A 71,481-nucleotide genomic window follows, 5' to 3' on the forward strand; every position below is an offset into this window, starting at 1 on the left:
CGGTCTCAGGGATTGAACTGTGGTCGTGAGGGTGACAAGTGACCCTACCCACTGAATGAATCATCTTGTCACCCTGTGTACCGCTCCTTATGTGGGTGCAGTGCTCAACTCACGTCTTAGCCATTTTCCCAGTCCTTTCTTTCTTTATTTTTCTTTATTTTTATTTTATGTGCATTGTTGTCTTGCCTGCATGTATATCTGTGTGAGGGTGTCAGATTCCCTGGAACTGGAGTTAAAGACAGTTTCTAGCTGCCACGTGGATACTGGGAATTGAACCTAGGTCCTCTGGAAGAGCTGAGCCATCTCTCTAGCCACCGCCCATTTTTATATTTTTTTATATTTCATTTTACTCTCAGTTACAGTAAGGGAAATGATCTCACTGCCTTTGCGGTTTGTAAATGTCTATACCTATATTTTTCTTTTTTGTAATATTACATGTACTTTTTTTGTCTTGTTCCCAATTTTTTTATATATTTATTATTTTATTTATTTATTTATTTTTTTTGGTTTTTCGAGACAGGGTTTCTCTGTGTAGCTTTTTGTGCCTTTCCTGGAACTTGCTTTGTAGACCAGGCTGACCTCGAACTCACAGAGCTCCGCCTACCTCTGCCTCCCAAGTGCTGGGATTAAAGGCGTGTGCCACCACTGCCTGGCTTCTTCTTCTTCTTCTTTTTTTTTTTCCATTTTTCTTTATTAAGAAATTTTCTATTCACTCTACATACCACCCACAGATCCTATCTCCTCCCACCCCCTACATGTACATTTTTAAAGGATAATTCTTACACTTGATTTTAGCCGGAAAGCTGAGAAAAGAATGTTTTTGTTTTTTAAACAGAAAAAGGTGTTTGTGCAGGGGAGAACATAGCTGTGGAATGGTTCCTCTTTGTGCTGGCCTGCCTTTGACTGCTGTGTGCTGCATAGTAAGCGCATGTGCTGTGAGATCCTAACTGATCCATGTCCCGTTTACCACCGGGAAGAAAAGTATTTGAGATCTGTTGAGGAGGTGAAGAGAGGCTCAGGAAAGGGCTTCTCCTTCCTCTGTTGGTTTTAAACAGGGCGAGTGGGGCCAGGTGAGGGACCTGTGACTCTGGAGGACTGATTTTGGTCAGAGTGATAGAGGCCGTGGCTTAGCCTACAGGGGCCCGGTGATCTAGGATATGCTTTGCAACTCGGATGTGCCCTCTCCTTTTCTCTTGGCAATGAGAACATCACAATAGAATCTCTACCAGTAAAATAATGTCCCACAGGTACAAAGTAAGCCCCAGTGGGACTGCTTGACCTGAGGCCAATGACGTGTTCCAGGAACATTAGCTGGGCTCTGTAGCGTATTGTGCTAATAAATGCTTCTTCAGAATGATCTTGGCTCTTGTGCAATTATTGTTGAGGTGGCTGGTATTTGGATTCCAGGAAGGCTTACTAGTGTTTAGGTGACAAACCACACATTTTTCCCCATTGGCCTATAGCCCTTCCAGTCTTAAACCATGTGCAATAAAATTGGGCAAGTTAGGCTTTGTCAATAGTTATTATCTCAGTAGTATTTTGTTGGGGGAGGGGCATGTTATCAACAAATAACTTCATAATGGACAATGAAACAAGTGGGTGTTTCTTAGCACCACTTGTAAACCAAGTCGGAGTTAGCACATGCAAAGGACCAGCTTTCCTGAGAGCGGGTGGTTGGATTGCATGATAGTTCTGTGTAAACAACACTGTAGAAGTAAATACCCAGACAGACCTCAGAGTACAGGCCAAGATTAGCAGGACACCACTCCGGAATCTTAAGTTAGGGTTTATGCATCCCCGTGTTTTCTGGGACCGTGAAAGGGAGGTGAGTGGCTGTGGTTCTTGGTTTCTACGCAAAGCTTTACTCTCTTGTTCTGCTTTTGTTTTTTAAACAAGGTCTGCTTGTGTAGACATGGTTCACCTTAAACTCGCAATTCTCTGCCTCAGCTGTTACATGTATATGCTCCAACATCTAGTTTTTCTTTCCTAGAATTTTCTTATCGCATGTTCAGTTAGAGCACTGTGATTTAACGCCTGTGGAAATTCTAGGTCTGCTGACCCTAAAGCCAGTGCTATGAATAATGCCAGGTTTTGTTAGGTAACTTGACACTCCCATTTCTTCATACCAGCACACTTTTGTGTCATCCCTTCTGACCAAGAAGGGGAAGTTAGTCCTCAGAGATGAAGTACCTCTCCCCAACCACACAGACCCTACCTCTCCTCCCAGCCCCATGTGAAGCACTAAGCGGGGTAGCTAGGATCAGAAGAGAGAGGATTCACAGCCCTGAGGCCATTGGCTCAAGCAAACTAGGTCTGTTCTCTCTCTCAGGCTTTTGGAGACTCCCCTCTTTGTGTCCTAGGAGCCCCCATACTGCGTCTTACCAAATTACCACATTTAATTACTTTTGTATTCTTGCCTTTCTCATTAGTATGTTATTGAGGCATAAACATCTTTATGTTCCCACCACCTAACAATGTCTGATTTGGTAAATAAGTGAGTTGAAGTAAATACAAATGTATGGAAGTGACTGAGGGTGTCCTTAGCAAGCTTATGCCAAGAATAGGGTCTTGTGAAACTGTTGGGTTAGTGTCTTACTTAGTGTTGCATTGCTGTGAAGAGACATCATGACCAAACAGCTTACGGAAGAACATATTTAATTAGGTGTTTCAGAGACTTAGTTCATAATCATCATGGCAGGGACCATGGTGGCAGGCAGGCAGGCCTGGCACTGGAACAGCAACTTAGAGTGTGCATCTGGTCCATAAACATGTGCCAGAGAGCCAAAAACTGAGAGAAACTGAGCCTGATGTGGGATTTTGAAATCTCAAAGCCCACCCCTAGTGATAAAACTCCAGGAAGGCCACACCTCCTAATCCTTCCTAAACAGTCCACCAACTGGGAAAAAAACATTCAAATATAACAGCCTGTGGGGGCTCTTCTCATTCATACCACCATAGTTAGTTAGAATCTTGGGTTTTATTGTTACGTTTTAGAGAGAAGGTTTCACTGGGCAGCTCTGGCTGGACTTGAACTTAGATCTGTTGCCTCTGCTTCCCAAGTGCCGGGATTAAAGGGTGTGTTCACCGCACCCGGCTCTGGGTTTTCCATTTGGCAGTGTGTGACTTGGCAAAGTTGCTAAGCATTCTCTTTTAAAATTGGCTTGCTTTCATTTAGTTTGTTGTCTAGGATAGTAGGTAATGGTGGGTCAAGTTAACTGCTAGGTATCCATCATGATTGCATGAGGATCCTTTAAAGAACAGGAGCTAACAGAACTTTAAGTCTCTGCTTTTTCTTAGAAACTTCTGAATGTATATATTTGAGGTAGACAGCTTGGTATCTTGGTAGATGTACACATTGTAAAATGGTTACTATGATCAAGGTAATCCATTACCTCTGCATAGTTACTGTATCTATCAGGATTCTCTAGAGGAGAAGCCGCTATAGAATGAATACATAACACAAAGGGGATTTACTAGTTAGATTGGCTAGTGCAGTACAGCCCGAGTAGCCCAACAGTGGGTGTCTGCACACTGGAGAAACTGAGAACCCTGTGCTAGCTGCTCAGTCCATGAGGCCAAATGCCTCAGCAGTCCTATTCCATTTCTGAGGGCCTGGAGAATTTCTGGAGAGAGGTTGGTCTTCAGTGCACTTTGGAAGCCAAAGAATCTGGGTTCCAACGTCAATGGAGGGTCATTGCAGCGCCATTGGTGGCAATAGGGTACATGCCAGCAATCTACTTCCCAGCAAGGGTGAGGAGGACAGGCAAAAGGCAACCGTTTTCCCTCTGACCTCTCTACCCGGTCCACTGCTGGAGGCTGGAGCCCACTCTGGAAAGATTCTCCCCGTGAATGAATCTTTCTAGGATGTACAATTAAGAACTGCCTAGAAACACATCACTTAGTTGATTCTAGATCCAATTAAGTTGACAACCAAGACATCATCATCACCACAGTTATTGTTTTGTGTGTGTGTGTAAATGTGGTCAGAGGACTTAACATTTCATGTCTTAGCAGACTACAGCTCAGTACATCATTGAATTGTGATCCCTGCTTTGGATTTCTAGCAGTTGCCCTCACATAATTGCAAGAGCAGTATGCATTCACACTGAGCCATCATCTCGAGCCCCCTAGAGTTACCTTTTTTTAATGACTGAAGAATATACACAAATCTTTTTTCTTTATTGACTTATCTATTAAAGGACATTTAGATTGTTTTTCCTTTTAACCATTGTGAATGCTGCTACAGTGAACATAGGAATCCTGTGTTCTAACTCCCAGTTCCTGTTGATAGATGCCAGCTCTACACTGGAGTTTTGAAGAGCCTCTGTGTTGTTTTCAGTAATGAGCATGGTAGGCGGTAGCTGTAGTTTGGTGGGAGAGCATTGGCTATCATACATGAGGTCCTGGGCTCCAGTACTAGCAGCAATACCACCACCACCACCACAACAACAATGATAATATAATAAAAATCAGTTCACATTGCCATCAGTAGTACACAAAGTTCCCTTTTCCATCAAATGCTTGCGTTTTCCTCTTTGATAATCACTCAACAGGTGTGAGACAGCACCTCCTTGTCTTAATTTCCTTTTCTCTGATTCCAACTGTGAGCATCATTCTGTGCACCTGGGAGTCATTTCAGTGTCTTCCCTTAAAAAGCATCTACTTAGGATTCTGCTCGTTTTCATAATCAGGTTACTTGCATTTTTATTACTCATTTGTCTTATATATCCTGACTATTCCATTATCAGATGATTGTATATGAATCTTCCCTCCCAAAACAATCCCAAAGTACCATGGAGTCAGAGGACCTGGTGGGTCTTAAATCCCAGCCCATTGAAACACCTCCTCTAAGGTGCAGTCCCTGTTCTGTAACAGTGGGTAATGGGAGAATGGTAGCCATTGAGTGGGTGCTATGGGGCCTGGTGTATGGATTTTCTTATAAGGGGTAATATTATTGGCTAGTAACATTTTAAAAAAGAAATGATAGGCTGCTAAATGAGCGTCCCCACAGAAGATGTGGAAAGTATCTTCATAGATAGAAAGTTGGCCTTGAACTGGGAGAATAATGATTCACAGTTCCCATCATGACTCTACCCTGAATTCACAGGTCACCTCCCCCATCACTATGGCAATGTTCAGTTAGTGTGCCTTCAGAAGCTAGCTGCAGTTGATACAAGTTTTTTTGATATGAAAAACAAAGTGATTGCTGAGTTTGGTAAATCATGCCGAGCTGTAATTAGAATACTGGATTTTATTGCCATTTGCCCTCTGGTGGGATTCTTACGTATCTCACTGAACCTCTGTGACTCTGCAGGCTTGCCTACATGCTGGTAATGGGATGTATGCCTAACCACCTCTGAGAATTATTTTGAAGATTGGGAGATGAGGTGTGAGAAGATGCTCTGTAGACTGGTGCATGGTATGCACACAGGAGCTGCTTTCCATCATCAGGTTCATCCGTTCAAGAGAGGATCCTGGCCTACACATGGACTGCAGAGAGACCGTAAGCCACAGGAGGACTGTAGCTCAGGAGGTGACCTCATTTGGAGATGTCTGCACGTAAATAAAATAAGGTCGTGTTAGTGGGCCTTAACCCAAATGGCTTGTGTTCTCATAAACAGATGTGCACACAGGAAACGGCATCTGCGCATGAGGCAGCACTTGGAGCAGCACAGCACTGCTCAGCCACAGCTGCAGAGGATGGCTTGAGAACCACCACAAGCTGCTCCCACAGCCCTCAGAAGGAACCAGCCCTGCCAGCACCATGACTCCAGGGCCATCAGAGCTGAGAGACAATAAGTCTTCTCTTGAGAACCTTTCAGTTTGTGTACCTTTTGTACAGCAGTCCAGGCAAACTAACACAGTAATTTACAAATGTGTTTTTCAAAGATGGGTGCTGAGGGGCCACAGTAGCACCATGGCTAGGCTTCTCCTGGACCTCGCCTCCACTAGGCCTGGGTTTTAATGTAGCTTCAGTATCCGTTTCTGCACCCTGTTAAAGCAGGAAGAGGAGCCTCAACCAGTCATGTTCAGCATGACCTCATCCCCTCCTGGCTGCCTGTAAAAGGAGTCTGCAAGCTCCATTTGGGGTCACTGCCATTTTGTTGTCTGGCTGACAGACCCCTGCATGCTGGAATAAACAATGCTCTTGTTGATTGCATATGTGAGTGGTGGTCTTTGTTTTGTAGGGTGTTCTGTGGACCCTAACACTAACGTGATTTCAGCTCTTAGTCTGGTTCTATCAGATAGGTCCAGACAGTTCTCCAGCTCCGTCTGTTTCTAATGGTTCAGCGGTGACATAATTGCCAAGTTTACCTAACACTCTGTTCTTTTCTGCCAGTGCTCTATATCAGACCCCCTTCAGCCTAAGATGTTCAGATGCCGGAGGTCACCTTTCCTGTGAGTCCTCCATGGTACTGTCCTCCCTCTCTATTAATACAATCTGCCTTCCATTATTGGACATTGTTTTATGCTTTCCCCCATCTTAGTTAGGGTTTCTGTTGCTGTGAAGAGACACCATGACCACAGCAACTCTTATAAAGGAAATCATTTAATTGTGACTAGTTTATAGTTCAGAGGTTTAGTCCATTATCATGCAGGCAGGCAGACTTGGTGCTGCTACATGTTGATAGGCAGGCAACAGGAAGTAGACTGAACACTTGGAGTAGCTTGAGTAAAGGAGACCTCAAAGCCCACCCCCACAGTGACACTCTTCCTCCAACAAGGCCACACCTACTTCAAGGCCACACCTCCTAATAGTGCCACTTCCTTTGGGCGCCATTTTCTTTCAAACCATCACACTCCTTCCTCCATCCTCCTATATAGTCCATTTTAGCCCCGAACTGCTGATCCTCCTGCCTCAGCTTCCCAGGTATCTACCACCACACCCAACTTCTCAGAGCACCTTGGAAACATCTGGCTTATTTATCAGTGTTCCTTTTCCTGCATGGCACCTTATATACAGTAATACTTACTTAGTTGACACCGAGGATCTGTTGAAAAATGACATTGCATTGTGTAATTGTATCTGAAATGTGACATTAATCAGGAGTGTGTGTCAGGGTGCCCAGTGGACTGCTGATCTTGCCTTACTAATCTCTGCAAGGACATCTGCCTCACACAGGAAAATCTCCATGTGTTTTTTGTGGCCCAAAAGACCAAGACATAAATGCTAATAAAAGACGAAGAAATTGGCCGGGCGTTGGTGGCGCACGCCTTTAATCCCAGCACTCGGGAGGCAGAGCCAGGCGGATCTCTGTGAGTTCGAGGCCAGCCTGGGCTACCAAGTGAGTTCCAGGAAAGGCGCAAAGCTACACAGAGAAACCCTGTCTCGAAAAACCAAAAAAAAAAAAAAAAAAAAAAAAAAGACGAAGAAATTGTCTTCAGTATGGGAGATGCACATCCCCTCACCTAGGCGCAGGTGCTTAGGAGGCCGTGGTGGCTGTGAGTTCACTTGCTGATGTGGGGCCAAGGGTTACTGCTCCCATCAAGGCTTCCGTAGCAACAACAAGCACTGACCTTTGAGTAAACAGCCCTGTGGAAAGTGCACAGTCACAGTGAATCACACTCCAGCCTGAGCCTTCAGAAGCAGAGGCCGTGCATTTGGCTCAGGGATGGTGTGTTTGCCTAGCGTGTGTGAGAGCCTGGGTTCCAGCCTCAGCTCTGCCAGCAAGCCGGCAGGAGAAAGCAAGATGTAGTGTTGACAGTCACCGTGACCACCCGCTTCTGACTTCCCCTTGGCTTTATGGGTTTTGTTTGTATTTTAAATATTGTGGGGCTTTTAAAATCCAGAGACTTAGCTACCCCTAGGCTCATGGTCTTAATGTCCTCCTGGTAATGGCTCTCCTGTGGTCGGCCAGTGGGAAAGCTGCTTGGGCTGCCCTCTTTAGAAGCACAGCAGGGCCTGGGAGGGCATGGAAAGATTTCTGATAGTTCCATTGGAATCACAGATAGGCTGGAATGAGGCTCAGCCAGGTACTAAACATCTGCACGAACTCATGCCCTCTGGGTTTGGGGCCGTGTGAGTTTGGGGTTCCAAATTCAGCCATTAAAGAACTAAATGGTGGGTATAGTGGCACATGCCTTTAATCCTGGCACTCGGGAGGCATCACTGTAAATTTGAGGCCAGTGTGGTCTACATAGGGAGTTCCAGGCCAGCTGGGGCCATATAGAAAGACCCACGTCTAAAAAGAAGGGGGGGAAAAAGGCCTATTGGGTGACAGAGACACATATGAAGCAAAACAGTCTTAAATATTGATTAAATGTACATGGAGAAGAATGCTTCTAAAGCAGCTGTAGGGCTGGTGTGGTGGCTTAGCAGGTAAAGGTGCCTGCTGCCAAGCCCAACAACCTGAGTTCGATCCCTGGGTCCCATATAATAGGAGGAGAGAATGTACTCCTGAAAGTTCCACACGTACCATGGCTTGCGCGCCCCCGCCCCCCCATGGATGTAATAAAATCAGAGCAGCCATAGATCTGGCAAAAATAAGTAAGTCAGGTGGTGTGTGCTTCCTGGTCTTTGTGATTGCCTGGGACACCGTGATCTGCTTGTGAAAAGTTTGTATGTTGAACCCCGTCACTCTGTGAGTATTAAGAGCCAGGCTTTGGGCTGAAGAGTTAGCCAGCTTTTCCATTACCATGGAAGTGTCCAGGATAATCGGAGGACAGGCTTGTTTGAGCCCACCGTTTTGGGAGTTTCAGCCCGTGGTCCCACATCCACTGCACTTGGGTCTGTGATGCAGCCCCTCACAACCGTGGGGAATGGGGTAGAGTAAAGCTGCTCACCTCCTGCAGCTGGAAAACAGCACAGGACAAGGCGGGGTCTCAGGTACTGCCCAGGACACCCCCTCTGCACCTGATTTCTTTCTGTGAGGCCATGTCTCTGGAGGTTCCAGCACATCCCAATGGTTCTACAAGCTGGTGGGGAGGGACGACAAGTTTTCAATGTATGCATTTTAGAAACTATAGCAGCTAAGGGGTACAGGTCCGTGGTAGGGTGTGCTCAGCATATGTGAGACCCTGAGTTCAATTTTCATGTACCCACCCCCTTGACCTGCTAGGAGGCGATTGGGGTGCTGGAAGGGGGCTTCAGAGGGTGGGTTTGTCCTGTCTCTTACTGTGAGGCTATAAAGATTCCTCACTGGACACTGGACTTTCTGGCTCCTTGATTTTGAGTCCTCCAGTCTCTTAAACAGAAAAACTTATACTGTTTATAACCCAATCAGTCTATGGTATTTTTATGTACTTTTGAGATTGGGTCTCATATAGCCCAGGCTGGCCTCAAACTTGATTTGTAGCCAAGAATGACCTCGTACCTTCGATCTTCCTGTCTCTACCACCTAAGTATTAACTTGACAGTTGCACACAGCACAGTCTGGCTTGTGAGGTACTGGGAATCAAACCCAGGACCTTATGCATGCTAGGCAAGCGCTCTACCAACCAAGCCACCTGCCAGTCTGTGCTATTTGCTGCAGCAGAGTGAAGTGACTGAGTCACCCTCCCTTGACTGCAAGATGGATGACATTTCCCTCCAAGCTGTCTAAGCACACACCAGACGTCCCTCCCTGACGTGTTCCCAGACCCACACCGGCCGTCCTCTGTGCCCTTCCGCACTGCAGGAGCCTGGACGCTTGCCTTGCAGAGAGTCTGCCTGCCGTTGGGACTCTGTGATGTGCTGCTCAGCCTGCAGAGAAACCGTAAACCAGGTGGGAGTTTCCTGGCCCGCTCCCGACATGGTGGGAATTCTGTGCCGTTTGAGGAAATCACGGCACCTCGGTCACCAGCACCATCACACCTTTTGACTAAGCACCCGTGAGCCTCAGCCACTTGGTGCTAGGATTGAGACTTGCTCCAGCTTTTCTTCCAGGCAGAACTGCCAGGTGAGGGCACCTCTCACTGACATCACTGGGTATGTTGAACCACCGGTCCAGAGAAAGGACTCCACCTCAGTGAACTTGGGGCAGGATGTGAGGGAGAGAAAGAAGGAAGAGAAATTGGGAGCGGGGGAGGGAACTTGGGCAGACTGGGCAGGCCAACCCAGGAAGGCGGCAGTGGAGAATCCCCGAGGCCCAAATGCTGGGAAAACATACCAGCCCACAGGCTGTTCCTGGTCGTCCGGGCCCATGGCTGTCTCCTGGCATTTTCTACCTGGGCCTCTCATTCTTGGGCTGGGTGGTCCTGCTGCAGGGACACCCCCAGTGCTTGGATTATGGACCACCCTTCCGTCCTTCTCTCCACCTGGAGTTTTGCTCTGACTATGACTCCTTCGGCTGCTGCGATCAGCGCAAGGACCACCGCATCGCTGCCCGGTACTGGGACATCATGAACTACTTTGACCTGAAGGGCCACGAGTTGTGTGGAGGTTACATTAAAGACATCCTTTGCCAGGTGGGTCTGAGTCTAATCCTATGAGGAGGAGAGAAGAGCAAGTTTGGAAAAGGGCTTTCTGGCTTTAGGGTGCAGGGCTGAATGGCAGGCAGATCCTGGGCTAGGACGTTCTTGCCAGGTACCTCCCTGGAGAGCTGGAGGAGAGAGTGTACGCTGGCTCTCCGTGCTCCGTGCTCTTCCCTCTGGGGTTTTTCCCCAGACAGCAGAAGACTGAGAAGTATTCATGGAGTTCTCAGTGCAGCTGCTCTGACCTGCCTATAGGGACCAGAGAGCTGGGCACAGCGTTCCTGTGGCATTTGAGGATCATACAAGGGAGGGAGTGGTGGCACCTGCGGGGGGGGGGGGGGGGTGCCTTGCAAAGGGGGCTTCTTCTGTGACAGTGGTGGGGTCAGGGTTGGGGTCCTGTCTGCAGAGCTCCTGAGCTGGATGGAGAGAGCCGCAAGTTGCTGGGAGGTGATGACTCAGAGTTTCTCTTCTCCAGGCTCACCAGCAGCCAACATCCACACTTGGGAGGCATCACCGTAGGTGAGCTGAGATTGAAAACACGATGGGGCGGGGGTGGGGGTGGGGTGGAGAGGAGCTGCTGTTAAGAAAGCAGCACTCTAGTGATGGGACAGAAGTCCAGGCTGACCTTTGACCTGATGCCTTCCAGGGTATGTTAGAGCTATGATGTGGCTGTTCCAGGCCTTCTTTTCAACGATGACCACTGTTCCCAAGAATGCTGGCCTCCCAGCTCTATGCATGGGCACAGACATCCCAGGCAGGACATAGTGCAGTCTTACTCAGAGGACAGCCGGCTTGGTGGCATTGCCCTGGGGCTGTGCTCTCATGCCAGGGCACCATCCCTTAGCTGTTTCCTGGAGACTTGTCTCTGAGATGAGCATGTGAGGTGTGTGTGTGTGTGTGTGTGTGTGTGAGAGAGAGAGAGAGAGAGAGAGAGAGAGAGAGAGAGAGAGAGAGAGAGAGAGAGAGAGAGAGAGAGACAGGGTCACAGGGTCTTGTAAGATTGGAACTCCCTGATTCAGGTAGGTGGCTGGCTAGTGAGCTGTAGATAGCCTCTGTCTCTGCTCCAGTGCTGGGGTTACAGACCCAGTGCCAGGCTGGGGTCCAAATGCAGGTCCTCATGCCAGCAAGCCTCTTCAGTGACCGAGCGGTCTCCTCAGCCCCAGACTTTGGGTTTTACAAATAGCAGGGACACTTTATTTCTGAGATGCCCTCTACTGAATACCCTCCTCCCTTCCATGTCCTCTCCAATTCAGAAAGCCACATTCAGCTGCTCCCTTGTTGTATTGAACTTGAAGAAGAATATAACCTGACTTTTGTCTATTCGTTTAAGTAGACAAGGCCATTTCCCCCCACCACGTGTGGTCTATACCTGAAGTGATTCCGCAGGAGTCAGGTTGGCTTCAGGTTTCAGGACCTCTTGATTACACCACACCAGAGTTTGGTACCAGCATCATGTCTGCCCCATTTCTGCAGTGGTTTTCTGAACTCCAGGGAGTATGAGCTCCGTAAGAAGTTGACTGCACTTTGCTCACCGCTGCTCGTGGGCCTTGCACACGGGAGAGGTGCAATGGTGCACCCACACAGCAGAGCTCTTCCGGGCCTGAGTCTCTCCCCCTTGGAGAAACACGGGCTTGGTTCCTGAGATGAGTCAAAACAACTCTGGGCTCTAGATGGCTGCCTTCGTGTGCCAGGGTGATGGCTACATTCCCGCTGCCAACTTCTGTTCCCGAGTCTGTCACCGTTTCTCTCCTTCTCCCTTTGCTTCGCTCTCCAAACGGACGGGGCTGGGCTGATACTAGAGAGTGGGCCATTTTGCTTTTGTGTATCAAAAATGTGGGTCCTAGAGAAACGATTAACAGCAGTTTGTAAGCAAACCTCCAGAATGCCGATACCCTACTAGACCGTTTCTCCTTTTCTTTGCCTGTTCGAACTCTGGTGGAGCTTCCTGTTCTTCTTCCAGGAGTGCTCTCCTTACGCAGCCCACCTCTACGATGCTGAGAACCCTCAGACCCCCCTCCGGAACCTCCCGGGCCTCTGTTCTGACTACTGCTCTGCTTTCCACCACAACTGCCACGCTGCCATCTCCCTGCTGACCAATGACCGCAGCCTCCAGGAGTCCCATGCAAAAGATGGCGCTCGCTTCTGCCACCTCCTCAACCTGCCCGACCAGGACTACTGCTTCCCCAATGTCCTGAGGAACAGTCAGCTCAACCGCAACCTGGGAGCGGTGGCTGAGGACCACCAGGGCTGCCTGCAGCTCTGCCTGGCCGAGGTGGCCAACGGGCTGAGGAACCCCGTGGCCATGGTCCATGCTGGGGACGGCACCCGCCGCTTCTTCGTGGCCGAGCAGGTGGGAGTGGTGTGGGTCTACCTCCCCGATGGGAGTCGCCTGGAACAGCCCTTCCTGGACCTCAAGAGCATGGTGCTGACCACACCGTGGATTGGGGATGAGCGAGGATTCTTGGGGCTGGCTTTCCACCCCAGATTCCGCCGCAACCGCAAGTTCTACATTTATTATTCGTGTCTGGGCAAGAGGAAGGTGGAGAAAATCCGGATAAGTGAGATGAAGGTTTCTCTGTCTGACCCTAACAAAGCGGACCCCAAATCAGAGAGGTGAGACAATCCCGTGAGAACCTGGAACCGTGTGTGCTCCCAGATGATGCCCATCCGTTCTTGGGGTGATAGAAAAGGAATAGACCTGGTGTCTGAGTGCTGGCCTAAAATCTTAGGAAAACAGGCTGGGCAGTTGGCTCAGGGGCTAAGAGCAGCTGTTGTTCTTGCAAGGACCAGAGTTCAGTACCCAACACCCACGCAACAGCTCACAACCATCTGTAATTCCAGTTCTGAGGGATACGACCTCCCCCTTCTGGCCTCTGCTGGAACTGCATGCAGGGGGAAAAAACCCCGATACTTGCAGGAAAAAAAGTAATACACATAAAAACATGTTGAGAAAAGACAACCTGGGTAACTCAGTAAAGCATCCTTATGGGGTATAGCCCTTGCTTAAATATCCTAGTTAGAGTCATGCTTAACTTGTGTTTACAAAGGAGAAGCCAGGACTGGCAGCCAAAAGGAATTCTAAAGTGATGATAGATCATATATCAAACACAGTAGCCTCTAATTGATTGTGTGGCCACGAGAAATCAAACCCTTTACCTTTAGTGTGGGGTTTCTCACTCCCATGGGAGCCATGGCACAAGGCCATACGGCTATTGATGCACGGTTAGATGGTGCTGTGGTTTCATTCTGCTGCTGTGACAGGTCCCATGACTAACAACTTAGGGGAGGGAAGGATTTATTTGACTTATACTTCCAGGCCACAGGCCACCTCTGAGGGAAGGTAGGCCTGCTTGCTACTCCATACGGCATTACCTCCAACTGAGGAAATCCTTACACTGTCAATAAAGACAGCGGGAACCATGGAGGATGCTGCCTGGTAGCCGGTGTATACTCAGCAAGCTTCTTTATACCGCCCAGGACCACCTGTCTGAGGATGGTGTGTCCACAGTGGGCTGTGCTCTCCCACGTCCGTTAACTGTCTAGATAGTCCCTATAGACACGCCCACAAGGCAATGCAAGGAGGCAGTCCCTCCCGAGACCCTCCACTCAGATGACTCTGGACCGTGTCACGTTGCTCACCAGGACAGATGAGACACTAGTTCTAGCCGGCTCCACCATCACCTTTGTCTCTCCATCACGCCGCCTTCTCCCGTTCTTTCCCCTTCCTGCCCTGGCCCTTTTCCCATTATTATAACATGAATCTTAAAACTTCTTATTAATAAAAATCAAACCTGAGGCCAGTTATTGGGGTGAACGCTGGGAGATCAGAGAGACAGAACAAGCCACAGCTAACCTCACCTCGCCAATTCCTCAGCTGATCCTGTTTCCTCAGACTGGAAGCCTCTGAGTCCTCATCCCAAATGAACCTCAGCTGACTGCTGCTAAAATCCTAAAAGCTTAACCAGCCAAATGCTTAACCAGGCCAAATGCTTCCAGTTTCTGGTCTTCACGCCTTATATATCTTTCTGGTTTTGCCATCACTCCCTGGGATTAAAAGCTCACTTCTTGGGATTGAAGGTGTGTGTCACCATGCCTGGCTGTTTCCAATGTGACCTTGAATTCACAGAGACCCAGAGGGATTTCTACCTCTGAGATGCTAGGATTAAAGGTGTGAGTGCCACCATTTTCTAGCCTTAGTATCTAGTGGCTGTTCTGTCTCTGACCCCAGATAAGTTTATTAGGGTACACAATATTTTGGGGAACACAATACCACCACACATCATAGACAGGCTAAAGGGTTGGAAAGAACAGAATGACCTGCTCCATCTGCCTTTCTAAGGAAGGAATGGGGAGTTCTGCTGGGGTAGAAGGCAAACCCCAGCGAGGGGTGGCTGTTACCCTGGCTGTGTCTCAGCTTGCGAGGTCATGGTATGAAAGAGGAAAGCTCTCTGGGGAGGCAGCTCAGTGGCAGACGCTTGCCTGGCTTGTGCAAAGGCACTGGGTTCAATCTTTAGTACTGAAAAAAAATTAAAAGATTCACATAGGAATTACACCAGGAAACATGGGGACAGTGCCCCAATCCACCTATGCTGTGGTCCTTGGAGACTGAAGCCAGGCTTGGCTAACTTTGCAGACCTCCGAGGCTTGGGCCGGCCAGCTTCTGGGTGTCTCGAGAGCATGTAGCTTCAGCCTTGCCAAAGCCTAACCTATAGTTTCTTTTTCTCTTCCAGGGTCATCTTGGAAATAGACGAACCAGCCTCAAACCACAATGGGGGACAGCTTCTCTTTGGCCTGGATGGCTATCTGTACATATTCACTGGGGATGGAGGGCAGGCTGGGGATCCCTTTGGCAAGTTTGGAAATGCTCAGAACAAGTAAGCTGGATGGGGGCTGCGCCCCTGTTCCTTTTGAGTGTACCTCTGGTTCAATGTTCTTTCTGCCAGAGTCAAATTTAGATCTAATCCCTTTCTCTGGGAGGAGCCGGTGGGAGGAGCCAGTGGGAGGAGCCGGTGGGAGGAGCCGGTGGGAGGAGTCCGTGAGAGGACCCTTTGGCTTTCTGCCCTATAAACAGTACAGAATATTTTTCTAGCTAATATTATAAATGCTTAATGTAGCCAGGTATGGTGACGTACACATTTAATCCCAGCACTTGGTAGGCAGAGGCAGGTGGATCTCTGTGAGTTTGAGGCCAGCTTGGTTTACACAGTGAGTTCTAGGACAGTCAGAGCTACAGAGTGAGACCCTGTCTCAGTAGATAGATAAAGAAAGCAAATATTAATATAACTACTACAGTGCTGTGTAGAAAAGAATTTAAAAATTAAATGTATGTTATCAGGATGCTCTATGACAACCACCATCTAGTTTGGCTTAAGAGTAGTATTGAGCAGTGTGTCCCAGTCTCTGTAGTAGGTCCCGAGACACATGAGAAGCCAGTTAATAAGAAGAGCTGATATATAGTGAGTGCCCAGTATGTTGACAGTGACTGCTTCAGTCAGAACTTGTATATTATACTTGAGGACATGACGTGCTTCAAGGGCAAGAAAAATGCAATCTGTTATGACATCAGTACCAGGCCTCCTGGAAACACGTATGAAAAATTCGCATCAAGTGTGGGATTATGGTTTTCCCTTTACAGCCACGAAAAAGAATCACAGTAGGTAAATGAGGGACCCTGGGGCTGGGACACGCGTGTCAGAGCCCATCCGTGCCATTCTGCCCTTTGCGCCCAGGAAGCACTTCCTCCCACTATTTGTAGGAGTAAAATATTAACGTTAATCACACTAAGCTAGTGTCTGCTGAAATTCAGGGATTTCACCAAGAACCATGTGCCTAATAGCTCATTGAAAAGTATTACAACAGCAATACCACACAGTGTTCCTTACCTCCGCGATAGGAGAGTGCGGCCCAGCAGTCAAACTCCTCATTGGAAGAGCCTCTCCCCCCCCCCAAAAAAAGTCTATTCTTTTTCTATCTGGGGAAAATGAAAACCATTATTTATTTTCAAATTTATAATATTAGACCAAATTGGAAAGCACCCGTCATTAAGGTAGAAAACAAAAGCTGCCGTTTACTTAGGGTCACGTGGTGCAGGATGGCGTCATGTTCTCTAGATCTCCTTGAGCCAGAGGTGAGGAACTCTTGAACATCTTGTATAGATTTAAAAGAACAAAGCAGGTCACTTTCCCCTGGATTTCCAGCTCTCCTGGCGCCAGCTCTCAGCCTGTCCTGCACCCACCCCACCCCCACCCCCTTCTCTCCTCAGGACCTTTGCAGGTCTTGCTTGTGTCCTTGCTCACCCAGGGCCTCTTTCTCTGCTTTTGTCTTTTAGAAGCTCCCTGCTGGGGAAAGTGTTGCGGGTTGACGTGAACGGAGCAGGCACAGATGGCCGGCGGTACCGAGTGCCCTTGGACAATCCCTTTGTGTCTGAGCCGGGTGCCCACCCTGCCGTCTACGCCTACGGGGTCAGAAACATGTGGCGTTGTGCGGTGGACCGAGGGGACTCTGTCACCCGCCAGGGCCGAGGGCGCATGTTCTGTGGGGATGTGGGCCAGAACAAGTTTGAAGAAGTTGACCTCATCGTTAAAGGCGGGAACTATGGCTGGAGGGCGAAGGAAGGATTTGAATGTTATGATAAGAAACTTTGTCGAAATGCTTCCTTGGGTAAGCAAGAGGGCATCTGGGCTTTTGAATGAGTTGACTAGGTTGGCAGCGGAGGTGGGGGGAGCACAGCCCGAGTACCCTGAAGGTTGTCTCCATGGTAACTTGTTGGGGGGTGGGGGGTGGGGGTGGGGGGTTGGTGAGGGTGGGGTTGGGGTGGGGGGTGAGGGGGTGGAGGTGGGGTGGGGGGTGAGGAGGTGGGGGTGGGGAGTGGGGGGGTGGGGTTGTGGGGTGGGGGTGGGGGTGTGGGGTGGTACCTCTGCTGCCCCAGACAGTGGCACCAGACACACCGTGGCCGTCCTTGTTAGAAAGTCCATCTCTGCTGGGTGTGGTAGTACTTGCCTAGAATCCCAGTCCTAGAGGCAGAGGCTGGAGGATTGTGACCTCAGGGCCAACTTGGGCTTCATAGGGAGTTCAAGGCCAGCTGGGCACCCTGCAGGGGGTGGGGAGTTGCTCCCTAACGTTAGCGGATCAGGTGTTTTCCTATATCGTTCTGTCTCTATGTGGCCGCTGTACAAACACAGAGTTTTAAATGGCTACTGTGTGACTTGTTTTTGTTTCTGCTTCTTGAGACAGGGTCTGAATAAGCCTGAACCGACCCTGACCTTGAATCGGTGATCCTCCAGCCTCAGCTTCCTTAGTCCTAGGAACGCCTAGCCTTTTCTTTTTCACAAAGCCCTTCTCTCTGTAGCAACTCCCTTTGCTCACATCCCTGGAACACTAGCTCTGTTTTGTGGAATGGAATGTTGACCAACTCTGGAACAGAAAATAAAGCCAACTGATATTGATTTGGGGCCAGTGAGAAGGCTCAGGAGGTAAAGGTGCTTGATGCCAAACTTGGTGACCCGAGTTGATCCTGGGACCCATGTGACGAAAGACTTGAAGCAGCTCCTGAGAGCTGTTCTCACGACAAGTGCTCACACCCATAAATGTAAAACGTTTTTTAAAAAGATGGATTCACATGGTGTGTGCCAGGCATAATGCATGTACATTTTTGGGTGAGCTGGGGTACAGGAACTAACTGTACTTTAAAGGAGTTCCTTGAGTGGCTTTTCGGCATACTATTTTAAGAACCACTGGTAGGGCTCATTTGATGGCTGCATGCACTAAAAACAGTCTCCCCGTTGGGACATCCACTAAAACGGTATTCCACATACACAAGGAAGAGAGCAGCCCCTCAAAATCAACAATCAAGGGGTATTCTGGGGCTCCACCCCTTCCAAGTTGAAGGCTGACTAGCACCTCTCCCTCTCCCTCTCCCTCTCCTCCTCCTTTTGAGTTAGGGTCTCACATAACCCAGGCTGGCTTTGTGCTTATTGATCCTTCCACCTCCACCCATGTCTTAAGACTTCCCATATGCTAACACCCGAGGACGTGGCCTGAAAGTCTAAGAGGGGAACCAGGTGTCAGGGAGGCTTGCATGCCGTGCTGAGAGAAAACCAAAGAAAAACAACCCAAAAACACTTGATTCAGTTGTCTGTCTTACTAATGGCCCAAAGCTCAGTCAGTCAGTTTCATTATGAAGCCCACTTTTGATTCCTTAGAACTCTCCACTCAGGCAGGATCTCTATTCTTTTGTCTTGGTCCTGACAGATGACATTCTGCCCATCTATGCTTATGGCCATGATGTGGGAAAGTCGGTCACTGGAGGGTATGTCTACCGTGGGTGTGAATCCCCCAATCTCAATGGCCTCTACATCTTTGGGGACTTCATGAGTGGGTAAGGAAGATTTTATTTATTTGCTCATCTATCTATCTATCTATCTATCTATCTATCTATCTATCTATCTATCTATCTATCTATCAATCATCTATCTATCATCTATCTATCTATCTATCAATCATCTATCTATCATCTATCTATCAATCATCTATCTATCATCTATCTATCTATCTATCTATCTATCTATCTATCTATCTATCTATCTATCATCTATTATCTATCTATCTATCTATCTATCTATCTATCTATCTATCTACCTATCTATCTATTATCTATCTATCTATCTATCTATCTATCTATCTATTTATTGTGACAGGGTATTTATTGCTATTCCTGTCTGACCTGCAGCTCTCTATGTAGAACAAAATGGTCTCAAACTCATGGTGATCCTCCTGCCTCTTAGAGGTGTACTTCACCAGGCTCAGTTAAGACCCTATGCTTGTATTTAAGGATCCCTGATTCTTGGTGGGGAAATCACCTCTGGAGTGGAAATACGGATCCCTACACCATAAGGTTTTATTTTTCATCCAGTCGACTTATGGCTTTGCAGGAAGATAGGAAAACCCAGAAATGGAGGAAGCGAGACATCTGCCTGGGCAACGCAACCTGCGCCTTCCCGGGGTTGATCAACACCTACAGCAAGTTCATCATCTCCTTCGCGGAAGACGAAGCGGGTAACCTGTTTGCGTCCTGCTGGGTTGTTCTTCCCTAACCACGGGCACCGGCTGCACGCTGGTTGTCATTGGAACAGTGGCTGTCACTTCTCTCACGGGATCCTTGAGCTGAGTTAGATAGCATGCTGGGTAATTAGTAACCTCAGCGGCAGGTGACACAGCGCCATTTTCAGTGTCACCAGGGAGGAGACGGGTTGACTGTTGATTGTCCCACACACCACCGTGTTGTGGTGAGAGAGCACACCTCCTTGTGAGGGACACCCCGGGATCTGTGCCCTCATCTCGGACTTTGGAGAGGTTCATGTAGTGCCCTTCTGCTGACTTTATTCTAAAACAAGGATGAGAACGTGGGCAAGGCCCAGCGGGTCAGAGTACATGTACGGCCTGTTCTTCTCCTCTTGGATGGTCTAGGGGGAGATTTGTGCATACTGATTGGCTTAGGGTCTTCCTGACTCTGTCAGAGTTTGTAAGGAAAGAGATCTGAATGTAAAAGGTGTACAGGGGGCGTGGGGAGGCAGCAAGGTATAGAATCAGTTAACAGAGTGGCGAGGCGCATGCTAAGGACATCATTATGATTGAAGCTAAGATATGTACTCATGTCTGAGGAACATGTACGCTCCTAAAAACATATGGCCAAAGAACTCATTTTTAGTTTCAGTATTCCATTAGTTAATGTTTCATTTTGAAAGGTTAAAGTTGAACATTTTAAAGAAATTCCACTTTGTTTACCTAAGTATGCACAGGATATTTTATCTAACCAAGCTTAAACGGCAAACACACAGTAAGATGACATCTTAGGCCGGGATGTAGCTCAGCGGCTAGAGAGCCTGAGGTCCTGGGTGCATTCCCGTAATGCCAGTATTTAGGAATGGAGGCAGGAGAATCAGAAATTCAAGATTGTCCTTGGCTACAGGGCAAGTCTGAGACTAATCTGGATATATGAGATCTTGTCTCACAACACAACACACACACACACACAAATGCACACACGTATGCACATGCACACATGTATGCATGCACACACAGAGAGACAGATAGACAGAGACAGACACAGAAACACAGAGCAGACAGAGGCAGAGACAAAGAGACAGAGAGTACAGGAAAAGCAAAGACCAGTATCTGAGAATTATAGATACCTGGGATTCTCTATAGGTGTGAAGCCAGGGCTGTGAGAGTCCCCAAGTTTAGCCCCTTTGCACTTGGGGCTTTGGGGTGGCTGCACAGGAACCCAGCTTGAGGAAGTAATGAAGGCATCCAGTTAGCGCCTTTTCCTTCCTCTCACCTATCTGCTAGATGGATACTTTGAGAAGAACATTCTGTATCAGCAGAGGGTATTTTGGGAAATTCAGGATTTTTAAATAGAAGAAGTCTATATGAGTTACAAATTGGGAATCCAAATCCATAAAGAAGTAGAGAAACCACAGGCTGTCAGGAGTCTGCTCAGTGGAGAGAGAAGATGGATCCGTGCAAGCCATCCGCCCTGGTGCGGCTTCTCTGCTGGATCCTCCCAGAAAGTAGACAGAGCCGGAACCCTAGAGGCTGGCCTGCCTAGAGGTGTGCGTCTTCTGTGCCTTGCTTCTCTGAGGCAGCACAGAACCCTGGCTTCGGAGGTTTGGTTTGTAGAGCCTGTAGGCATCTGTCAGAGGAGAAAACAGGCTGCTTTTGAAAGCAGTCAGACTCCTGGCAAACAAGGCTAGCGTCCCTGGCTGAATTCTGGGAAGGCTTTGCCCCAGGTCAGCCCTGAGGCCAGAGAAGCTGCCCTCAGGCGATCTCCTTTCTTGTGCCTTACTTAGCAAAGCACTTGGCAAAGCAGGCTCCACCTCATGTTCACTGTGCATTCTTCCCCACCGAGACGCTTTCAGACGGGGAGGTCACTGTCTCCTGCTCAGTTGCAGCTTCCGTTTGTCCAGTGGAACTAGACTCCTGCCTGAACTCCTGCCTCAGTTTACTCACAAGCTCTCAGACCTGACTCCCAGTGTAGTGGAAGTGAGGCTGAGTGGCTGGCTGGCCCCCAGCTACCCAGGGGCCACTTTGCAAGCTGACCTAGGTAAGGGCTGGCCTAAGCAAGCATGCTTGCCACGAGTCCCACTGGGTTAGAGTTATCTCTCTGCCTAAAATAGATACTAAGGGGCTGGCAAGTTAGATCAGCTGGTAAAGGTGCCACTGACACCTGACAACCTGAGTTCGAACCCAGGACCTGGGGAGAGAACTACCAATCCCTGCACATTGTTCTCCGACCTCCACACATGATATACATGTATACATGGTATACATGCCCCTCACATTCACAAAATTAACAAATAAAATGTAAAATAGATATTAAAAGGTTAGCTGGACAATAAAATCTGCCCTTTGTATTTCCCCCCTAAAGATAGAACTGGAAATCTAGAGCATGCTCGTAACATATATATTACACAGGCTCTAGTCATGTACCGTGAACTTGAAGTAAGACAGCCCAGCGTCCAACTTTGGAGTTTCTGTATGGTTTGGAGGGTTCTTGCCAGAGAGTGGCCTGCATTCACACAAACTATCGGAAGACAGCTCATTTGATGACATCTGAAGGTGTTTGGCGTTTCGAGTCAGATAGAACAATTTGTAGGATGTGTCCTGACTCCTTGGACCCCTCCTCAGAACAGTTACAGACTATCTTATCAGTGTGGGAAGCCATAGTGTCTTCCGTACTTGTCACTCTGGGTAGCAGACTCGGCAAAGCCTTAGAGCCTCTCACTGCAGAGAAACACATCGTCTGTTCCCCACGGATCTGAGGACAAAAGCTGTTAAATGAAGCCGTAGAATTGTCACATTTGCAGCTTCAGGGCTGTCTTCCGTGAGGCTGACAGAAAGTCACATGAGCCGTGTACATGAATTTAACACAGCGCAATTTGCTTCGCATTGTGTCATGTTGGCAGCGCTGCCGAGGCGCCTCCCCTGGAGATGAGAAGGAGGGGAGGGCTGGGGAGCTGGCTGGGTTGTCAAGTGTCTGCGTGCAAGCGTGAGGACCTGAGTTCAGTTCCCCAACACCCAGGTGAAAACCGGTGTGCCGCTGTAATCACAGTGACGGAGGGGCAGAGGCTGGTGGACCCTGGGAGCTCGGTGGCCCAGCCAGCCTACATAAATTGTCAGGTCCTGATTCCACAAGAGACCCTGTCTCAGAAAATAAGGTGGAGAGCAGTCGAGGAAGAGACTTAGAGTCCACCTCTGACTTCTGCCTGCTGTTGCATACATGTGCACACCACACATACGAGCATATACATGGCCTCCCTCCCCTCCCCCACACAAAGCGCTGGTAACTGGTTGTTACTCTATGCTTCTTTGAGGCACTATGACTCTCTCTTATAGACGAATGACTAGCTGGGTATGTGTGTAGGTTGGGAGGTCACCTGGGGTAGCATAGCTCAGAACTGGTGGTATGAGAATTTGTGTCTAGAATTACCGACATAACATTGGAGCCTAGGCTCACCTTCAGACACAGCCATGCTCCTCACAGGCAAGTGCCACGCCAGGTGAGACCAGGGAGCGTCTTCGAGACAGGAATGAAGATGTGTCCTGAAAGGCAAGGACTGGGAGGAACCATGGCCCTTTCTAAAAGTGATCCTGGAGAGTATGCATGGGGTTGTTGGGGATGGGGGTGTGTGGAGAAGACCAGGAAGAAAGGGTGGGGATGCTCACAAAGAAATAAACAACCCAGTGATGGAGAAATGCCAAAACTAGGCTGGGAGGAAACAGGGATGGAGGGACAGAGGAAAGTGACTGGAGGATGGCCCCAGCCTGCACCCAAGCCTCACCTGTGTGTAGGTGGCTGGAGAAGGGGGTGGAGCTTCACTGAGGTGATGTTTCCAGGAGTAAAGAAGTGATGGAGAAAAACCTGCTGGATTCAGCGCGCGCGCACACACACACACACACACACACACACACACACACACACCACACATGCACTTACACACACACACACACACACACACACACACACACACACACACACACAGAGTGACCTCTACAGGGCCTTGTTCTGAGATAGTCTTTGGAGGTTCAAAGGTGAACGTCCCCCCAAGAAGCCTTGTGGTATTGTGTTCCCTAAAATATTGTGCACCCTAATAAACTTATTTGGGGTCAGAGACAGAACAGCCACTAGATACAAAGGCTAGAAAATGGTGGCACTCACACCTTTAATCCTAGCACTCCAGAGGTAGAAATCCCTCTGGATCTCTGTGAGTTCAAGGCCACATTGGAAACGGCCAGGCATGGTGACACATGCCTTTAATCCCAGAAAGTGAGCCTTTAATCCCAGGGAGTGGTGGTAGAAAGCAGAAAGGTATATAAGGTGTGAGGACCAGAAACTAGCAGCATTTGGCTGGTTAAGCTTCAGGCTTTTGAGCAGCACAGTTCAGCTGAGAGCCATTGGGATGAGGACAGAGGCTTCCAGTCTGAGGAAACAAGACCAGCTGAGAAGTTGGCCAGGCGAGGGTAGCTGTGGCTTGTTCTGTCTCTCTGACCATCCAGCATTTCACCCCAATAATTGGCCCCGGGTTTGATTTTATTAATAAGAACTTTTAAGATTCATGCTACAAAGCCTACAGCCTAGTGAGAGGCTGGCCATCAGGAATCCAGAGCTCATCCATGGTGCTCATAGCATTTTAGCCCCATAGCTTCATTAGGCTGTTTTCTGTGTGTCCAGACGTGTCTCCGCCCTGATGATACGGTGTTCTGGTTGCTCACTCCTGTTTCTTTAGGGGAGCTGTATTTCCTGGCCACCTCCTACCCAAGTGCCTACGCACCACATGGATCTATTTACAAATTTGTCGACCCGTCAAGGTGAGATTTGGTGTTGTTTTCTTCTTAGGAATTAGCTCATAGCTAGACCTGCAGATAGGCACTCCCTCTGAGGCTCGTTTCCCCAACCCGAGGTGGAGCTCAGCGGATAGCTGACACATAGGTCTAGCCATTGCTCAGGGTCCAGCGTCGCTTCACTTCACAACTGGGCTCTGCATCTGTGTGATCTCAGAAGTGATCTCATCTGGGAGAGGTGTGGTTGGTCCCCGAGGCTGTAGAGTGTGGCTTGGCACAGGGTGAACCACCCTCCTCCGTGGTCTGTTGCTGTGCACAGCTCTCGTTCTCTGGCCTGAGCAGTTAGTTCAGCCTTTGGAGTACTCTGGGTGGGTGATGGTGCCTGGACAGGGAGCTCTGTCCTTTGCACTAAAGCTTCCAGAGTGAACCTGGCTTCCCCTCCTGTGGTACTTCAATGATCAAGTGTGCCCAGGAGATAATCCCTCTTTCCCAAGAACAGCTGTGAAACACCGGGCAGAAAGCAGTTGTAAACTTTTTTTTTTTTTTTTTGGAGAGGGGAGTCTCGTATTATTGTCTAGGTTGGCCTGGTACTCATTATGTAGTCTTGAACTCAAGGCAGTCCTCCTGCCTCAGCCTCCTGAGTGCTTGGAGTGTAGGTGTGAGCCACAAAGACCGGCTTTTTTCTCCTCTTTTCGTGATGGCATTTATTGTCACTGTGCACCGGGGGCCACAGCAAGCACTGTGCACACACACACCTGTTCACAGGATGCCAAGAAGACAGAAGAGCAAGCCGGTCAAGTTAAGCCACTGGCCTACGTGGGGTGACAGTGACCTCAGAGAGAGGGCTGGAGCAGAGTGGTGGCGGCAGAGAGGACCGGCTGGGAGGTCCAGCTCAGTGCCCAAAGCCCCGCTTGATTCGGGAATTGTGCTCGTGCAGTTTAAGAATGAGTGTGATGCTGGCCAGAGAGGTGCGCCATACTTAGGGTCTGTGCCAGGACCCTTTGAAGGGATTTTCCTCAAAGTGATTCACCATTGCCCCTGCAACGGCTGTCCCCATCACCACCACCATCATCACCATCATCACCATCATCACCATCACCATCACCACCACCATCATCACCATCATCACCACCATTACCACCATCATCACCACCATCACCACCATCATCACTACCATTACCACCATCATCATCACCATCACCATCACCATCACCACCATCACCACCATCATCACCATCACCACCATCACCATCATCATCATCACCATCACCACCATCATCATCATCACCATCATCACCACCATCATCACCATCACCATCATCACCACCATTACCACCATCACCATCACCACCATCATCACTATCATCACCACCATCACCATCACCACTATCACCATCACTACCATCATCACCACCATCACCATCACCATCATTACCACCATCACCACCATCATCATCATCATCACCACCATCACCATCACCATGATCACCATCACCATCATCACCACCATCATCACTATCATCTGTTACCATCATCACCCATCATCCTCTGAGCACTCACTATGTGCTGGGCCTTGTCCAAGTGTTTTTCTTTCTTTGAAACTTCATTTTTCATCAATCACTTGCCGTGTGCCAGGCACACAGCTTCACTATCCCCCTGTGAGCCATTGGAAACCATTGTTATTATTGTTATTGTTATTATTATTACATTTCATAGAAGCACACATGGAGACCTTGCACGGTGTCCTGGGCTGCTCTGATGTAGACCGAGCTGTGCCTGTCACCGTGCTGACTTCCTGTTTGTGCTGCGTCCTGAAGGCCCCGAGGACCCTTTCTCCTCTCCGTCTGAGCTCAGAGCCCAGTCCTGTCACATCCATGCAGCCCTGTGCACAAGAAAGGGCCCACCCAGTTCTAAAATGTCCACCCCGTGGTGATCTTGCTTCCGGAACTGTCTGTGTTTCTAGGCGTGCCCCGCCAGGCAAGTGCAGATACAAGCCAGTGCCCGTGAAGACCAAGACTAGAAAGATCCGCTTCCGGCCGCTCGCCAGTGAGTCCCTTCCTGAGTTTTGGTGTTAGTCATTGGTGCAGCCACAGCCTTAGAAAACCCCCAGGGTGGAGGGTTGGACTCTGTTTTCTTTTTGTGAGATTTATTTTGTTTTATGTGGATGGATGTTTTGCCTGCACTTACATGTGCACTGTGTGTACGCAGGAGTCTACAGAGCCCAGGATGAGGCTTTGGAGCCCCTGGAACTGGAGTTCCGGTTGGTTGTGAGTCACTGTGTGGCTGCCGGGAACTGAATCTGGGTCTTTGACAGGAGCAGCAAGTACTCTTAATGGCTGAGCCATCTTGGGCTCCATGGCCACAGTTTCTCTTATGAGTTATGAGAGTTATTAACCTGTAGCTCAGTGTATACATCTCTACTGCAGACCAGAATTAATGGGAGAGATACCTGCTTCTACCCTGATCTGTTATTCTCTAGTCATCCATCCATTCATTCACGTAATTATTTATGTATTCATTCATTTGACAATGATTATTAGTACTTTGCGGCAGGTTCTGTGCTAAGCCTGGGGCTATAGCAATGGATGTTCAACATCTCTGACCTACACACATTCCAAGTCAAATGGGAGGAGGACATAGAGAAATGAGCGTATCATGAGGGTCTGGTCCAGAAGACTATGCAGGGCACTGTGAGGGAGCCCAAAGGGAGGGATTCTTCATGGTAAAATGGGGAGTCACAAAGGCTTGTAAGAGGAAGGATACCATCTCAGGCAGACATCCCAGAACCACTTATCTCTGGAGTGACCACAGCCCACAAAGGAAGGCATTTACTGCAAGGCCAGAGAAGGACATTAAAGCAATATCATTACAGAGAATTGCTCTCACGGCAAGCTGGGTGTGGTGGCCCTTACAGTACCAGCTCCTCAGGAGGCCAAGACAGGAGGATTGCTTGAGCCTGAGCGTTGGAGGCCAATTGCAGAAGTCAGCAGGGCCCCTCTTTAGGAGGCTGTGGGGTCACCTAGTGCGTCTTTTACAGCCGCCTCCCCGGGCTGTAGCTTTCTCACTGAATAAATGCTTACTTTCTAGCCACAGTTTTGGACTTGATGAAGGAGGAGGAGTCACAGAAAGCGGCTCGGAGATCATCCAACGCAACCTTAGCTTCAGACCGGACTGCATCTCAGAAGGGCTCCCCCAAGAAGCCAGCTTCTCCCACAAGCAGACAGAAATCATCAAGAGGGCCTGGTACCAAGAAGAAAGGCAGAGTGTGGTCCCCCGGTCCCCAGGGCAAGAGGAAGCAGAGTCCCCACGGCCGTAGTGCTGGGATAAGGCAGGTGGCAGAGCAGAAGTCCCCAGGCAGAAGCCAACAGTGACCTCTTGGTCAAGTTGGCTGCTGAGACCAGAGTTAGGAGATGGCCTCACACGGTGAAAATTGCTGCTGGCTGCTGAGGGTGGGTCTCAGACAGTCAGGGAGCCTGGGTGGAGGGCGGGTGGGCAGAGCTTAACTCCAGTGTGTGTGGTCTCTCTCTCTCTGGGAAATCTTGCTGTGTACTGAAGAAACAGGAGCTGGTCTGTGGGCGGCATTTCTGTGGGGAGACCACAGCCCACATGACCCCGCACCTGGCTTACGGCATGCTCTTGTGTGCATACCTGCCTGGAGTCCACCCGACATCCCTTCAATCTGGGGTAATAAATCAGCTTTGGCTTTTACACTGGTACATCGTTTGATCTCAATGTTTGGCAGTGGGAAATCTAGCATGATTCAGCCAGCTTGCTTAAGCAGCTCACTCCACTCTCCTGCTGCCTGTGACCGACTGGCTCCTCAGTAAGTCCCCTGGAAGATAGATGGCCCCTGTCTTTCCTCCAGACAGAAGCCCACGGACTGAAGACAAGCAGGCTCAGCTCTGATCACCTGTTGTTTGGGCTCAGCAAGGCTAATAAACACAACTACATTCCATCTGGGGTCCTCCGATCTGCCACCTCTGTATGCTTCTTCTTGAAATCGCCTGACCCTGCTCCTTAGCCTTGCTGTACCACTTGGAAGATAAGGGAGGAGGGGCTTTTTGATTGGACTTGGCAGTGAGGAAACAGGGCACAGATCAGCCAGCCAATGGTCCATCTCAAAACAGTATCCCTGCTTCTGTGAGGGCTGTGGCTTCTGAACCACAGGAGGAGTTAAGAACCAAAGGGTGTGTGTGTGTGTGTGTGTGTGTGTGTGTGTAAAATGGTGAGTGTGTCGCTAGAGAAATCGCTCAGATATAAAGGGCACTTCTCCTGCAGGACCTAGGTTTAGTTCCCAGTGCCCACACAGCAGCTTACAACTAACTGCCTCTCATTCCAGTTCCAGGGGATTCAATGTCCTCTTCTGGCTGCTGCAGGCATCACATACACATGTGGTACATATACTTACATGCAGGCAAAAATACCTATGCACACCCCCCCCCCTAAAAAAAAAAAGAATAACTAAGAAAAGAAGTGAGGTCTGGCAGTCCTCCAAATCCCAAAGATCAGCTCTGTGGGATGTGCAGTTTCAGGAGAACAGGCATAGCACACTGTGGTGGCTAAGGCTTTCGGAGGCCGTGTGGGCCTGCTCTAGATGGGGATGAATGCACTCTGGACAGGTTTTTGCTTGCTTTTTGCATCTTTCTAGGCACACACACAGACTCACTCTGCACCTCCCCAGTTCTTGCTCTTTCATCTTTATGGAAGATTCTGGAATCTTCAGGTTCTGGAAGTCCATTTTCAGGCTTGTTTATCCTTCTCCTTCTGTTCCCGCACAGGTCCATCCCTATCCCTTTCCTTACCAATAGTTCTTACAAGTACTCTGCAGGGTAGAAATAAACTTCAGAGGGCAGCTCTGAGGCCGCACACTTTTTTTTTTTTTTTTTGTATTTTGAGACAGGGTTTATCTGTGTAGCTTTGGTGCCTCTCCTGGATCTCACTCTGTAGACCAGGCTGGCCTCGAACTCACTCCCGAGTGCACTGCCTGGCAAGCCTCACACTTCTTACTTTGCAGATGAGCACCTCATCTTAAAGATGGAAGGGATTTTGACCCAGCATCATTTTGTTGTATGGTGGCTGAAAATCTCGGATCCCTTCAGAAGGATCGACTCTGACCCCTGAAGTGGATATGTGAGCGCACATTGCCTCACTCTGCCTGTGAAATCTCTCTTCAAAGGCAGACAACAAAAGCAGAGTCTAGGTTGGTAGTGTTTAAACTTAAGTGTCCCAAACCCAGGTTATCAAAATACAGACCACACACACCAGACGTAAGGCATTCTGAACTCTTAAAACAAAAGATTTTGCTTTTATTTTTAATTATGCTTATATGTGTCTATCTGCATGTGTTGAATACAATGCCGATGAAGGTGAGAAGAAGCTGTCGGAGCCCCTGGGGTCGGAGTTGAAGGTGCAGAGAACTGAACTGGATCTTGGGTCATTTGTAAGAGCAGTGAGTGCTGAGTTCTTTTTCCAGCCCCAGTCTGAACCTTCTGACCGGGAGGATGGTCGGTGGGTCTAGAGAGGTGGAAGGAACGGTTATCTGAAATGCCCGGGAGCTGGGGGAGGTGCAGAGAGTTCCCGGGCCAGCGTTCTGGATGAACTAGTCTGGGAAGGTTATTCATGCTCTGAACTTTCACAGAAGAAGGGCCTAAGAGTTAGAAAACCCAAAGGTCCAAGGTGTGTTCAGCTTCCACGTACTTTATGGAGTTGAAAGGTCCAGAGAGGAAAACACAAAACACAAACACAAACACATGTGCGGGTGTTTGCTGGGACAGAAGGACAAGGACTGGTCGGACATCCGCGGTGATTGATAAGAGGGTAGAGACAGCTCCATGCTGCCACCCACGGCGGCTTTGAGGAGCTCCCTGGTCAGAGACCTCTCCCCAGGCGAAGGTGTGGGACTGAGATGGCAGGGCAGGACACTATGAGGCTGAGTAGGGGTTTTAAGCAGAGGTTTTAACAGGGTAAAACGCGGTGTTAACAGGAGGCGGACACTAAGAGCCGGTTAGCAGCTGCACAGTGTGGGCTCGGCTTCCCCCCCGGGGTGTCTTAGTCACAGGGCACGCTATTGTGGTGGCTCCGGAAAATACATCAAGATTTCTTGGGAACTTTCTTTTTTCTTCCCCTTGCCCTTTTTGGTAAAACGGATCCACAGGGTTCCTGAGGCACCTTGGATAGCATCCCATTCTGATAAGCTAAAACCACACCAACAAAATAGGGGAAATTAATTATAATTATATATTGTATTTAATCCAGCAGGTTCAAATGTTATAACCAGTTAGGCTTTCCTAATGACATAGTTTATGTTCCCTTTCTTCTAAGTTTCCTAAGCGGAGGTACGTTTGTCTCTACTCATCTCTATTCGGCCCAGACGCGCTTCAAGTGGCCTCCAGTCTGTGGATCCTGACTGTTCTAAGCACAGTCCTTTAGCAGGCCCCTAGCCCCGAGATCAGGGTGAAAAACCCGGAGTCCGGAAAACCCATGAGTTCAGAAAAGGATCTTGGCCCTCCAGGCCCAGTGCCTGTGCTCAGGGGCATCCTAGCATTCACAGGAAAACGGAGACGGGCTCTGGCCGCAAAGCCGCCGAGAACTTGCATTTTGGGAGTCCCTCCCCCGCCCCTGCCCTTGCGCAGGCCAGGACCTTGGACCCAGGCTCGGCTGGCGGACTGGGGTGCCACGTGTCGGCCACAGCGCAGGGCGGTGTCCAGGTCCCGCTGGCCACGGTCCCAAAGCCGGGCGTGGGAGGCTGGGGGGTCCCCCCCTCCCTAGCAGCCGCCAGAGGCTCCCGGAGCGGCGCTACAGCGCTCCCCACCGGCCGACCTGTGTAACTGCAGGCCTGGAGCTTCCCCATAGCCAGAGGTCGTTTGCCTCCTGGGCTGCCTTCCTTTAGAGAGAGGGAGGGTGGAGCCTGACACCTCAGAATGTACCCCCTCTCCCCACCCCTGCGCGACGCTTGCTTTTGTTATAGTCCAGGATTTTTTTCCCCCTGCGTCACTTCTAAAATACAAGTAAGGACGCCTGGCATCCATGCGTGTGTCTGTAGAAGCATCCCCAGGTGCTAACGTCTTAGGAATCTCGTCCCCATGGACTCTTTTCTGTTTGTTTATTTATTTTAAATGGTATTTTCATTCTTGGAGAGCTCCACATGCTTATGCAACTGTTGATTCTGTCTACCCTACCGCCTCTCTCTAGCTCCCTCTAGTGCCTCCGCCCCTCTGCCCTCCCAGCTCCACCTCTTCTATTTTTATTTTTGTTATCAATGACCCCTTGAACCCAATTAGTGCTGCTCATACGCACGTGGGTGTGGGGTCAACCACTAGGGCATGCGCAGGTAGCCACTTTAATGTGATTGATGCATGCGACAGCCGTGTCATGACCCAAAGTCAGTGCTTCACGGCTCTCCGTCCTACCTGCTGGCTCTTCCGTTCTGTCTGTCCCATTGGAGTTCCCTGCGTGTTGGATCTTGGGAGGTCGGTGCAGACGATCCACCCGCAGCTGAGCACTCAGTTGTTTATACTCGGTGCTTTGACCTGTTATGTGCCTCTGCACGAAACACCACCCACTGCAAAAGGAAGCTTCTCTGACCAGAGTTCAGGGCAGCGTGAATCTATTGCATAAGCATACATAGGTAGAAGGTATTTTGATAGGAGGGTCATTTAGCAACAAAACAAAACAACAACAACAACAACAACAACAACAACAACAATAAACAATAGTATGGGATGGAGAGATGGCTCAGAGGTTAAGAGCACTGCCTGCTCTTCCAGAGGTCCTGAGTTCAATTCCCAGCAACCATATGGTGGCTCACAGCCATCTGTAATGAGATAGAGACAGAATGTTGTATACATAGTAAATAAATAATCTTAAAAAAAATAATAGTAGGTACCCATACCCCCTGACAGTGCCTATGATCTCTCCTTGGTCATGGGCTTTTGACCAGGTTATAGCACCAGGCATGAAAGCCCTCCTGTGGAGCAGGCCTCACATCGAATCGGAGAGTGGTTGGTTGCCTGCTCAGCTGTTGTGCCATTATATTCCTGTGGGCACGCTCTGCTCTCAGGCCAGTGTTGCTGCACCCAACGTTCACCGTTGTACTGATATTGGTGACTTTTCTCCTCCAGGGGCCTTCATGGCACCTCTGGCACTATGCAGCAAGCTAGCCAGCAGTTTCCTGGTCAGTTCATGGTTGATTTTTCTATGTTGAGCATCAAATGTGAGTGGTGTCTTCAGCAATAGGGTCTTACCGTATAGGTGGGTGTAGCTAAGGTTTTCCTGGTCCTGCCTAGCCTATGGTCAGGACAAATCTCTCTCACCTGCCAGTCCCACAGCTGCTCAGACCCAACCAAGTAAACACAGAGACTTATATTACTTAAACTGTTTGGCCTAATGGCTCAGGCTTCTAGCTAGTTGTTCTTATATCTTAAATTAACCCATTTCTATAAATCTACCTTGCCACATGGCTTGTGGCTTACCAGTATCTTGCATGTTGGTACTCATGGCAGCGTCTGGCAGTGTCTCCTGACTCAGCCTTCTTGTTCCTAGAATTCTCTTCTCTGCTTGTCCCGCCTATACTTCCTGCCTGGCTACTGGCCAATCAGCATTTTATTTATACAGAGCGATATCCACAGCAGGTGGGCAACTAAGAGGAATAGCAGCAGCCTGTATTGTTCTGGGTACCTCTGGGGTCTCCTTAACCAGTAACTCATAGGGAGGTATGCCTGCTGGCACTGGGATTTTCATGTAATAACATGTCTTCTGGGAACAGCATTATCTACTCATGCAGGGTACTTCTGTTCAATATCTATCTATCTATCTATCTATCTATCTATCTATCTATCTATCTATCTATCTATCTATCTATCTACCTATCATCTACTCATGCAGGATACTTCTGTTCAGTATCTATCTATCTATCTATCTATCTATCTATCTATCTATCTATCTATCTATCTATCTATCTAATCTATCTATCTATCTATCTATCTATCTATCTATCTATCTATCATCTATCATCCATCTATCTATCTATCTATCTATCTATCTATCTATCTATCTATCATCTACTCATGCAGGGTACTTCTGTTCAGTATCTATCATCTATCTATCTATCTATCATCTATCTATCTATCTATCTATCTATCTATCTATCTATCTATCTATCTATCCATCACCATCATCTATCTATCCATCCACCCATCATCTATCTATCTATCTATCTATCTATCTATCTATCTATCTATCTATCTATCTATCTATCTATCTATTATCTATCCACCATCATCTATCTATCCATCCACCCATCATCTATCTATCTATCTATCTATCTATCTATCTATCTATCTATCTATCTATCTATGTATCTATCCATCCATCATCTATTATCTATCTATCTATCTATCTATCTATCTATCTATCTATCATCTATATATCTTAAAATTAGTGGGATTTTATTAGGCTTCTTCATATACCTATACTTTTGGCTAATCCATTCCCTGCCATCTGAGCTCCCAAATCCCCTATCCCCATGAAAATCTTTAACCCTTTATTTCACCTATTCCAGTTTTCATGTCACTAGTGTTCTACTCTCCCCTTTAACTGTGATTTTTTTTGGGGGTTGGAAGATGATGATGATGAAGAAGAAGATGATGAAGAAGATGAAGAAGAAGAAGAAGAAGAAGAAGAAGAAGAAGAAGAAGAAGAAGAAGAAGAAGAAGTAGTAGTAGTAGTAGTAGTAGTAGTCATTTTTGTGTGGGTCCTTGTGAAGCATACATGAGACAATGGGCATGGGATTCTTTTACTATTGGTTGTTCCTGCAAGTGCCAGGTGAAGCCATCTTGCTGGAAGAGGGTCATTTGTGCAAACAGTGACAGCAGAAGGCACAGGAAGGGACAGAGGCCATGGACTCTGGCCCATAGTTCCAGTGGTGTGGTCCAAACTGCTTCCCCACATCAGTTGCATGGGGCATTATTCCCTTCCTCTGGGAGCTGCCAAGAGGCGTGAATTGTGTTCAGATAGGTGAGCTCCCTTGTTTCCTGTAAGACCGTGGGTTACAATGAACCTCTCTAAGATCAAGCAGCAAGTGTCCACCCAGGCCAGGAAGATCATCTTCCAGCAGATACTGCTGTCCTTTTTCCCAGGGCTTCCCCCTACCTGGAAGGACTGTGGGCTTTGGTGTTTCGTGGTGACAAATGAGATCCTTTCATGGACTGGAGAGCAGCTGAGCCCACAAAGAGACTCCAGGAAAGCTCCCAGCCACCCACTGGCACCAGAACATCTCCTGTGTGTCCTGACTGCCTAGTGGCCATGTGAGGGAGAAGAGGTGGCCCTCAGCAGAAACAACCCGAATGTCTCAGGATCTTAATTCTAACTGAACATGGGAGTTAGCTGAGTGCTGAAAGAATGACACCAGGTCCCTGAGATTCCCATTCCGTTACTCTGTGGTGCGGTTTAGGCATTCCTTTCGAAAGACCTTGATATGATTTTATTTGAAGGCAAAACTGAAAACCACTGATAAAGATTTTTCTTTTTAAATCTTGTAAACGATGATTAGAAACTCTCAGAGCTGAAATACAAATCCCCTAGCATGAAAACATTGGGTTGGTTTTCTTATGGAGAGTAGTTAGGTCTTTTTATCTGCAGATCTGAATCCAGACAGATTGTTCGGACGGTGCTGGCAGACTATATCAGCACCGAGAACTGAGACTGTTCCAGAACTTTGTGTCCTGGATCGGGAGATGGTGCTGCTTCTTGTTTGGGGGCAGGAAATCTGGTTTCCTACGCTTGCTGTGTGCTACTCCTGGCTTTGTGACCTCCGCCAAGTGACTTGACATTTCTGAACCCCAGTTTCTCCACGTATAACAAACGCTTCTGTAGAAAGCCAATGTAGACTACTCATGTGTTAAATAACCGGAGGCCACGGAGTTCTCTGCATGCAGCTGGCGCCTTTAGAAGACCAGTGACTCACCATTATGTTCCTGGGGCAACTTGTTTGTGTTAAATGGTGGTGTGGCTCCCTCCCACCCCTCTCCTTCCTCCTCCTCCCCCCACCCCTCCTCCCACCCCTCTCCTTCCTCCTCCTCCCACCTTCCTCCTCCCACCCCTCTTTACCACCCTTCCTCCTCCCCCCACCCCTCCTCCCCCCACCCCTCCTCCTCCCCCACCCCTCCCCCCACCCCTCCTCCCCCCACCCCTCCTCCTCCCCCCCCCTCCCCCCACCCCTCCTCCCCCCACCCCTCCTCCCCCCACCCCTCCTCCTCCCCCCCCTCCCCCCCCTCCTCCCCCCACCCCTCCTCCACCCACCCCTCCTCCCCCCACCCCTCCTCCTCTCCCCACCCCTCCTCCCCCCACCCCTCCTCCTCACCTTTCCGGTTTCATCTTGCTTCTCCCGCAGTGTACTAGTTCCCTTCTCCCTGCTATGACCAAACACTGGAGAGAAGCCGCTGAAGAGAGTAGAGGATTCTTTCGACTCATCATTTAGGGCATTGAGTCCTTCACGGTAGGAAGGCAATGATGGTACCCTGTGGTGCTGGGAGCTTGTGGTGTGGCTTGTTCCTCACCCAGGGAAGCAGGGGCAGGGCCTGCCTATACACCCAAAGGTGCGTTCCTACAGCACCTTCCCCAGAGCGCCACCTACCGGGGCCAAGTGTTTAAACACATGAGCCTATGGGGGACATTTCACATCCAAACCGCTGGACTTGGGTATCTGAGTTCTGACACAAGGTTGTTAATCCGGGTGGTTTCGCATACCCCCACCGCAGGGAGTCAATGGCGGCACCTGCAGATATTTTGGTGGTTATAACATGATGGAGTTGGGGGGTGGGGCTGCTACTGGCGTCTCCTGGGCAAAAGGTTGGGGTACTGTTAAATGTTTGTGGTGGGCAGGCCGCTTCACAGTAACACAGACTGCTTTGCCCAGCGGTGCCAAGGTCAAGAAACCCCAGTCTCCAAACATCGGCAAGGAAGAAGGAGTCTGGAGCAGGCGGGGAGTGTTACTGGCTGTGCATCATGCGCCGGGCAGGCAAGGAACACGGACTTGGGGCGACGCCCGGCCAGCAGCCTATCTATTCTTAGTGGCCACAGTGGAGACACTCTACCTCTTAGATGATGAGGACCACAATGACACAGCACTGGGGATAATCTTGCCCCAAAGTTTAGAGACCTTGGTCCAAAAGCTTAAATAAAGACCAGACGGTTGCATCAGGCCCCTTGGGAGGGCCGTCTTTCTCCACGTCTGTGCTCGGGACACCTGGAGACAGCATTAACTTGTCTGTCATGAACTCAACATTTGGAAGTGATGGCTGCCAAAGAAAGAGGGTGAGGCAGGACTGTAAAAAGCTCGCTCAGCTTCCTTGCTGGTGCCATGAGTCTTAGCTCATTTACCTCAGAGATAGAAAGATCATAAGACTTCCAGGCGAAGTGTTCCAGGTGAGTAAGTAAAGGAGAATTCATGTAAAACTCCCTTGGAGAAAGCTATTTTCCCGACAAGAGGACCTCTGTGGTCCTCTTGGCTGCTGTTAAGCGACTGGCCAGTAGGTGGCGCCAGGTCACCACCTAAGAGGATTCCTGCCCGGCCTACAAATTATTCCTGTCAGTCTTGGAGTGCAATTTACTCCGGGAGAGAAAAATAGAGTAACAGGAAAGATTTAGTTCTTAAAATAAGTCAGCAGCTTAGTGAAGCAAACACGACCACGGCAGGTACATTTTCTGGTGGAAAAGGACATTTGCTGCCAGAGGCCCTGGCTGCGGACACCAAATGATCAAAACACACAATTAAATGAAGTCAGGCTGCAGGCCCGGCCTCACAGGTGAATTTGAGCCATCTGGCGCCCAGTCACAAGTCTGGGATCCGGCCCGGCCAGTCTTCTGTGGTGTCGGCCCAGAGGGAACGGCTCTGGCACCCAGACCCCTGTTTTCTCGGTCAGTTCTGGTGCCTGGCCTGGGGTCCCAGCTTGTCGCTGTCTTGTCAATTTGCAGTTGTCACACGATCAGCTTGTCTCTTTCTGGATCACGGTTTGTGCTTCCTTGCCCGGGAACTGAGCAAAAGGTGGATAGCAGTTTGAAATGCTGCAGAAGAAGCCCCTTCTCTGCACCTCCCCTTCCCCTGCCCCCCAATTTTGATGAGAGCCAGGTGGCTGGAAAATGCCGCGGAGCAGATTCTGATATTTTGGGCGTGTCAGTGCAGGCCACTGTGGCAGAGATTTGATGGGGAGAAAATCGGGGAGAAAGAAGGTGGGTTAAATAGGCAGTAGGGTGATAGTGTTTACTAGCATATAATAATTATCATCATAGTGAGTTTCATTATGACGTTTCCATACATGTATCTAAAGCATGTGGACTATATTCACCGTCTCTCGCCCCCTCCCCGTCCTGCTGGTTCCCTCCCTCTTCTCAACAACTTCCGTGTCTCCTTGTTATTGTTGTTATCATTTCATCAGGACCGACCGCTCACAGCAGTATGGGTGGAAGGTCATTTACTGGAGCAGGGCGACCTAGCAGTGGTCATAACCACCGAAGAGGGCGTTCCCCTCCCCCAGCAGCCATTCACTGCCCCCAACTCCTCCTCAGGGAGGGCCTGGGCCTCCAGCACCCCCTTTACCTCCTGAGATGCCGATGGCTTTGTCCTGTGCAGGTCTTCTCAACGGCTGTGAGCTCAGGCACGACATTGCCATGCCATGCCCAGAAGACAGTGTCCCACAGCAAAGCATTTTGTTTCTTAAAAATGTTGGCGGGACCCCCCCCCCCGCCCCCCCCCCCCCCGGGCCCCCGGGTGTATGCCATGCTCTGTTCCCAGAAGGCAAGCGCCAGCAGGAAGTCAGTACGGCAAACTATAAACAGAATTTATGTGGCCGAATCAAGGAATCAGTGAGTTTGCAGCCCACGGTAGCGTACAAGCCACATTCTGCAGCTGACAAGTGCTACCTCATGAATGACTGTAATCGAAGTCTCTGCACGTTAATGATGCTTGTGAATCTCAGCGGTAGACACTGGTGGTGGGACGCCATCTCCCAAGTCACTTCACGTTAGCAGCGGACCCTCAAAGCTCTGTTCTAAGAAACAGTTTCTTCTTCATGCCTTAGAGAGCAGAAGTGTCAGGCAGCTAACTCTCATGCAGGGATAAACTGACAGGTGAAATCGGTGTGGGGGTTTGCGGCCCTCATCCTGGGACGTGGCCGCCGTTCATCTGACGTTCTCTCACTGTGGAACACCCGCTCTACACGGTGCCGGTTTCAGGGCACCGAGGGAGAGCTGAGAAAACAAAAAAGTAGGATCTCTGCCTGTAGGAAGACGTGGAAATAGGCCCTCTGCCCCGCAGATCCTTCACACATCTGATCTGAGATATGGACGCTTCTAAAATGAACTTAGTTAGTGTCGAAGAACTTAAACCAACTGCCCGAGGCTGCCCAGGACGGATGGAGGACTGAAAGGGAGAAGTAACTTCCGGAGGTGAGAGGGAAGACGGAGAAAGGCTGGGGAAGTAGTCAAGGGAGACCATCCGAGCCAGGACAGATGCCTTTGGAAGGCAGGGGCTGCCTCTCTCCTGGGGTGTCAGAGGGGCAGAGGGTGGGGCTGAAGCAGGGGGAATGGGGTACTCACAAGGTCACTGTGAAGTGTGGGGCCAGATGGTTGTTTTTGACAGTGTTGGGAGTTTAAGGAGGGCATGGGAGATTTGACCTTGGTGCTTGGAGCTTCAGGAAGGACGCAGCAGGACCACAGGAAGACGCTGGCTTCAGCCGGGTGCTGGCATTCTCTGGAGGTTTAGTGATGCATATCCCTCCGCCAGCCCTCCCTGGAGCAGAGGTGGGAGAGAAGATTCTCAAGGCTGTGGACAGTACTGGGGCCTCCTTTTTGTTTCTTTAAACATTGTATTTACAGTGAAGGGATTTCTTCTTCTTCCTCTTCTCCTTCTTCTTTCTTTCTTCTTCTTCTTCTTCTTCTTCTTCTTCTTCTTCTTCTTCTTCTTCTTCTTCTTCTTCTTCTTCTTCTTCTTCTTCTTCTTCCTCTTCTTCTCCTTTCTTTCTTTTTCTCGGAAATAGTTCTAGAAGCTGGCAATATGGTTTAGCAGAAAAAAGTTGCTTGCTGCCAAGCCTGCTGATTTAAACCCACATGGTGGAAAGAGAGAACCAATTCCTACAAGTTCTCTACTGACCCTACAACCACGCATACCCAGACCCAGACCCAGACCCACACGCACACGCACACGCACACGCACACGTGCACACACAGGATTTATAAAAATCTCGTCCATTCTACACAATGCCTTGCCGATTGCTAGTCTCCTGTCTGTCTTTTCCAAATAGGCGTTAGTGAGAAGTCCAGCTTTCCTCTCTTGGTCTCCAGCCTGAGGTCTTCTCCAGTCCACACCTGTTTATTTATTCACTTCACACTCCATGTGAGGGGGGATGCCGTGGGAAATGTGAAGACCACTCAGCCGCTGGTTCCTTCTTGAGGGGGCTTCGAAGTCTGCCTTGAATGAGAAAGTATCGGATGATGGAAGAGAGGAAACAGGGAGTGCTCGGGGATTGAGGAGGCGTGGGCACGTCTGCTGGGGAGAGCCAGGAAGGCTTCCTGGAAGAGACAGCTCGGCCTTGAAGGAGTTTGGTTTGCGCCACACGGAAGTCAAGGTCTACACAAGAGGTGCTCACTGAAGAAGTGAGTGACAGCAAAGTGAATGGGGCCGATGGAGGGGCATGTCCCCAGTAAGACGGTCAGAAAGACCAGTGTCTGGAGCATAATAATAACTGCCCCAGCCCACTTGTGTGTATTGTAACTTAACCCTCACGGCGGCCCTATGACACAGGGACCCCATCTTCCAGTTACAGAGTAAGAATGACCTGGAGGGCATGAACGAGTTGTCTGAAGTGCCACAGCTTGTATGTAATAGGGAGCTGCTCTTTGGCCCCGGCCTAGTCTTGTTTTGGAAGGCAAGCAGAGAAGTTAGAAGGCGTCACCTCAGCCTGGACCTGCAACGTTCACCTCCATCTTCAACTCGCTGTCACAGGTGTCCTTGCCCAGCCTGCACGGTCCAGTCTGATGTCCAGTCTCCTCTTCCCGAGGCTGCACACGGCCCCAGGACCTCCGGGTGGCTCTGGAAGCCCTGTGCAGCATCCCTGTGGGGCACAGGCCATTTTTGCCCTGCTGGCTATGGACACAGGCGCTGAGTGGTGACAGCAAACAGCAGCCGTGTGTGTGTGTGTGTGTGTGTGTGTGTGTGTGTGTGTGTGTGTGTCTGGGCCTCACCACACTCCTTTCACCGGTTTAGAATGTAGATTTTGTGGACTCTGCAGTATGGGAAGGATGCCAGCATGCTTTGGGCAATGCAGAGCCCTGCGGACCTCTTGGGCTAAGAACTAATTATCTTTTTCCGTGTCTAGGTTTTCATGCGCGTAGATGAATAGGCCTCTCTGGGTGTCTGCACTAATACGAATCAGCACAGGATGAAAATGCCTTATCATGCTTCTACAGCCCGGAAACCTGAGGTATGGGAGCTAGGGATGCAGGCAGGCATGGCATGGAGACTTATGTTTCCTGTGACAAAATCATTCACATAGAGTGAGAAGGTGATAAACAAGTGTGAAATGAAGAAGTGAGCGCTCAAGAGTCGTGTGTCCAAGATCTCGTGTCAAGGGAAGAAGGGCGGGGGCTGAAGAGGGTTGTACATATTTTGATGTCTACTTTGACCATTTATAATAATTCATTAGAAGGCTAACATTGAAGATTTGGGTGATGCTCTTCAAGTTGGCTATAGGATTGGGCTTTCACAATGGTCGCTAACGTTCAGACTAGTCATAGGCTAGGAATGTGACATGTTGGAGAACTGTCCCAGAGGGTCCCCATTGGGTGGAAGAGACAGAGGGGACAATTTATTACTCACATTTCAGAGATGGCAGATAGTGTTCAAGAATGCTGATGTGGAGCTTGAGGATGGAGGACCAGCTACAGAGAGGAGCTGCCTGGGAAGAGTGGATAAATGTGAGACTCTGATTGGTTGTCTAGTTCTATGTCCATATGAGGCAGTTGATGAGATATCATTGGAATGAGAATGTCCCCCATAGGCGTAGACATTTGAACATTTGATCCCCAGTTGGTGGCACTGTTTGGGAAGGTGTGGGAGGTGTGGCCTGCTGGAGGAAGTAAAAAAGTTTCAGAGTGAAAATGCCTTGCCTACTTCCAGTTGACTCTCCACTGCTTTGTGCTTGCAGTTTGAAGAGGTGAGCTTTCAGCTTCCCGTTCCTCCCACCAGGCCTACCACCATGATGGACTCTATCCCCCTGGTGCTGTAAGTCCAAACGAACCCTTCTTTCTGTAAGTTGCCTTGGTCACGGTGTTTCATCACAGCAACAGAAGAGTAACTAATCCACATGGCTGTTCCTGCAAAGGCCCAACATAATCCAGATACTCTTGCAGAGCTGACCTCTCGTCATCCAAACGCTTGCTATGTGCCAGGGAGCACTCTGTGAGTGAGAAGTTGGTTATACAAGATCACAACTGGGCCAGCAGCACAGCTCCTGTGTCCAGTGGTATTAACAGGCTCCGGGAGGGCCCCACAACAATGACTGGGTCTGATGCCACCCATTTCAGGCTAGCTCTGCCATCCTCAGTCGCTTTTGGCAGTACCTGGGTGATGAGTGCTGCCCCTGGGCATTCGTGGGTGCATTTTAACCTATCAGCCTTGGTTTTTAATCTCTGGCCAATGGAAAGCTGCAGTTCCCAGAGTTGGTGTGAGGCCATAATCCTACACGAGGCTTCTCAGTGTCTGACTTTCAGCAGATGGTCATTTTTTAAAGAGTGTTTTTCTAAACATTTATTTATGTGTGTCTGTATGTGTGTCTGTGTCTGTATCTGTGTCTGTATCTGTGTCTGCGCACACATGCCAGAGCACACATGCAGAAGTCAGAGGCTAACCCACCAGAGTGAGTCCTCTCCTTCCATCATGTGAGTCCTGGGGATTGGTCTCTACTGGCCAGCCTTGGACGCACACACCTGCACCCTCTGAGCCACCCAGCCAGCCCCAGGAGATGGTTCTTCACTCTGAAGCAATAACATCTGCCTCACTGGAGCCAGGTGGCTGGAGTCGGGCACTGTCAGGAGTAGAGGAGCACAGCTGGGCGCACAGCTGGAGGGAGCAGGGAGCACTCTTAGGGAAGTGGGATGGAGGAGAAATTAGCTCTTCCTCTCCCAGCTCCCTGTCTCCAACCCATCTGCTGCCACTCTGAGCTGACACTCGCATGTTTTGGTATTTGACTTAGCAGCAGGATCAAGTGTGTGCCACCAGGTTCAGGAGACACGGGTGAAGGTGAGTCGGCTGACATTCTCATCTGCATGCAGGGATAAACTGTCCTTGAATCTAGTCCACACGCCAAAGCACAGAGCTATTAGGCTGGACTCTAAGCAGGGCTTTATTGGACAAAAGTGTCTACCCTGGCTCTTCATGCCCGGTAGTTTTGGAAGGACGGCTACGCATATTAATCCCTTCCCTTGGCAGACTGAAAACCCCTTGCAAGGAGAACTGGCTGGTTCTGCAGTGCGCCAGGGTCTGATGAACTGAAGCCATGATTGTAGGACTCATTTTGGAGGGTCATGCTGCAGTCTGGGGGAGCCCAGGTTCTTCTCTGACAGTTGTTTCTGTCATGTCTTAAGTGTCCTTATGCTCTCTTTCTTTCTTTGGTAGCAGGCAACGTGAGTCTTCACTTTGCTTCTATTACAAGGACATGCAGAGTTAGTCAAAGTTCTACGCAGCTGGCACAAGAACTCCTGCTTAGTGTAAATTTGCAGGGGGTGCATAAACTGAGACAAACCCTGAAAAACTGCCAGACAAGTCTTCCCTGTATTTTTATTTTTGGCTCAGTTCTTTCCAGAAAGGCAAGTGTTGGGGATATTAACAGAGATGTGAGCCCTTAGGGTTTGGGTGTGAACGTCCCCCACAGGTTCACGTTTGAATATTTGCTCATCAGATGGTGGCGCTGTTTTGGGAGATGGAGACTGTCTGCATGAGGCAGATTTCTGGGAGATGGACTTGGGCTTCTAGTCCAGGGCCCCATTTCCTCATTCATTTCTACCCCACCCCCATCTGACAGAGAACAAGCAGGATCATGCTCCCCCGACCCCCAACAGCTTCAGGCACTGATCATGCCTTCCCACCATGATGGAATTCAGCCTCCGACTATGATCCAAAATAGACTCTTTCTTCTTTAAGTTGCTTCTTTTAAGTACCTGTTCTCAACAAGGAGAGCAGTGAGGGGGGCTGGGGGGAAGCTGGTGTTGGGGTGTATGTTAGAAGGAAGGGAGAGTTTGGGTAGTTGGGGCTCTCGTCTTAGAGCAGGGGTGTGATTTGGGCTTAATTCTTGGTGATGCCCCTCAAGGAGAAGAAAGGGCATTTGAGAAACTGACATGGAATCGATACATTCTCCTTCATTGTAAGCATCTCTTTGGGAAGACTGAGCCATCACCCGCTGCCCATGAGTGGTGCTCCATGATGAGAGGGCTATGCTTACAGTGGCCTGGAGAGCCTGAAGGTGGGCACTTCTTGGGGATTCACAGTTCATACGGCAGCAGGTTAAAAGTTCGGAGTTCTGCTGGGCGTAGTGACACAGGCATTTAATCTAGCACTCAGGGTCTCTGAGTTCCAGGCCAGCTGGAGCTCGCTCTTTTTGCAGCCTCTGCCTCCCGAGAGTGCTGGGATTATAGGCACTTGGCTACCATGCCAGGCTTCAATTAGCTTAACCAAGGTCTTTTCAAATTTGACTGTAAACAGTTTTTACCATTTTTTTTTTTACATAAATAGTACCTATATTTGAGGAAATTAAGTTAAAGTAAAGACACGTAGCACAAACTGAGTTCTGCAGGAACCTGGCCAGGTGCTTTATAGAAATTACCTTTGTGTATTAGTTTTCCAAGCAACCTGTTTTGTTTTGTTTTTTAAATCTCCTTTTTCAGATCAAGGATTGAAGTTGAGCAAGGTCAAGCTTAAGCTTACCCAGTTAAATGGTAGTGGTGGTGCTGGGCTCTGAAACCTGGTCCGCCTCTCCCATTTTCAACCACGAAACAGCAAACAGGACAGAATGGGAAACAGAGGCACCCAGTCAAGTCAGCTGCAAGCTCAACACTCTCTCTCCTACAGACACAGTCAAGTTCATCTACCTGGTGATGATTATCTCTGCCAAGAGAAATACTTGAAGAGCGGCCAGGCCCATAAATTCAAAGGTGACCGTGAGGAAGAGTTGGCTGTCCTTGGGCCGAGTGCATAGTGGCATTTAGGTGGGTTAACAGAGGCTACCGCCCTCATTATGGCACTCCCACTTTTAAGAATTCCTCTATTCAGTTGTTGCCCTTTTACATCTGTTGGAGCCCTGGAGGGCTATGCAATGCCCTCCACGTCCTGTTGGAGAATAGCGTGCCATGATAACCCGACAGGGGAGAATGTCTGACGAAGGGCACTGCTGGTCACCTACCCCCAGTGTGTGACATCAGAGGTGTTTCCGACCAGAGGTTGTCAGCAGGGCTGGGCTGGGTCTAGGGCTCAGAGGGCTGGTTGCAGGGTTGGCTCCCCAGGATGAGGCTGGATGCCAGAGAGTTGAGGACATCACCATCACCATGAAGTGAGTATCTGAGGCCCTCCTGTGCCCACTTCTGTCCCTCTTGACACATGCTTGACACCCCTGTGTCACAAAGGGGCTTCCCACCAAATCTGGCCTCACAGCACAGTTTACAAAGGCTTCCTTTATGTGACCCTTTAAAGGAGAATTTTTTTAAGCTTTTTAAAATTATTTATTGTGTGTGTATGTGTTAGTATATGCATGCTCTAGCGTGTGTGTGTGAATGTGTGTGTGAGTTTGTGTGATTGTATGTTTGTATATGCATGTACCAGCATGTGTTTGTGAATGTATGTATGTGTGAATGTGTATGTGTGTGTGTGCACGTGTGTGAGTGAGTGTGCATGTGTATGTTGGTGTATACATGCTCTAGCATGTGTGTGTGAATGTATGTGTGAGTGTGTGTATATATATGTTTGCATATGCATACACCAGCATGTGTTTGTATGTGTATGTATGTGTGTGTGTGTGTATGTGTGTGTGTGTGTGTGTGTGTGTGTGTGTGTGTAGGCCAGGACAGAAAAGGGCATTGTATCCCTTTAAACCCACATTACAGGTGCTTATGGAATGCCCTGGTTGCTATGTTGGTGCTGAGATCTGAACCCTGGTGCTCATGACTGAACAGAAAATTCTCTTAACCACTGAGCCATCTCTCCAGGCCCCGTCCAAAAGATCTGACAGAAAACAATCTCTCTGATGGGCATCCACCACGAGTTCTTTCTTAGAAAAGTAGAGTGGAAGTGTGGCTGTCTAAATTCTTGGGGGAACCCGTGACCTTAGGTAGTGTTCTCTCAGTTCATCTAAGATGCTGTGGTGAGGCTTGAAGGCCAGGAAAGTAAAGATGAAGGAGGCCACTTCCCAGGAGCCCACACGGATGGGCACCGCAGTTCAGAATGGAGAGGACTTCGCAAGAGGGTTGACAAGGACAGCAGGGAAGCAGAGTGGCGGGACCTGGGAGTGGGGGGTCAGCGAAGGCTTCAGGGAAGCTTGAGAGTGGAATTTCTCTCTTTCCCCCAAGATTTGGTTTGTGTGTGTGTGTGTGTGTGTGTGTGTGTGTGTGTGTGTGTGTGTAAGTGCGAGTTTGTGCCTGTAAGTACTATTCCTGTGGAGGCCAGATGAGGGTGTCAGATCTCCTGGCACTAGAGTTACAGGCACTTGTGAGGTGATGGATGTGGTTTCTGGGAATTGAACTCTAGTCCTCTGCAAGAACAGTCCACATACGACCTTAACCATGGAGTCATCTCTCCAGCCAGAAGTGAGAGTTAATCTCCCCTCCCCTCCCCTCTCCTTCCCTCCCCTCCCCTTCCTTCCAGCACAGAGAGGGTGGCAGGGTTCTTGCTCCTTCTGAACCTCCAGATCAGAGAAGTGAACCCCTTCTCCAGCTGTGGGTGAGTGCCTTCCTGCTGGGCCTGAATGCCAGCCCTGTCCCATCTTGGATCACTGGCTGAGATTGAGAATGCCCCCATTGTGCGGGAGAAAGGCGTTCTCAGGAACTGTCAGGATCTGAATATATACAGCGAGCCAGGCTACAATCCACCCAGGGTAGCTATCAAAAGGAAAATAATGAATATTTCCATATCTGCCAAGATGTCATACCCCATGGATTGGAAACATGACTCGCTGACCTTCATACTGCTCACAGGGGGCTCATCCATCTTTCCCTTACAAAATCCCTGGCCTCTCAGAGGCCTTCCAATTGGGTCAGGCTATGCCAGTAAACCCTGGGCCCCCAAGTCATCTGAGAAGCCCAGCCTGCAAGGAGCCTGCATCTCTGGCGTAGGAGGCACGCATACTTCGCTTGCTTTCTCTTATTTGTCTTATAAACTCATAACTTTCTTCAGAGTTTCTATAGAACAACAACAATAGGAAATACAATGGAAAGAGAGTCAGGGACCATGTCCACACACTGTACACACACACACACACACACACACACACACACACACACACACACACACACACGGCTTGGTTTTCAAGGCTGCTGGAGTCAGAAAGACTGAGGCTGGGTGGATGGAGTGAACACATGATGGGTTGTGAGCAAGAGGCAGGAGAGAGGAAAGGGCAGGGTACCACATGGCTGGCAGAAAGGAGGTGGGAAAGAGGGGTACAAAGCCCAAGTTGCGTGGCCCTAGGGTGTAAGCCAGGTATAAGGGAGGCAGTACATTTTCTTTTTAAGACTCTTTATCAAAGCCCCAGGCTACAATGGAGGAGTATGGCTCCAGAACTGGAGCAAAGATCCACCGGGGGTTTCCATGGAAACAATAGTTTTATGAGGCAAACTTTTCTTTTTCTCCTCCTTCCTTCTGCCTCCTAGACTGTCTGCATCCTTTCAGGTACTCCTGCATAACTCCAGGTTTGAGGGAAAATTCTGTTTTATGCTCCCACATCTAAGACGAGGCAGACACCTTAGCAGTTGTTCTCAACTCGTGGGTCACGACCCCTTTGGCAAACCTCTGTCTCCAAAAATATTCGCATCACGATTCATAACAGTAGCAAAATTACAGTTATGAAGGAGCAACAAAAATAATTTTATGCTTGGGGTCACCACCACATGAGGAACTGTATTAAAGGATCACAGCATTAGGAAGGTGGAGAGCCACTCCCTTAGGGATATGTACCACCTTTGACACCACGACATGGTGTCAATGAACTTCATAGTTGAGAACTACACAGCTGAGCAAAAAAAATTTCTTATAGTGTTTTAAGCAAGTTTCTGATTTTGCTTTGGGTGCCTCCCATCGCTATTGTGGGGTGCATACAACCTGTGAGCCACAGGTTGGACGTGCCTTAGTGATAACCATTAGAGGTTCCCTTTCTCCCCCCTTTCTTTCAGCCTCCAGTCTGTATTAATGGGGGGCGGTCTAGGAGAGCCTAGTGAGAGGGAAGGCAGGGGTGTCGTGTGCAACAGCAGGGCCAAGCTTTGTTCCACCTCGAGAGGAGGGAGAGAAAAGAATGAGAGTGGAATCGAGGACTCAGGGGCCCCAGGGTGCCTGCGGTCTGTCCTTGCTTGCAGGGCTTGAGCTGGTGACAGCCTGGAAGGCAGAAAGGGCCCAGGTGACTCTAACAAATCGCTCCCTGTCACGGTTTGGCACAGAAGAGCTGTCCTGGAGCCCTTGATTAGAATAATGCAATTCTCTTCCTGCAGGATTGAATCAAGAGGCGAGGGCAGTTCCCTGGTGGGGAATCCATCACCTAGATTCTTTCTTGTCATCCCTGCGCTTGCTGCTTTTTCAAACATACACCCAGATGAACAGAGTGGGAAAAGAAATAAAGGAAACAACAACAGAGGCCGCCTGGGTGCCAGCCAGCCTCAGACACGGAGGGTAGACACGGCTGCTTCTCTTATGCGGTGCGGGGGCTTGCACTCGGGACCTTGTGCGTGGTTAGGCCAGTGTTCTTCCGCTGGCTCACCCTCTCGTCCTCAGAATCGGTGTTCTTCCACAAGACTGTCCTTCTTTGACTGCCATGTCCCCCAACCTCACTGCTTCCTACGTTAAAGAGATTAGATTAGCATGGCTCGAGTTTTCACGGTAGGAAGCTGGAGTCCCCATGTTAGGATGGTTTACAAGGCTGGGAATGGGGCGGGGCTCAAGGATTATGAGTTCAGAGGACTAGGACTGATTACTCAACAGTTCAGAGCTTTGCTGCTCTGCTACCCACGTGGGGCAGCCCACAACCACCTGTAACTCCAGCTCCAGGGACTCTGATGCCCTCTTCTGGCCTCTTTAGGACATCAGTGAACAAGTGTAAGACACACATCTATACATACACATACATATGCACATACATACACATATGTGCATAGACACACACACACATACATACACACCCATACACTTATACACACACATTAAAGAATTATGAACCTGGGGCAGCAAAGCTGTAGCTGATTTCTTTGTCTCCCACTGGGAGTGGGGACCTGAGCTACAGGAGGGAAGACACAGTGGTAAATGGAAGAGCACATGAAAAGTGGAGCCTGCTGCCACTTGAGCTAAAACCGAGGTCCTTGTGCAGATGTGTTTTCCGTCACTGACCTTAACGCTTTGACTCCATTCTTCTGTCCTTTGGTAAAGCCCTTTCCAAGTGCAGTTTGTAATTGTGAAGTTAGGCAGGCCCTGCTGGCTTGGTCCATGTCAGGTCTCTGGATGGAGGAACCTGTCTTTAAGAGACCTGTGTTATTCAAAACGACTGACTGTCATGAAATAGTTCATATTAACAACAAATCTTTAAATATGCCTCAGCTCTTTGAAAAGTTACATAACTTTCTAGGCATCTCATATCTTTGTCCGTCACCACAGAGTGGGTTGAAGTAGCTTTTAAAACACGTTCATTATTATTCTCTGTGGATACGTGGTATGTGTGTGGGTCCATAGCAAGGTTTGTGCGGCTGGCTGTCTCCTTCCACCTTTATGTGGGTACCGGGCATTGAACTTGGGGTGTCAAGCTTTCATGGCAGGCACTTTACCCACGGGGCCGTCTCACCAGCCCTGAAATAGTTTATTTTCATATTTACTTATTTAATGCAGGCGTGTGTATGTGTATCTATGTGCACACACATGGTCCACAGTGTACATGTGGAGGTTAAGGGCTAATCCGCAGGAGTCGGTTCTCTCCTTCCACTGTGTAAGTCCCAGGGATCAAACTCAGGTTGTCAGGCTTGGTAGTCAGAGCCTTTGCCCAGGAAGCCACTTTAGAGTCCTGAAGTAGCTGTCATGCTTGCATATCAGAACTCTCTCCTGGCGGAGGGCAGGAGGAAGCAATGTCTGTTCGTTCCTGGCTGCACGAGGGTTTCCTTTTTGACAGACCAGCCCACTGCCTGATGGGGTATCATCATCACCCAGTGGGTGAGGTGAGCGAGGCTCAGGGTCATCAGAACCAAGGGAAGGAGTCAGCAAGGGTCCGCCCTGGCCTCGGAGCCTCAGCCAGCACGCCTTGGCAGGGCTTGCAGCGTCCATTCCGTGTGCCACTTTGCTATGGCGCTGGTTCTTGTTTTAAAGGTCAAAACCAACAAAATGTTCCATCTTTCCAGGTCAGGTGTGCCAAAACTCCAGGTTTGGCACTGGGCCGCTGGCCTCTGCGATGCCTTCGAGGTGACGCGAGTGTGAGCCCCCCTGTCGCTCACAGCTGCGGGCTAAGTTGGGTTGAGAGGGCAGGTGGCGCAGAAGGTGGGTAATTGATTTCCTTTTATGAATATTCATTTGCGGCCACTGCTCCATCTGTTCTCCTTATGTAGTTTCAAAATGGCCACAGAGGACTGAACCAGGGCAAACCTGTCCTGCTTCTGTGAGGTCACTACAGCACTGTGGGGCCAGAGCTGAGGCGGAACAGAGAGCCTGGTTAATCATGTGGGCGCGGGGCTTTTTTTTTTTTTTTTTTTTTCTTCTTCCAGATTACATGTCCTGCTGGAAGAAGGACATTACATGTATTGCTGGATTAGCGTGCCGATGGGCACAGGAAGGCAGGGCTGCTTGCAGAAGGGCCAGGAGTCAGTGGTGCACACGCTGTATGGCTGACTCCCCAGGCATTCCGAGGACTGGGAGGGCTCAGAGGGTCACTGGTGATTGTGTGTGATGGAAAAGAAGAACCATAAGGTGCAAGAGGCTCACTAGTTAGTATGGATCTTAGTCCCCTGTGTTAAAATCCAGCCTACACAACAAACACATCCCATTGGGCTCACTGTCTCTTCCGGGAGAAATAGCTTTAGGATCCTTTGGCATGCTGCAGTTCAAACGTGGTTCAGTTTATGTGAAAGCTGTGCCTGTGCCTCAGAAGAGACTGAATATCTGGCATTCTGTCAATACATATTCAATATCGAGCTGCTCTTTTTCCTAGCCACGAAAAATGTTAGTTGGCATCCTTAAAAATGACTCCTAAAGACAGAAACATCTTACACAAGTCTGTATATCGTGACAGAGGGATGAAATGAGGCTTGTTTAAGTTGTCATGCAAAAGGAACATTATGGGATACAAGCTTTTTGAAAATTGTTAGTCTTTGTATGTAAAGTGACAGTACTTTCAATATGAAAGTAATCAGTGCAATTGTGGACATATTGGATACCATATAGCTTAATTTATATTTTCATTTGTTTGTTCATCCATCATTTATGTTTCCATCTTTTTTTTTTAACAAAATGCTTGACAAATGATAGATACATGTAGATCATGACTACAATTTAGATTTTATTATTTTGCAAGGAGCAGGGAGCAAACAAGAGTCTTCAGCTCCGTGGCAAGCGTGGGCAGTAGAGTGGTGCGTGTAACCCAGCAGTCCTGCAGCGGAACTGTCCAGTGGGACAACATACAGAGAGGCTTCGCAGTGACCAGTAAAAGACAGCTAAGGGACCGTCCCCGACTTCCAGGGGCACTGGGAAAGAGAAGATAAACACATCGTGCCCAGGCCAAGGGGTGGCTAAGTGGGTCTCACATGGAGGTGAGGCGGAGAGAGCTGTGACCCACTAGGATGCTGATTCCCTTGTTTTCTTTTGGTCCTCTTTTGAGGTGCTGGGGATTGAACTGAGAGCTTGGTGCATGCTAAGCAAGTGCTCTACCGCTGAGGTATGTCCCCAACTGGGGATGTCGGGTTGTTGCATCTGGAGGGTGTGGCTGCTAGCCTCGAATGGTCGCAGTCAGGAATGCTGCTGCATACCTGTAGATGTAAAACACAGATCTCACCTTGTGGGGAGTAAGACTTTATTCTTGAGCCAGTTAGGAGTGACCATGACCCAGGAATACAGATTCAGGTTACCTCCAAGTCTATGCAATGTGGAAAGAGTTTTACCAAGTGTTTCTAGTTACAGCATGAAGGAAAGTCAATAGCCAAGGCATTTCATAAATAGTGGATATAGCAGGTAGGCAGGCTACAGTGGAGAAATTTCTGTTATAGATCTCAGAAATTATCTGATCACATTATTAGTTTTGGGGTCAGAGGAAGCTACTGGTCTGTTAATATATTCCAAAGGTTCTACCTGCTGGTCACAAGGATGTTAGGTCAGACACGTAGGTAGGCAATGAATAGACATCAAGAGGACTGAAGACAGCCTGAGAGGATTTGGCTCTGGATCTGCAACGTTTTAATTATCTATAATCAATAAGTTCTAATCGGTCAATCAGAATTATTAATGTAGATGTGGCTCTCCGCCCTTCCCTCAGCCTCTGGGGACTTTTGTTCACTCTTCCTAATAATGTACAGGTCAGCTTCCCATAGTCAACATATTAATAATGCTGCCCTGGGCTTTGTGCTAGATACTTGGCCCAAGGTTGAGGGTAGGACCACCACAGGGTAATGCTTTGGCTTGAAGAACATGATAGAAATAAAGAAAAAACAAATGTCATGTGGTATGGTTAAAAAGATAAGCAGGAGTGTATACAGGAGCCCATGTTAATGTACACCTTGGACCTGGGGATTCACAAAGCTTTTTGAAAGAAGTGACACCTTAAACCAGAGGATGGGGAGGAAGTATGGAGCCAAACACCTGGACACAGCTGGGTAATGCCCATGACTTAGTGAGCAATTTGTTGCATGCATCTGTGTTTCTAGGGATGTGTTGTCATCTTCCTATTTAAATTGTTTCCTTGGTTGGGAGGACCCCATGGACCCCATTGCTTGTGAGAAGTGAGGACTCTATGCGAGGTTAACACCCAAAAGTCACCTCTGATGGAAACTGATTCACTCGGTCCAAAGTTTGTGTCTCTCTCAATTCACTCATTGACTCCCAAATGCCAAACTTATGATTATAAGAGAAGGAAATGTGGGGAGGTGTGTGGGTCACGAGGGTGGATCCCTTACAATCATATATATATGATATATATATATATACATATATATATATATCATATATATTGGTCATATCATATCACTCAGCCCTCAGTGAGACATCACTATCAACCCTGCCCCCCCAAGGATTAGAGGTCATTGTGGGAGAGGGGGATGGAAAGAGCGTACAGCTGGAGGGTGAGGAGGACTACTCTGAAATGCTTGCTGTGTTCTGGACATCACTATAGCTATGGTTACCCGCACAAGACATGGATAAGGTCAAACCAATGAGGTCAGTCAAGTTGGGTTCAGTGGTTACAAAAAAAGGAGCAGCATGGAAATGAGATTGGGACATGTTAGGGGTGTCTTGGGGAAGTGGAAGAGGGGAGTTGGAGGTGGTAAGTGTGCTCAAGATGTGTAGAATTTTAAACAAGGTCCTTACACACACAGCTGTACCACAGGGCTCATCTGTATAGGGGCAGTCCCCTCCCCATTTAAAAGATTATTATGAAGGATTTGGATAGCACATAGAGCCTCAGGTTTCACAATTACAGAGTTTAGAGGCAACTGTGAAGGCCTGTGATAGACAATTCAAGAACAAATAGAAGGGAATGCCTTTATTGAGTCCACTTTATGGTACTTTTTATTCCCTAAAATGTAGCACAGACCAACATGACAGAAAAGTTCAAACCTCGGACAAAGAAATATGTGATGGTGTCATAATGGGCTATTGAGGGGATCAAGGACTATTTGAAATAAATCATATTACCATTAAGTATCATCATACCACCAAATTTGGACAACATGGAGGTTTCAACAGCCTCAGTGATGCTTCAAGAGGTAGACAATAGAAGACATGGACCACAGGACCTCAAAGGATGCTGACAGTGCTCTTTCCCCTAGTGGGTGTGCTACACAACATGTATTTGTATTTGTTGTATGAACTCTCTGTCTAATCTGTCTGTCTTGTCTGAAGAAAGGTATAGAGCAGTAGACAGTCATGAGTTACTGCACGCAGCAAACAGCAGACTTCTTGCTACCACATCCAGTGGCCTGGAACTTCTGAACCTTCTGCCTCTACCTCCCAAGGGCTAGGTTTCCAAGTATGTATCACCACAGTTGGTTTATGGGTTGCTGGGATCAAACTGAGGGCATTGTGATGCTAGGCAAGTACTCTGCCAACTGAGCTACATCCCTAGCCCTAATTCCATAATTTTTAATAGGCATATTATAAACCACAGAACTTTATGTAAATGTTAGTAAATTGATAACCTATTTCTTTGTGTGCATGTGTGGTATGCTCCTGTGTGTGTGTGTGTGTGTGTGTGTGTGTGTGTGTGTGTGTGTGTGTGGGTGTATGTACATGCATATGTGAAGACAGAGGTTAATGTTGGGTGTCTTCTACCATTGTTTTTTACTTTATTTTTTGTGGGTGGGGTCTCTCTCTGAATCTGCAACTCATCAATGTGATGGAGATGACTGGCTAAGGATCTCCAGAGATCATCCAGTTCTCCCTCCCAGCCACCCAGTGCTGGAGTTATAGATGCACTTAGTCAAGTTTGGCTTTGTACATGGGCACCGGGGATCTGACTCAAGTCTTCATGCTTGGGCATGAGGCACTTTGCCACCTGAGCGTCTCCCCAATGCTCCTGATTACCTATTTTGATAGCAAAAGTATTTTGTTTGAAACTATTTCCAGAAATGTAATCTGACTCATATGGTCTATAAAACAGCTATTTTGCTTAAAAACCAACCAAAGCAGTCATTAGCCAAAGCAAAATGCACGCTCCTAATTAAATACTGAGCTATCAACAAAATGGTCAAACTCTACTCGTTCCACTAGCAGTTTCTTCGAGTTCTGCTCTCTGTGTAGTCATGCATGCAAACAATTCCTCAGAGTCTCATATGTTCACTACAGAGACCCAAGTAATCAGGGCTTGGAAGGCTGCCGGGGGTTTTTGTATTTGATATGGAGTTTGTCAAAGAGAAGCATGGAATTTTGCAATGTGGAAAAAATAGTCTAGGAATAGAGATGAGTCCATGATAAACACAAGCTATGCACAACTTAGAGTACCCCGTTCTAGAGAATAAATGGTATTTTGGAATTGGAGGACTGAGGCTGGAGTTTGGTCTATTTGAAAGCTATAGATCTTAGAATAGTCACTTATCTCCCAGCCTTTGATTTCTTATGTATTGAAATGTGAAGCCTCTTTCTAGGGGCTGCTTTTTTCTTCTGGGCTGTGATGCCTCTTAAAATTGATGCGAGAAGCTAACTATTTGAAATGAGTGATCTAAGATACTTGATTTTATTTCTTTTGGTTTATTATATTTCACTTGTTTTGAGACAGGGTCTCACTGTGTCCTGACTGGTCTGGAACTGGTTTTTATTAAAAGTGCAGCTCACTTTATGAATATGCAGCAGGAAGACTGTCATAAATATCTGCATCATCACTTCAAGCCAGCCGCTCTGTATTCCCATTTCTCATTTCCACTTTGCAGTCTTGGACTTGCTCTTTGTTGCGTCTTCAGGCAGGTCTACATGATCAGCATTATCTTCAACTTCATTCCCCTCCTTTACCAGCACACTGTTTTCTTCAAGTCTTCTAGTGACTAAATCTTTCCAAGAAGAACCGCTGTTCCAGCTGTGGAAAGTCTCGGGCCTCTATATCTTGGCCATGAAGTTTGTGTTCATAGTAGGAAAAGAGCAGGGCTTTCTTGGGACTATGACTGGCTCTGTGCATGGTCCTTGCTCTTGGGCTCCAGTGTCTGAGATGCCATAGGTAAGAGCCATATTAAAAGCATCAACCCAGTGATTCCTGAATATAGTTTGATTTGTTCTCCAAGACTCAAGAATTTGCTACAAAGCCTTTGTCTGTCAGTCCCCAAGACAGGGCTGGATGACTTCTGTTGCATAAAGTAGGAAAATCTGAAAGTTTCACCTATGCCTCTTGGGAGAAATGAAGAAGAGGAAGGGAGGGACTTTAGAGATCCAGTGAAGGCAATAGTGTGTGTGTGTGTGTGTGTGTGTGTGTGTGTGTGTGTGTGTGTGTCCCTTCCAAAGTTCAGCCTTCCTTATCTACCAGTCTAAGATCACCCAACATTTTTCGTATATTACTCAGGGGCTATCAAGTCCTTTCAGAAGAAATTGAGTTATTGGAACTTGGGTAGTCCTGGGGATAACTGTACTTTCCCAGAGTTTCACATTATTCATTTCCAGAAAGTAATTTGAGTTGATTGCCTTATGGTCATTCTGAATGAGGCATTTTAAGAACTAGGAAAAAATTGAAAGGGTTGGCTTGACCTCAAAACATATCCCTTCTGAACGCTGCTAAGAGCTTGGCCTCTGCCAATCTGGGAGGGAGACTTGTCGGAATTTCCCCCTGAAGGGTTGTAATGTTAGGGTTTAGAGTTAACAGGCAGTTCTCCTTCTTGGTCCATGTAGCTGGACAGCTGCCCAGGACAGGAGTATCAGGTGATCCTGTAGTTATGTGGAGGAGTTCAGGCTGGCTTTTACGTTTCGGTGGTAGATCATGAGGGTCTAGTAGGCTGTTCTGCATCTGCTTTAATATTTTGTTCAATGTCTCTTCACATTGACTCTCCAAGAAGATCTTGAATTCTTTGAGATCTGGCATGCTATCTTATACTTCTTTACATCCCACACGGGAAAGGAAGAGGCTAGGTAGAACTAGTGAAGCAAGCCTCTGGAAGAGAGATATTGAGAAAATGGGAACAAGGAAAACAAATAATCCAAATACTCGTGAGTTCAGAGGGGGAAGAACACGTGTTGCTGTGGCTTGGTGTTGTAGACTGGTATATACGCCTCCAGCATTCATACCTTGTGGCCCTAACCCCAGTGTGGCTGTGTTGGGCTTAAGGAAAGAATGCAAGTTGGATGAAGCCATAAAGATGGCTCCCTGGTCCAGTCATATTGGTGACCTTATAGGAAGTGAATCAGACAGCCTGCCCAGCACCATCCTCTCTCTGGGTACACACACTGAAGAAAGGCCATGTGAGGACATGGTGAGGAGGCAGATAGCCACTTCAAGCCAATAACCAGGCCTTCACAGACACTGAATCCTGCCAGAATCTTGTTCTTGGACTTTCCAGCCTTCAGAGCTGTGAGAAAATATGTCAGTTATTTGAGCCACGCAGCCTGTGATGTTCTGACAGCCCTCACAGACTAACACGCTTCATCTAAGCACATTTGTATGAAGAAAGGATGAGGCGGCACTCACTCTGGAGTCCCAGTTTCATTGAGGAAGGAGGTGTCAAGGTTCTAAGAGGGACAGGACCTGGATGGATGTACTTGGAGTGGTCACTGGAGGATGACAGCAGACACTAAGTACAAGTAGCCAGAGAGAACCAGGAACAAGGGGGGCGGGCAGTGCTGTGAGCTGTCAGGTTTTGTCTGCAATGTGGAGGGGATGGGCATCATGATGAAGACAGGGGATTGTGGCAGTGGCCAAGGGTTGGAATTTCCCTGAGAAATGTGATAGCAACGGCAGGAAAAGAGAGTCATTGAGGTTAGCAGGGAAAGAACACTTCGGACAACCCACTTGGAGGGGTGGGTAGGCTTGGTAAGGCAAGGAGAAGTGCCTCTGTTTCTGGAGGGGTGCAGAATGCAGGAGTCAAGGAATGGATTGATCCCTGTGACGCCAGGGATCAGGTGTAGCAGGAATAAGGAAATGAAGACCATAGAACAGGGTCGAGGAATGGGTATCAGAGTTCAGGATTTTCGGGGAACGACAACCTTGAGTTTGGCTGTGGTGATGGGAGGCTCCACGAAGCAGGGTAACTGTGAGCAGTGTCGGGGGGCCTGTGGATTTCAAGCTGTCAGCGTTGGGTGGACTGTCACCCAAATGCTTATCTTTGTGGACATGCCGTGTCTACTAGGATTTGGTCAGGAGGGAGAGTGAAATACATGGTAATGAGGGAGGTCTCAGGAACTCTGGAGGGGATACTCCAACCCTGTGGGGATCCACAGAGAAGTCTCAGTTCAGAGGAGCAAGGTTAGGTCTCAGGGGTGTCATGGCTGGCATGCTCCTGAAGGATAAGAGAAGTTAGCCCGGGAGGGAGACGAGCAGGAAGGAGAGCTGGGGACAGAGGGCCAGACTGTTCTATGTAGAGGCAAGTAGAGCCATGTTTTACAAAGTCCTCGGGTTTATAGAGTGACCTATATTTATATATGAAGATGGAGCCTACAGCTTGCTAATTCTGACCACTTCCAGCAACTGACCACTTCCTCTTTGTCATTTTAATTAAAACCTTTTAAATATCAACTCAGTTCCCCTCTTTAGGGGAACAACAGACTTTGAAACTTGTGTCTGGTAGGAGAGGAAATACTCTTCAGAAATGCTATGCATTCTCCACATGCCATGTGATTTATCTTCTCTCTGTATTCATTGTCGCTTATGGAACTACTAACTAACTAACTAACTAACTAACAACTAACTAACTGGTGTGGGTGGCCGAGTAGAGGAGATCAAATGGTGGATGATGAAGAGCAAAGCTGAGAACATTTTGACTCCTGTCTTGGTGAGGTACAAGTGGAGATGTTATTAATGTGTGTGATGCCCGTGGGCAAAATGTGGATTAAGAAAAGAGAAAGACACTCGGATAGCAAAGCCAAAATGTCTGCCAGGGGGAAAATGTCATAAAAGGAGCCAGCTCTATTTTGACCAAATGCCTTGAGCTATGAGTTATTTCCGAGGAGACTCGGCGAGCTGACACGTTGAACTTGGAGCTGTATTCCCTTCACTGCATTCTCAGTATGGCTGGGGCTAGATTATGGTGCAGTGCGAAGGACCCAGGCTTTGGCCCAAGATGGCCCTGGGCCAAAATGCTGGCTCTGTCACCCTGCAGGGGATAGGCATGACCTTGACTTTGCGTCCAGGCTGTTTTGAGCCCCTGTTTCAGCATCAGCAGAAGACAGAGCAAAACTGTAGGTCAAGGGCGAGGGCTGGGAGGGTCCTTAGTACGAGATCTAACACATAAGCTGTACATGGTCGCCTAGCTGCTGTGATGAGCTCCCCTGATCAGTGAGTCTGCAAGGGCTGTGCAGATACGTTTATGCTGCTCTCTTAATAAATGATTGTTTTAAAATAATTAAAAATGCAAATGAGACCTCTGCAGTGCTGCAGACAGGGTAGGAGAGCGTGTCTGTGTTCGTGATGTCTGTGAGCATGTGTGTGTGTGTGTGTGTGTGTGTGTGTGTGTGTTCGTGATGTCTGTGAGTGTGTGCGTGTGCGTGTGTGTGTGTGTCTGTGTGTGTGTCTGTGTTCGTGATGACTGTGAGCGTGTGCGTGTGCGTGTGCGTGTGTGTGTGTGTGTCTGTGTGTGTGTCTGTGTTCGTGATGTCTGTGAGCGTGTGCGTGTGTGTGTATGTGTGTGTGTGTTCGTGATGTCTTTGAGCATGTGCGTGTGTGTCTGTGTGTGTGTCTGTGTTCGTGATGTCTGTGAGCGTGTGCGTGTGTGTGTGTGTGTATGTGTGTGTTCGTGATGTCTTTGAGCGTGTGCGTGTGTGTGTGTGTGTGTGTGTGTGTGTGTTCGTGATGTCTGTGAGCGTGTGCGTGTGTTCGTGCTGATGGGGGTCTCAGCCCTGGGAAGGTGACAAAGAGCCAGGGGTGGCTTCTTTTCTGGCCTTGCAGGACTTTTCTCAGACTGACCCAGAGAAATGACCCAACCCTCATAACCATTTCGCAACTGCTGTGGGAACCCACTTTCCAGAGGGAAGAGAGTGGCGCTTGGGGGTGTCCCCAGCTCTGAGAGGGGGTGACATTGGAGTGACTGGTGTGAGGACTCTGACTTGTAAGAGCGGCTGGGGTGCAAAAATTGAGGGCCTCACTCTTAGCATGCCTGCGTGAGCTACCCCCTGCTCACAGGGGGCTCTCTGGACTTCCAGCCTGACTGTGCATCTGTTCTGAGGAGACTCTAGGGAGCTTCATCTTCCTCTTTGGTGCAGGAGTTAAGTGACATTTAAACTTGACTGTTTCATAGCCTCTAATAAATAAAAAGTTAGATGACTTAGAAACATCTAACTCCCGTTTTGATGACTCCCAACAAATGAACACAAACAGACAAATCAGGCTTCATTAGGAAAGCTTTGGGGAGGGTTGGGGACAGAGTTCAGTGGGCAGAGGGCTTGTCCAGTATGGACAAAGCCCTAGAAGAAGCCCTCAGCTCTTCATAAACCAGACCTGGCAGTGTATGCATGCCTGTAATCTCAGGCATGGAGGAGGTAGAGGCAGGAGGATCCCAAGCTCAAGGGCACGCTGAGCTATGTGAGACCCTGCCTCAGAAGGACAGGAAAGCTTCAGGAGAAAGTGTCTTTGAGATAATACAGTGACCAAGTGGAGGCAATTGAGACGGGAAGTGGCTAGGTGGTTTTAGAACTGGGAAGCGCAGACCCCTTCTGGAAAAGAAGCTTGCTTGGTTTTGTTTTCTAATTTTTGAATTTTAGTCAGTTCAGGAAATTCTAGGAAAAATCACCTGAGAAAAACATGATTTTATTTTCTCTGGACTCCCTGAGGACAGGTCTGTGAGCACCCAGGATGCAGGAAGAAGACGTGCTGACAGGCAGGGAGTGGGTGGGAAACCGCCAGGTCCCCTCTGGACCTTCTCCTTCCGGGTTAAAGGGCAGAGCTGCTGACATTAAACACAGCGCTTAAAGACGTTTAGATGAGCAGGTTTCCAGAGCCATGCAGCTCGCAAAAAGCTTGTTTTTCCCTCATCCACAGATGCGAACGTGGCTCGTGCCGGCCTGTGATGCTGTGAACTCACAAGATGCTCCCATTGGTATGGAGGCAGAGCGTCATGCCGTTTGAGTGACAGGCCTTCTTTCCCCTCTACTTTCAGTTTTTGCTGGCCAGAACCTCAGGATTGACAGCCGTGTTTGGACATCTGTGTACGTACAGCCTGGACCTGCTGTCCCGGGAGGAAACATACGTGCATTTGGTCTCTGTGACATTCTCTACCCCTCAGTCCCATCTTGGGTCCTAAGGCTCTGAGTGATGAGAGCTGGCTGGTGTCTTGTCCCACAAATATGGTATTGGAGTCGCACTAATCTCTGGTGTTAATATCTCCAGTCAAAATTCTAACACGATGGAAGATGCACCTGGCAGGCCCTACCCATCCTAGAGGAGCTCTCGGCAGTTGACGGTGGCTGAGGGAGGGAGAGCCACTCCTTTGGGAATGTGTCAGACGTTACGCTGCGTATACCCCAGTGGACGGCAGCATACCACATGCAGTGGCATCTGTGCTCATGATGTTATTAATAACAACAGATAAATAGGATATGAAGCTGGGAGGGAGATGGGGTGGATGCTCTAGAGGAAGTTAGAGGTAGGTAATGGTGGATGATTTGAACAGAATACATTCTAAAATGTATGAGAATTTAAAAGTGAATAGGAATATTATAGAAAGGAGTTAGGAAACTCCTGACACTTACGACTGTTTCCTAAGTCAGACATGGACATGCCCATGGGCACTAATCTTCTTTATGAATTTAGGCATAAAATGACACCTGTGGTTGTATAAATTACAATTAAAATTGTAAGATATCAAGCCAGGGGCTAGACTCAGGAAACAGGTAGGATGTTTTCATTGTATAGCCCAAGATGGCCCTGAAAACACTATCCCCCTTACTTCAGCCACCTAGATTCTGGGATTACAGGCATGTGCCATCATGCCTGGCTCTAAAGCTAATAGTTCTAGTGACGATACTATTTAACCGAAAATTTAGCTTGATTGAGGGAGATACACAAACAGGTAATGGAACTTATTAGCTCTTCACCAAGCAGGACATGGCATCACATTTGTTATCAGATATATGATGCATATATCATATACATACAACATATCATGTTATATATATGATATATATGTGTATATATAGATATACAATAACATGACACACACATATAGTTATTGTTGTTGAATCTCACTACATACCTTAAGCATTGAACTCACTGTATATCCCAGACTGGCCTTGAGTTCCTCCTGCTTCCGCCTCCTGAGTACCAGGATGACAGACATGCAGCACCACACCTGGTTGTCATTTACTGAGTCTTGGAGCAGGAGAAATTCTGGAACTCAGTCCTTTTCCATGATAATTCACTTCAGGATTACCAGTGCAATCTCATTTATAGAAAAGGAAGTTCTGGGAGATGTATATATACTTCACAAAGCTCTAATCATCCCATTCATCTCATTGAAATGAATATGGCATTGAGATGGTCTAGGTCTGTGAAAGGTCATGGATTGATCAACCGACCCATCACCCTCATCATGTCACAGAAGCAATCTTTATGTCATCCTTCAGAGTTCACAACATTGATACCCAAATGATCTTGTTTAGTTCTCCTGACAGTCTCAGAGACGGATGGACAAGTCAGATATCACTCACCCTCATTTTTATGATAAGTAAATTATGGCCCAGAGAGGTTGATTGACATATGTAGTTTGAAGTCAGAAAGTGTCATGGTGTGGACCAGAAGCCAGCACTTTGAAATCTGAGTCTGCCCCCACGCCGATATGCTGTCGTGCGTTGAGTGTGTATAGTCAACGATGCCAAGGACCTGCCAAGAGCTTGGCTGATCAATGACCACGTGAAGTGTCTGTAACACTCCCCACTACAGTCTCTTCACCTGTGATCATGCTGTCTGGATTCCAGAGAGGGAGGCCAGCCTGGTCACCCTGGGCATCCTTTGCTGCTCCTGTGCATCTCAGTGATAGGGGCTGAGCTGTCCCGATGTGAAGCCTGCGATACTTGCATGTTCAATTCCTGGAGAGCCAGAGGCTTATGGCTTTTTGTTACACATCTATAAAATGGGGGTGATTTGTCTAAATTGGATCTCTGTTTTCAGGATGATCCAGACTTGAAGTGGCAGAGCAAAGCTGAATTTGGGCAAGATGATGACGGGAGACTCTTGCTGTGTGGACATATGAGAGGACACAGGTTGAAGGTGTCACTGTATGCACTTTAGACCTTTGTGGAACATTTTCACATACGTCTTTTCCATGAGTGCTGTATACTCTCATGGCCAACCCATCAGGAAGTGGAAGCTTTTGCTTAGGTAAAGGCAGAGGCTTTAAGCTGCCAGGTCTGGAATATGTAGGCTTTCCTTTATTTCTTTCATGCATGGATGGTTTGGTTTTGGATCTCATTGCAGCTTAAATGGTCTATGTTTTGGATGACTGCTCAGTTGTTTTCTTCCTAGGTTCTCTTTTGTTATATTAGTGTTGGGAAATACATTCTCCATATTTAAAATTTTATTTTTGATAGGAATAAAAGCTCCTTGATTGGGGTCCAAACTTATACACTGAGCCTAAACATAAGACTCAAGATGCTTCTTAGAGTAGTCAACACTCCAAGAACACAATTGCTAATGTTTTCACAGCCCATACTGTACCATACCATACCATTACCATACTGTACCTGTGATTCTACCATGTTCTTTGGTTCATGGCATTCAAACACTGGGTTTGCCCTCATCTTTCAGGTATTGTTAGAACTATCCACATGTAAGTCAAGGGTCTTGTGGGCATCTGGGATGGGGTGGGCTGTTCTCAGCTAGATAAACAGCTTAGTCGTTCCGCGGGCTGTTGCCCACTGGTTGTTCTTCTGCTGTGGCTCTCTCTACCCATGCCCCTCCTACAGAGATGTGGGCAGCAGCTGTGGAGTTGTATTAGCTACTTTCTCGTTACTGTGATAAAATGCCCCAGCAAAAGCATCTTAAGGGAAAGAGCATTCATCTTAGCTCACAGCTCCAGAGGGACACAGTGCAGGATGGCAGGAAGACAAGGCAGCAGGCAGAGAAGGCTCGGTGACGGGCCAAGGACACTGCTGTAGTCTGGAAGCAGAGGACAGTGAATGCTTGTGCTCAGCTCCTTTTCTCCTTTTTATAGTTATAAGGTCGGGGGTCGCCACCCACAGTGGGCAGGTATTCACACCTCAATCAGTCTAATAAGATAATCTCATCAGGCACATCCAGAGGCCAGTCTCATCAAGCTGACAATTAAGATTAACCCACAGACCTCTTCCCCTTTGTAATCCTCTCTGAGAGACTTACTTATTACTGACCTTGTCACACCTTTAGCCTCTGTCTGGAAGAGGGAAATTCTCTGTCCAGGGTGGGCCATGTCTTGGTGGTGGAGGCCTGGAAAGCAGATTGTGGGGAAAGAGTAAGAATAACCAGGAAACCACACAATGTCACGGTAATAGTGTTTCTGATAACATTAGGTAAAGATTCCCAACATCACAGCCACAGTGCATTCAGGTCAGAAGATGCTTAGACTGATTTCTGCTGTTAGGAGGCATTTCAATTCACGTCACATGCATGCTCCTGCGATTTCAGTAGGAGGGAGCGTAATTACTGAATGGGCATTCATTACAGACTGCATCAATAATACATTGGCTTTTGCAGTATGCTCCCTTCTGTTATCACTGTGGTGATAGATTGTGAGTCTAAGCAGAATCAGTAATGTCCCCATGATTTATGACACTATGATGTGTTTAGAAAGGTCTGGAAGTAAACTGTTCATGGAGGGCGGAAGAAAGATGTTGTCATGATGGTGAGCAGCAGGTGGTAACTCTTCTATTTTGTTTAGGCTTTGGAAATACAGAGCGCATCCCTGGATAATCTATTAGCCATCTCTTTTCCTTGTCTTTTGTATCCCCTCAGGAATTGTGAGTATTTACATTTCCATTTGTAGTGAGATATGGTAGAGCAAAATAAAAACAAAAAACCCTATTTTGTATTAATATTTACAGAAAAAGGAAAAATTGGAGTCAAGCTTTGGTGGTAATATATATCATGGAACCTGATGGGTCAAATACATTTTGATTGTTAGAATTATTTGTTTTTTAATTTATTTATCTGAGTATCAGTTCCCTTAAATGAAAGCATTACTGAGTGCCTGCTAGGACACAGCAGTTGATGTGGGTGGACCCTTTGGAAATAGACTTAACACAAGACAGAATGAAATAAGTGCCACTCACAAGCTTGCAAGTAGAAATGGGGTCAAAGGAGGACAAGGTCATGCTTATTTAGTGTGCTGGTTATAGGCCATGAGAACAGAGGCCGCGGTAAAACTGCATGTATGAACACCTTCCTGTGGGCACAATCCTGGGAAGCAATAGGGTGGGAAAAAGTGGGAAGTGAGATGAGAAGGGGGAGGAAGGTAAGGCAAGTGCATTGGCAAGCTGATGTCAGTGGTCGGAAAACCAGAGGACTGCTCCAGAGAACCTGGGGGAGTGGGTAGCTCTGTCCTATAAAAGGTGCTCCGGAGAGCTTGCATGGAGTGGGTAACTCTCCTACAGAGGGGAGGAGAGGACATGGACTGGGGGTTCTCCCCTCTTTCCTACCTCCTAGTAGACAGGTCAAAGTCTTCTCCTGAGACACTGATTTTACTGTTGGCTTGTGTTGTTTAACCCTCCAGGAGACTGCTCTTGAGGCCAGCACCTCAGTGATGGGTCAAGTTTGTCCCAAGGTCAGGTATAGTAGTGAGTACCTGTGGGTGCCTCTTCGATCTGTGATGGAAGTAGCCATGGCTTGTGTTCTATGATTACTGAGGTAATATGAGACATCTGAGGACCACTCCAGCTTGTAATTAGAACAAGTAAATAAATCTATGGATGCCGGGCAGTGGTGGCACACGCCTTTAATCCCAGCACTCAGGAGGCAGAGGCAGGTGGATCTCTGTGAGTTCGAGGCCAGCCTGGTCTCCAAAGCGAGTTCCAGGAAAGGCGTAAAGCTACACAGAGAAACCCTGTCTCGAAAAACCAAAAAAAAAAAAAATAAAAAAAATAAAAAAATAAAATAAATAAATAAATAAATAAAAAAATCTAAGGACGAGGAAAGAGTCACCAGGAAGCAAGCATGGAGTGGTCCATAGCTTTCCAGCTAGGATCAGGAAAAACCTTATTGAGAGGTAGAACAGGAGAGGGCACTTAAATGATAACCACATATGATGGCAATTCTTGATCGTCAACTTGACTACATCTAGAATTAACTAAAACCCAAAGGGCTGGACACACTTGGGAAGGATTTTTTTTCTTAATTAAATCATTTGAAGTGGGAAGACTGACTTCTAATCCAGATTTTTGAGGTGGAAAAACACACCTTTAATCCAGATTTTTTTTTTTTTGAGGTGGGAAGATCTACTTTAATTTGGACCATATCTTCTGCTGGCAGCCTATAGAAAGGACATGGAAAAAAGAAGCTTGCTCCCTTTGCCTACTTGCTCTTGCTCTCGCTGACAAGTCCATTCCTTCACTGGCATTAGAGCCTACTTCTTTGGGATCCTAGCATATACTGCAGATCAGCTGAGACATCCACCCTTGTAGACTGAAGAACTACTGGATTCTTGAATCTTTTGTTGGTAGACAACCATTGTTGGACTAGCTGGATCTCAGACAGTAAGCCATTCTAATAATTATCTCTCTCTCTGAACACACACACACACACACACACACACACACACACACACACACACACACACACATATTCTATAAATCCTGTTCCTCTAGAGAATCCTGACTAATACACTGGACATGGCAATATTCCTCATGTCTAAGTTACAGAACCAGACTAGGTGCCCATCAATACACGAATGGATTAAGAAAATGTGATGTGTAATACAGTGAAGTATTATTAAGTCATAAATAAGAATAAAATTCTACCCTTTTCAGCAACATAGGAAAATATAAAATGAAATGCATTAGACACAGATGAGCACTCCATGCTCTTTCCTACTTGTCAGAACTGAAAAAAAAGTTGACTTGAATGTAGATAGATGAGTCATTAATAGAGGTTTGTAACTGGGGGAAAGGGTGGACAAAGTGAGGTTGGATTTGATGAATGAATGCTATGTACCTGTGTGAGCATATCACACTGAACTCCTTCAATAAGTACATGTGTTAATAAAAATGACGGGCAGTGTTTTGACAGAGATACAAAGAGATGTTAGCAGTGAGATTTAAGTCAACTTAAGGCATGGAGGTAATGCTATAATTAGAATCTAAGGTGTTCCCCCAAAGGCCTATGTGTAAAAGGTTTGGTTGCTAGTTTGGTGCTATTTGGAGGTGATGGAGCCTTTGAGGAATGGAGCCTAGTGGCAGGCCATCAGGTGTTTGGGGACAAGAGGGACACTGGAGCTTGGTAGCTTCCTCTTTTGCACTTCTGGTCCATGAGATGACTGGGTGTCCCCTCCACATGCTTCCACCGTGATGGTGCTAATGGAGGTCTAGAGGCCATGGGGCCAACTGAACATGGACTTAAATCACAAAACTGTGAGCCCAAATAACCCTTTTCTCTTTATAAAGTATTAGTTGTAGTGACAGAAAGTTGAGTGACAGAGGTGGGACAGTGGAGACAATCAGAGGACACAGTGAGTATGCCACTGTGCCTCAACTCTAAGCTACATGTAGAAGAGGAGCAGAGATGAAATTACAGATGTAGACCGAGGTTTGCTTAGCAAAGGCCTTGAGATGTAGTGTGTCAGTCTGTTATTGCTGCATAACAAAGAAATGACATGTTGAGTGTCATAACAACAGGCCTTATTTCTTGCATCTCTGCTAGTCAATTGAAATGGCTTTTCTTCACATTTCAGGTCTTTGGGTTCCTTGGCAAGTCTATGTCTGTCAGTATTTAATGTGTCAGGTAGGGACAGAACTCATGCTCCACTTTATACACATTTATTCTGGTGCCTACACTAATAGTAACCTTAACTAAGACGCATTCCATACTGGATATTTATTAAGAGAATATATTTTTAGGAAACACAACACAACACACACACGCACACGCACACGCACACGCACACGAACGCACACCGAAAAGCAGTTGCGTGAGATAATGGGCGTGTTAACTTATTCTGCTGTATTAGTTACTATATCAGAATAACACAATCGTCCACCTTAAATAGATGTAATAGAAAACAAGGGGAGTAAAGCGCTATGTCAGTCCAAGGGGGAAGGCAATGAGTCACACCCTCCTTCCTGTGACCACCAAGCCACACTTCTTTGCCTTAGAATCCTGTATCCTGCTGCTCCTGCTGCGCACTGTCTGCTGTTCTCTGTGGCCCCTCCTCACACTGGGTTCATGGCGGGCATTTCTTTGGGGCCTGCGTGGCTCATCCTTTCCCACTCTTTCCATGCCCTGCTTAACCTCTGGCTTGGTGAAACGTGTCTTTTCCCCATCCAATCTTCTGCTACTGGAGCGTTTTATTTCTCACTGCCCGGTGATTGTCTCCTGTGTGATGAGCCCATTTGCCTATCTGGCTCGGGAACAGTCTGAAGGGAGGATCTGAGCCTTGAAGCTTTGCAGTTCTTGTTGCACCTAGTGTGTTCCTGACACAAATGTGGCCACTAACCAAGTATGGTGGGACCGATCTGTAGCACCATGTGCATCTCTGAGATGAACTTGGCTATCTTATATGTGTTAGAACGTAGTCTTCTTAGGGCCAGCAGTTAAGTCTTCTATATAGCTGTGGCTGCAACCCAGTGGCCCAGCATGCCCCCGAATCGGCCATTTGTGAACATTTTATAGATGACCAGTCAGTCTATCTTTTCATGGTATATTCTTATTTTGATACCTCAAGTGGAGTGATTTTAACAAAGAGACCAATAAGCCCAGAGATGCAGCCCGGGTGGTAGAGTGTCTGCCTAGCATACACAAAGCCCTGTGTTCAATTCCGAGCACTGTATAAAACCAGGAGTGGTGGTGTGCGACCATAATCCCAGCATTTGGGAGGTGGAGGCAGGAAGATCAGAAGTTCAAGATCATGTTCCTTTGGCTATATGATGAGTTTAAGGTCAACTTGGACTATGTAAGATCCTGTCTAAAAAAATAAATCAACTAAAGAAAAGACTGGCAAAGAAAGCCAAGGAGCTGGTACCCGGGCAGTGTACTAACCTTGGCACATGATTCCGTTTCACAGGGGAGAACATCCATTCTCTTTGGGCGAACCTCTTGGCGACTACATAAACATGGTATGAACATACCAGGCTGTTTTGATTTCTCCCTCTGAAACCATGAGAACAGTGAACATGGCTCTCTCTCTGCTAGGGTATGAAGGGGCAACTGACTCTGTCCTTTGTGGTGAGGAAGATTCTGTTTTCCTTATTATTTCCTCAGAAACATCCTCTCTCAGAGTTGGGCTGAGTCAGGGACTCGCTGAGGGAAGCTATTTTTTTCAAGGGGTGGAGTGATGTGGCTTATGCCAACAACAAGTCTGGCAAAAGTAGGATCTGGCCCTCCTGTATCACAGGCTGTTCACGGCAGTGGGCAGTTCTGTCGATCCAGAGGATGCCCAGGGAAACTGGGAACGCTCTAACTTTGTCCTTTGTGCCCGTTCTCTTCCCAGGTCCTCTTAGGGCCCTTTTCTCTGGGATACCTCTTCCCACCTTCTTCAAAGCGGCACAACCACGTCCTTACAAACCTAGGGGATTTACAGGAACATGGCTGGGATTGGGAAATGTTATATTAAATGTGGCGATGCCGATTCAGGAAGGCAAACGGCGTGTGTTCTCTCCTACGTAGGTCCCAGCTCCCAGGTTTTATATGTGTGTGTGTTTATGTGAGAGTGAGTGTGGGTTGAGGTCAGAGGACTAGAAGGGACCATGAGAGGGAATAAGGGGCTCTGATGGACGGGGCTGGGAAGGATGACACGTGCGGCGTGAATGTGGAACGTGGGGCAGAAGGGTACGTGTGGGGCGAGGGGACAGAGGAGGGGGTGGGGGACAAGGTCCTTTTGGAGTGGGTGGGACTGGGCAGCCCCAGCTTTATTTATCTTTTTCTCAACTGCAAAACTCAGCTAACCAGAGCTTCGTGCCCTCGGGGCCAGCTTGTTGCCACAGCTTTTTACTTTCATTTTTTTAAAAAATTATTTGACAGGCTCATATATTTACATAATGAATTTTAGTTCCCAGTTTTTCTCTTTCCTCCTTCCCTCTCTCTGGAACCCTCTTCTCAACAGGTCTCCTTTGTACATAAAATAGCTGTCATAATTTTAAATTTATTTTTGTTTTACTTTATTAAAAAAAAATATCCGAAATTTTTATTCCATACACACTTGTCTTTTACTTAAAAAATTCTTTTCATTTTACATATCAATCACAGTTCCTCCTCCCTCCCCACTTCCTGCTCCTCCTCCACCTCTCCCCCACCACACCTCCCATCCACTCCTCAGAGAAGGTAATGCTTCTGTGGGGAGTCAACAAAGTCTGGCATATCAAGTTGAGGCGGGATCAAGCCCCACCCCTCCGGCATCAAGGTTGAGCAAGGTGTTCCTGCATAAGGAATGGGCTCCAAAAAGCCAGTTCATGCACTAAGGATACATCCTAGTTCCACTCCCAGGGGCCCCACAAACTGACCAAACCACATAACCATCACCCACATTCAGAAGGTCTAGTTCAATCCTATGCAGGTTCCCCAGCTGTCAGTCCAGAGTCCGAGAGCTTCCGCTAGCTCTTTGTTTTACTTATATACATGGGTGCTTTACCTACCTTTATTCCTATGCATATATTCTTATATTTATTTAGTACTAGAGGGGGCCAGAAGAGGGCATCATGCCCCTTGGACTGGAGTTACTGATGGTAGTGAGCCATCATGTGAGATCTGGGAATTAAATCCAGGTTCTCTGGAACAGCAGCCAGTGCACTTAGCCACTGAGTCATCTCTCCAGCCCCTGTTATAGTTTAAAATAGACTCATGAACACACTTCTTTAAAATTAAAAAAAGGGTTGATGTATTTTGTGTGTATGGGTATTTTGCCGGCAATGTATGTGCACCACATGTGTGCCTGGTGCCTGCAGAGTTCACAAGAGGGCATCAGATGCCCTGGAACTTGAGTTACAGGTAGTTATGAGCTAACATGTGGGTGCTGGGAACTGAACCTGGGTCCTCTGTAAGAGCATCAAGTGTTCTTAACCACCAAGCCACCTACCTCTCCAGATACACAACATTCAAGAAAGCACTCCAAGTCACAGGACAACCCACATGTTCTCCAGAGTCAGTCTTATTCAGTGAGAAATCATTTTAAGTATCTCAGGATCCTAATGTGAGTGCTGGTAAACCCGGGAACAGAATGTTAAGTTCCAGTGAGGTTTTAGGTTAAGCCATGAGATTTGAAAATCATGTGCCATGTGTGGGGCATTTTATAATGTGTGAGAAGTATGGGATATTTTAGGCTGTGTGCCCTCTACTCACCCATGCTTCTATTTCTTAAAGCTTTGGAGGGTGTGATGGTTGGTCTTGTCAACTTGTCACAACCTAGCATCAGCTGGGGAGAGGGTCTCAATGGATTATCAACATGTGTTGGTTTGTGGGGGCTTGTCTTGGTTGCCTTAGTTGATGTGGGAAGACCCACCTTAAATGTGGGTGGCACTTTCTGGAAGCTGCCAAGATGAAAGGACAGAGTAGGAAAGCTTTGCTCTTTCACTCTTGCTGTTGAGTTCATCTGCCCTGTTGTTGCTACTGCTGATTCCTTCACCGACATTAGAACCACCTCTGGCTTTCACTGTGGACTGAAGACAAGCACCCTTCCAGGCACCCTCTAAGCCTTCGGAGCCAGATTGGAAGTGGCAAGGCAGCTAGTCTGGTGGACTGAGCAGCTACTGAGGTCTTAGTCTCTCTGGTGTGAGACGACCATTGTTGGAGTATGCCAACCTTTTTGTCTAAGCCAATCAAATTCTCTTCTAATATATTCATTCTACCAGTTCTGGTCCTCCAGAAAACTCTGACTACTAGAGAGGGCAATGTTTAAAAAGCATTTTGGGAACATTCTCTGGCATGGTGAGGCTGTGCATGTAAACTGACTTCTCACTGAATAAGACTGACTCTGGAGAACATGGTGGGGGGCAGTTATCCTGTGACTTGGGATGCTCTCTTGCTGTCACTAGGAAATTCT

The 71,481-nt window shown here is 48.0% G+C and overlaps 1 protein-coding gene and 1 long non-coding RNA gene across 2 annotated transcripts; both read left to right on the top strand.

Moving 5' to 3' along the window:
• Window positions 1-10,046: 10,046 nt before the first annotated feature.
• Hhipl2 (HHIP like 2) lies at window positions 10,047-27,947 on the top strand. Its single transcript, XM_006988611.4, has 9 exons — window positions 10,047-10,386; window positions 12,353-13,005; window positions 15,123-15,266; window positions 16,721-17,052; window positions 18,643-18,769; window positions 19,304-19,446; window positions 24,177-24,258; window positions 26,195-26,277; window positions 27,319-27,947. The coding sequence occupies exons 1-9, from the start codon at window positions 10,072-10,074 to the stop codon at window positions 27,600-27,602; spliced, it is 2,163 nt and encodes a 720-aa protein (XP_006988673.1). The 5' UTR covers window positions 10,047-10,071; the 3' UTR covers window positions 27,603-27,947.
• A 20,543-nt stretch (window positions 27,948-48,490) lies between these two features.
• On the top strand, window positions 48,491-65,363 carry LOC143267852 (uncharacterized). The gene is made up of 5 exons (XR_013043471.1): window positions 48,491-48,565; window positions 49,849-49,984; window positions 51,015-51,374; window positions 62,436-62,645; window positions 64,180-65,363. It is a non-coding gene; the product is annotated as an uncharacterized LOC143267852 (long non-coding RNA).
• Window positions 65,364-71,481: the final 6,118 nt, after the last annotated feature.

This window comes from Peromyscus maniculatus, chromosome 11, assembly GCF_049852395.1.
Source record: "Peromyscus maniculatus bairdii isolate BWxNUB_F1_BW_parent chromosome 11, HU_Pman_BW_mat_3.1, whole genome shotgun sequence".
Taxonomy (NCBI): domain Eukaryota; kingdom Metazoa; phylum Chordata; class Mammalia; order Rodentia; family Cricetidae; genus Peromyscus; species Peromyscus maniculatus.

Excerpts from the sequence above, each read along its gene's own strand:
- Hhipl2 (XM_006988611.4), top strand. The coding sequence starts at position 10,072 with ATGCTGGGAAAACATACCAGCCCACAGGCTGTTCCTGGTCGTCCGGGC. Across the intron at positions 13,006-15,122 it reads GCGGACCCCAAATCAGAGAG|GGTCATCTTGGAAATAGACG; the intron begins GTGAGACAATCC and ends TTTCTCTTCCAG. Across the intron at positions 17,053-18,642 it reads TTGTCGAAATGCTTCCTTGG|ATGACATTCTGCCCATCTAT; the intron begins GTAAGCAAGAGG and ends TGGTCCTGACAG.